Source organism: Zalophus californianus, chromosome 11 (genome assembly GCF_009762305.2).
Source record: "Zalophus californianus isolate mZalCal1 chromosome 11, mZalCal1.pri.v2, whole genome shotgun sequence".
NCBI classification, from domain to species: Eukaryota; Metazoa; Chordata; class Mammalia; order Carnivora; family Otariidae; genus Zalophus; species Zalophus californianus.
The window spans coordinates 38,716,002-38,773,958 of NC_045605.1; the positions used below are offsets into that span (position 1 = coordinate 38,716,002).

Here is a 57,957-nt window from a genome sequence, read left to right on the forward strand (position 1 = left end):
GTCTCTCTTGGTCCTCAGGCAACAGCTAGTACTTTCCCTCCATCCTGCCATCCAGCATCCAGCTGAATCAGGAATCGATACCAGTAAACTGGGTGTGAACGGAAGGAGACGGCTCATTATTGCCATTATTTACTTCTGAGTGTGTGCATTCTCACCGCTGCCCATTCTCTGTCTCTCCTCTTTCCTTCCCACTTCTTGGGAACTGGCTGTACAACCAGCTCATCTGCATTTGGCCCTAGAGGACCTGCGGACTCCGGGGAGGAGGGCGGAGGCAGCGGGCGGGAGCAGCACGGCGGCGGTGACAGCGCACAGCCGGGCCGAGCCGCGCCGCTGGAAGCCCATGCCCGGCCCGAGCCGCCGGGGGTTGCTCATGAGGCCGCTGCCGAGCGGGAGTAGGAAGAACCGCGGCATATCCCTGGGGTTGCTCGCCCTCTGCCTGGCTGCCGCGCGGTGTCTGCAAAGTAAGCGCCGGGCGGCGCGGGGCGGCGGGGAGGCTCGGGGCGCAGTGGGGGCCGGCGGGGCTGCGCGGGGGGCGGCGGAGCTCGGGAAGGGGGTGGCGGCGGGGAGGCTCGGGGCGCAGTGGGGGACGGTGGGGCGGCGCGGGGGGCGGCGGGGAGGCTCGGGGCGCAGCGGGGGACTGCGTGTCGACCCTGGGGGCGGCAGCGGAGCTCGGGCAAGGGGTGGCGGCGGGGAGGCTCGGGGCACAGCGGGGGCCGGCGGGGCTGCGTGGGGGGCGGCGGAGCTCGGGCGTGGGGTGGCTGCCGGGAGACTCTGGGCGCAGTGGGGGCCGGCGGGGCGGCGCCGGGGGGCGGCGGAGCTCGGGCGGGGAGTGGCGGCGGGGAGGCTCTGGGGCTCAGCGGGGGCCGGCGGGGCGGCGCGGGGGGCGGCGGAGCTGGGGGGGCGGCAGGGGACCACGGGGCTGCGCGGGCTCAGCGGGGGGCGGTGACGGGGCGGTGCGGAGCGGTGGGCGGGTCCTGGGTGTCGCGGCCGCCCAGGCCACAGACCCTAGCCCACCTTGGGGGATTAGGGGCGGCCCGGCTGGCAGGGGGCGCGCTGCTTCCCGCCGGGGCTGGGCGCGTCCTCTAGGGCGCCGACCGCGGCCGGAGGTACCCGGCCCAAGTGGAGGCTTTCCCGGCCCGGCACCCTGGGCCACTTCGGGGTGACCGCCCCGGCCCCGCGCGGCCGGGCGTTATCAGAGCCGGAAGCCGACGCGGAGATAATTGGCTGCCGGCCCGGTGGCCGCCTCCTCTACAATATTTTCTATTTCTTTTCCTGGAATAACCACACTTGCACCTGAGGTGTCCCCGACCCCAAGGGCACGCGGGCCCCGTCCCCTACGGTGGGGACCCCTCGCCTTCTCTCGGGCTTCCCTAGTCCCCACGACATTCTGTAGGCCTATCCCTTCACGCAGGCGAACCCGCAGCCGACTCTCTTGAAGAAAAGGGGTTCTGGGGCTTTGGGTTGGGTGTGGGGGCTGGAGGTGGTCCTCACCACTGTGCACCGGAGTGGCGGGCGTTGGGTGGGTCGGCCCCAGAACCTCCCGAGTTTGATGAGTCTTCATGTAACGCACAGCGGCACAAGCTCCCGCCGACACAAACCACAGATTGTGATACGGTTTTACTTTCTCATCTAATCGTTAACATTATTGTCATTCGCATGTTACAGATTAGTCGACTGAGATTTTGAGTAACCAGTGCAGGGCCATTGGAGGTGGGAGGACCTATATAGTAAGAGCCAGAACTTATTAAGCACGTGTGCATTCACCATCCCTCGGACTTTACAAGACTTCTATGAATCCACAAGGCAACCCTCTAAGTGCTACTCTATCCCTGTTTCACAAGTGAGGAACCTGAGGCATATGGAGGTTGTTGCTTGCACAAAGTCACCCGCTAGTCCGTGGTGGTCCCAGGGCCCAAACCCAGGCGATCTAGCACTGGACCCTTCCACCGCTCTGCCCAGAGCCCAGCTTGGGAGACTGCAGATGTCAAACCCTGAAGGACTACTATAGGGCATGTGCTTCTCGCTGCCTGCCGAGCAAGAAATAACCGGTTGTTAGTCCTTCAGGTAGGTGGGTGTGTTTGGCGTGGCAGTGATCTTTTCAATTGTTTTTCAACCCTCCAATCCGCTTCCAACCACCATTCTTACACAACATCTGTACAGATGCTCGCGACACTCAGGGGCCAGCCATTTGCCACACTCTCGCTCATGACACCCTCTACCTGTAGGAAGCAGGCCACAGTGGGGAAACCTAGTTCACAGTCATGCCCCCAGGCGGGCAAACGAGTTGGGGCTTGCAGTGGTGACTGGGAGAGGCAGGAGGTGCTAACGTTCTGGGAACCCCAACTGCAGAACTGGCCCTACTGAGTCATTCATGACCCAGTTCCCAGGAGAACAGGGGAACAGAGAGCGGGCTGGCGGGCTGAGTCTGGGTCAGGGGAGGGATGATAGGCCAGGAGCGACCCTAGCTAGAATGGAGCCGTGGGTTCTGGGCTCAGCTGGGGTTGGGACAGGTGGGGAGGGGAGGGCGAGTCAGGGTAGGAGGAATCTCACTGCATGCCATATGCTGTACTTGGTATTCAGAAACCTACTGTTTACACCATTTTCTTTTCTTTTTTTTAAAGATTTTTTTAATTTATTCATGAGAGACAGAGAGAAAGAGAGAGAGAAGCAGAGGGAGAAGCAGTCTCCCAAGGAGCAGGGAGCCTGATGCGGGACTCGATCCCAGGACCCTGGATCAGGACCTGAGCCGAAGGCTGAGCCACCCAGGCGCCCTACACCATTTTCTTTTCAGCTCCATCCACATTGAGAAGCAGAGATCTTGTTCATTCCTCTTGACTGCTGTACCTACATCATCATATGAAAGTTCTGGTTTGTACTTAACCAGCCCTGTCCCGAAGGACATTTACACTTTCAGTGTTTAGCCCCCACACAGGTGAGAGCAGCCCCCTACTGCAGGATAACAAGTATAGTGCTAGGGATCGGCGCATCATCTGGATGACACGGAAGGCTGGGCCACCTCCAGGCTGACAGGTAGCCCCAGGACACACACTTCCTTTCCACAGGGATAGTGCTAAAAAAAAATGCTTGGAAGATTAAATGAAGCGATTGAGGGAGGGGTAAGGACTTTCAAACAGAAAGTCATCCAGATTTCTTCATTTCTGATCTCCAAGGGAGATCTGATATAGTCCGTGCTGTCTGGAAGAGGGCTGCAGTCAGGAGACCCTCCTTTCTCCATTATCACCAGGACCTGAGGACACCTATATATTTCATTCCCTGTAAGACTTTTTCCTTTAACATTTATTTATCTACATATAATTGGCATCCAATGTTATAGTACCTTAAGGTGTACAACCATATTGATCTGATAATTCTATATATTACTCAGTGCTCATCACGGTAAGGGTAGTCATCCTCTGTCACCAACAACGTTATTAAAAAATTATTAACTGGGGGGCGCCTGGGTAGCTCCATCAGTTAAGTGTCCAACTCTTGATTTCCACTCAGGTCATGATCTCAGGGTCATGAGATTGAGCCCTGTGTGAGGCTCCATGCTCAGTGAGTCTGCTTGAGATTCTCTCCCTCTTCCTCTGCCCCTCCCCACTCCCCATCCCCCCCCCCTGCTCACACACGTGCTCTAAATAAAATACGTAGATAAATAAATAAAATCTTTAAAAAAATAAAAAACGTCTGACTGTATTTCCTATGCTGTACTTTTCATCTCCATGATGTATTTATTTTATAACTGAAACTTTGTACCTCTGCATTCTGTTTACCCATCCTCCCAACCCACCTCCCCTCTGGCAACCACCAGTTCTCTGTATGTGAGGGTCTGTTTGTGTTTGTTTGTTCATTTGTTTTGTTTTTTAGATTCCACATTTAAGTGAAATAATAACGGTATTTGTGTTATCCATGTCTGACTTATTTCACTTAGCATAATTCCCTCTAGGTCCATCCATGTTGTCAGAAATGGCACGATCTCATTCTTTTTTATGGCTGAGTAATATTCCATTGTGTGTGTGTGTGTGTGTGTGTGTGTGTGTGTGTGTGTGTGGTCTCCTTTATCCATTTTTCAGTCAATGGTTACTTGGGTAGCCTCCGTATCTTTGCTGTTGTAAATAATGCTGCAATAAACATAGGGGTACATATATCTTTTCAAATTAGTGTCTTTGTTTTCTTTGGGTATCCAGCAGTGGAATTACTGGATTACATGGTATTTCTATTTTTAATTTTTTAAGGACCCTCCATACTGTTTTCCACTGTGGCTGTACCAATTTACATTCCCACCAACAGTGTCTGAGCTTCCCTCTTCTCCATATTCTCACCAACACTTGTTATTTTTTGTCTTTCTGATACTAGTTATTCTGACCTGTGCAAATGATAGCTCATTGTGGTTTTGATTTGCATTTCTCTAATGATTAGTGATGTTGAGCATCTTTTCACGTGTCTGTTGGCCATCTGTATGTCTTCTTTGGAAAAATGGCTATTCAGGTCTTCTGCCCATTTTAAATCAGGTTGTTTGGTGTTTTGTGTGTTTGTTTGTTTTTTGGTGTTGAATTATATAAGTTCTTTATATATTTGGATATTAACCCCTTATCGGATATATCATTTGCAATATCTTCAATAGGTTGCCTTTTTGTTTTGATGGTTTCCTTTGACGTGCAAAAGCTTTTATTTTTGTGTAGTCCTGATTCTTTATTTTTGCTTTTGTTTCTCTTGTCTGGGACGACATATCTAGAAAAATGTTGCTAAGGCTAATGTCAAAAAGAGATTAGTGCCTCTTTTCTTTTAAGATTTTATTTATTCATTTGTCAGAGAGAGAGAGAGAGAGAGAGCACAAGCAGGGGGAGTGGCAGGCAGAGGGAGACGCAAGGATCCTGACATGGGACTTGATCCCAGGACTCTGGGATCATGACCTGAGCCGAAGGCAGAACGCTTAACCAACTGAGCCACCCAGGTGCCCCCTGCCTCTGTTTTCTTTAGTTTTATGGTTTCAGTTTTCACAGTTAGGTCTTTAATCCATTTCAGTTAATTTCTGTGTACGATGTAAGCAGGTGGTCCCAGTTTTATTCTTTTGCATGTAGCTGTCCAGTTTTCCCAACACCATTTATTGAAGAGACTGTCTTTTTTTCCCATTGTATATTCTTGCCTCATTTGTTGTAAGTTAATTGACCATATAATCATAGGTTTATTTCTGGTCTTTGTATTCTGTTCTATTGATCTCTGTGTGTTTCTGGGCTAGTACCATACTCTTTTGATTATTATTGTTTTGTACTATATCTTGAAATCTGGGATTTTGATACCTTCGGCTTTGTTCTTCTTTCTCGAGATTGAGTGGCTATTTGGGACCTTTGTGGTTCCATACAAATTTTAGGATTAATTGTTCTAAATCTGTGAAAAATGCTATTGGCATTTGTTTTAAAAGCTTTTATTTATTTATTTGACAGAGAGAGACACAGGGAGAGAGGGAACACAAGCAGGGGGAGTGGGAGAGGGAGAAGCAGGCTTCCCGCCGAGGAGGGAGCCCAATGTGGGACTCGATCCCAGGACCCTGGGATCATGACCTGAACCGAAGGCAGATGGTTGACGATTGAGCCACCCAGGCGCCCCTATTGGCATTTTGATAGGGATTGCACTGAATCTGTAGATTGCTTTGGATAATATGGACATTTTAATGCTATTAATTCTTCCAATCTATGGTATATCTTTCCATTTGTTTGTGTTGTCCTCAATTTCTATCATCAATGTTCTCTCATCAGTATAGTTTTCAGAGTATAGGTCTTTCATCACCTTTGTTAAGTTTATTCATAGGTATTTTATTCTTATTGGTGCTACTATAAATGGAATTGTTTTCATAATTTCTCTTTCTGCTACTTCATTATTAGTGTATAAAGAAATGCAACAGATTTTTGTATGTTAATTTCATATTCTGCAACTTTACTGAATTCATTTATCAGTTCAAATAGTTTTTTGGTGGAGTCTTTAGGATTTTCTATATATAGCATCATGTCATCTGCAAAGAGGGACCATTTTACTTCTTCCTTACCAGTATGGATCCTTATTTTTGTTTTTATTTATTTATTTATTTTAAGATTTTATTTATTTGAGAGAGAGCTAAAGTGAGAGAGATCACAAAGGGAGAGAGAAGCAGACTCACAGTTGAGCACAGAGCCCGGGTGCGGGGCTCTATCCCAGGGTCCTGAGATCATGACCCGAGCTGAAGGCAGTCGCTTAACCGACTGAGCCACCCAGGTGCCCCTTTTAATTCTTTGTTTTGTCTGCGTACCCAAGCTAGAACATCCAGTACTGTGTTGAATCAGAGTGGTGAGAGTGGACATCCTTGGCTTGTTCCTGATCTTAGAGGAAACACTCAGGTTTTCACCATTGAGTACGATGTAAACTGTGGGTTTTATGTATGGCCTTTATTATGTTCAGGTATATTCCCTCTAACCCTGCTTTGTTAAGGTTTTCATCATGAACGGATGTTGTACTTTGTCTAATGCTTTTTCTGCATCTATTGAGATAATTATATAGTTTTTATCCATCGTCTTGTTAATGTGATGTATCACCTTGAATGATTTGCAGATATTGAACCACCCTTGCATACTTGGATTAATCCCACTTGATTGTGGTGAATGACTTTTTTGTTGTATAGTTGAATTCTGTTTGCTAATATTTTGTTGAGGATTTTTGCATCTATGTTCATCAGAGATTCTGGCCTGTAGTTTTCTTTTTTCTCTTTCTTTCTTCCTTTTTTTTTTGGTAGTGTCTTTGTCTGGTTTTGGTATCAGGGTAATGCTGGCCTCATAGAGTGGATTTAGAAGTTTTCCTTCCTCTTTATTTTTGGAATAGTTTGAGAAGAATAGGTATTAAATCTTCTTTAAATGTGTTGTAGAATTCACCTGTGAAGCCATCTGGTCCTGAAATTTTCTTTGTTGGGAGTTTTTTTTCCCCCTAGGCTAAAGTTTTATTTCAAAACATTCTGCAGTAAGAACAAACATCCCTCCCCCCTGCAGCACATTACTTAAACAAACAAACGAACAAACCCACACTGTTTTCCCTACCCAGAGAAGTGAATAAGAAGATCATCACAATGTTGACATGTCCTTTAGCATAATCACAAGTCAGAGGCTACTTGATATTCTTTGATTAGCTGGAGTAAGTTTTCCACTTTCATTTTTGTGTCTCCCTTTTTCTTTACTTCCTTTTAAGGGAGGGTGGTGGCTGCGGGGATGAAACCCTCAAATCTCAAAAGAGTACCGAGTTGTAGAGTTCACTATCTTCTAATACCATTTCCACCGAAGGGGTTATGAATCATCATGTTGGGATTTTTTTGATTACTGATTCAATTTTATTACTAGTAATTGGTCAGCTCAGATTTTCTATTTCTTCCTGATTCAGTTGTGGAAGCATGTATGTTCCTAGGAATCTATTCATTCTAGGTTGTACAGTTTGTTAGCATATACGTTTTCATCATACTCTGTTATAATCTTGTGTATTTCTGTTGTGTTGGTTGTTATTCTCTTCCTTCATTTCTGATTGGATTAATAGAGTCCTATCTCTTTTTTTCTTGATGAGTCTGGCTGAAGGTTGATCAGTTTTCTCTTTTCAAAGAACCAGCTCTTGGTTTCGTTCATGGTTTTTTCTACTGTTTTTTCAGTCTCCTTCATTTGTTTCTGCTGTAATCTTTATGATTTTCCTTCTTTCCACTGGCTTTGGGCTTTGTTCTTCTTAACTCCTTGATGTGTATGGTTAGATTTTTTATTTGAGATTTTTCTTGTTTCTTGAGGTAGACCTGTTGCCATAAACTTCCCTCTTGGAACTACTTTGCCCTGTCCCAAAGATTTTGGACTGGTGTATTTTCATTTTCATTTGTTTCCGTGGATTTTTTATTTCCTCTTTGATTTCTTTATTTAGTTGGTTAGTGGCATGGTGTTTAACCTCCAGGCATTTGTGTTTTTTCCATTGTTTTTCTTGTAATTGATTCCTAGTTTCATATGATTGTGGCGGAAAAGATGCTTGATATAATTTCAGTCTTCTTAAATTTATTAAGACTTGTTTTGTGACCTACCATGTGATCTATCCTGGAGGATGTTCCATGTGCACTTGAAAGAATATACAGTCTGTTGGTTTTGGATGGAATGTTCTGTACATATTTGTTAGTCTATCTGGTCTAATGTGTTGTTCAAAGCCACTATTTCCTTGTTGATTTTCTGTCTGGTTCATCTACCCATTGATGTATGTGGTGTGTTAAAGTCCCCTACTATTACTGTATTATGTTAATTTCTTCTTTTATGTCTCTTAATAGTTGCTTTATGTATTTAGGAACACTTTGTTCAGTGCATAGATATTTACAGTTGTTATAGCCTCTTGTTGGATTGATATCTTTATCATTATGTTGTAGCCTTTTATCTCTTGCTGTAGTCTTCATTTTAAAGCCTATTAATGTCTGATAGGAGTATTGCTACCCTGGTTTTTTTTTCCCCCTCCCATTTGCATGTTTTGGTTTTTTTTAGAAAGAAAGTGTGAGCCAGTGGTGGGGGGGTGGTGCAGGCAGAGAGAGAGGGAAGGAGAGAATCCTAGGCAGGCTCCACGCTCAGCACAGTGCCCAGTGTTGTGGGGCTGATCTCAAGATCCTGAGACCATGACCCGAGCCAAAATCAAGAGTCAGACCCTCAGCTGAGGCCACTCAGGTGCCCCCGCAGGGTATGTGTTTATCCAGCTCTTCACTTCAGTCTGTACGTGTCTTTAGGTCTGAAATGAGTCTCATGTAAGCAGCATGAATGGGTCTTTTTTTTTTTTTTAATCCATTCAGCCACCCTATGTCCTTTGATTGGAGCACTTCGTTCATTTACATTTAAAGTAATTATTGACAGGTGTGTACTTACACCATTTTGTTAATTGTTTTCTGGTTGTTTTGTAGTTCTTCTCTGTTTCTTCTCTTGCTTTCTTCCCTTGTGGTTTGATAGTTTTCTTTAGTGTTATGCTTGGATTCCTTTCTCTGTGTTTTGTGTTTTTTAGGTTGTTGTGTTTTTTTTTTAAGATTTTATTTATTTATTTGACAGAGAGAGACAGCGAGAGAGGGAGCACAAGCAGGGGGAGTGGGAGAAGGAGAAGCAGGCTTCCCGCGGAGCAGGGAGCCTGATGCGGGGGCTCAGTCCCAGGACCCTGACATCATGACCTGAGCCGAAGGCAGACGCTTAACGACTGAGACACCCAGGTGCCCCCATTATAGGTTTTTGACTCGTGGTTATCGTTGGGTTCATATATAACATCTTATGTGTAAAGAAGTGTATATTAAGTTGACAGTTGCTTAAGTTTGAGCACATTCTAAAAGCACTAAATTTTATTCCCCCCTCCACATTTTATATATATTGTCATATTTTACATATTCTTATTTTGCATATCCCTTAACTAATTTTTGTAGATATAATTGATTTTACTACTTTTATGTGACTTTGTAACTATTAATCTACTACTATTCTATATGTTTGCTTTTATTCATGAAATTTTTTACTTTTCATAATTTTTTTACTTCTAGTGATGGCCTTTTCTTTCCACTCAAAGAATTCCCTTTAACATTTCTTGTAAGGCTGGTTTAGTGGCGATGAACTCCTTTAACTTTTGTTTGTGTGGGAAACTCTCTCCTTCTATTCTGAATGATTACCTTGCCAGGTAGGGTATTTTGGGTTGTAGGTTTTTGCCTTTTAACACTTTGAATATATCATGCCACTCTCTCTGGCCTGCAGAATTTCTGCTGAGTAATCAGCTGGTAGCTGTATGGAGTCACCCTTGTTTGTAACTATTTTTTTTTTCTTGCTGCTTTTAAAATTAAAAGTTCAATTCTTTATCATTTTATTTTAAGATTTTACTTATTTATTTCAGAAAGAGGCGGGGAGGGGCAGAAGGAGAGGGAGAAGAAGAGGGAAAGAATCCCAAGCAGACTCCACAGAGTGCAGAGCCCTACACGGGGCTTGATCCCACAACCCCGAGACCATGATCCAAGCCGAAACCAAGAATTGGACACTCAACTGACTGAGCCATCCGGGCGCCCCTACTTTTTGTCATTTTAATTATTATATGTCTTAGTGTGAACTGCCTGGGCTTAATCTTGTTAGGGGCTGTCTTTGCTTCCTGGATCAGGACGTCTGTTTCCTTCCCCAGATTAGCTGTTATTTCTTCAAATAAGTCTTCTACCCCCTTCTCTCTCTTCTCCTTCTGGGATCCCTATAATGCAAATGTTATTACACTTGATGATTTCAGAGTTTCCTTAACCTATTCTCATTTTTTACTATTTTTTACCTTTTTGCTGTTCAGCTTGGTTGTTTTTCATTCCCTGTCTGCTGTAGGACTTTCTTATTTTTTTTAAAGATTTTATTTATTTATTTCACAGAGAGAGAGAGAGACAGCTAGAGAGGGAACACAAGCAGGGGGAGCAGCAGGCAGAGGGAGAAGCAGGCTCCCCGCTGAGCAGGGAGCCTGATGTGGGGCTCGATCCCAGAACCCTGGGATCATGACCTGAGCCGAAGGTAGACGCTTAACCGACTGAGCCACCCAGGTGTCCCTGCTGTAGGACTTTTTAAAAATGTATTTTACGTTGTCTAAAGTCAGGATGCTTTAATATCTAATCAATAGCTTTGCTATAATCTCTGTTGGCCTGGACCGAAGTTGAGCCCTTCCTGAGAGGATGTGTGTTGCTTCTGTCAGTCACTGGGAGGCAGCTTATCTGGGGAGTAAGAAAGACTTCATGGAGGAGGTGAGGCTGAGTCTTGAAATATGAGAAAGTGTATACAAAAGGGCAAGATGGAGAAGAGAATTCTAAGTAAACAGCAGGCACTCAAAATATAGGCGCACTATTCCTTTTGGGGCCTGGCAGGATCTGGACATGCTAAGAAACAGAAGAGGAATCTTCTTAGCAAGCATCTACCAGGATCTTGGCAGAAACCCCACTCCCAGACCCTGCTGACACTGTACCTCCCTGGTCCATTGCGTTCAGGACCCTGGCCTGCCTGCACCTGTTTTCCCTGGAAAATGGGCTTGGGGTAGGAATGTATTTACTTATCCAGAAGAAATGAGAGTAGGAGAGAGGCTAGACTGGCAAGTTCAGAGTTGGAAAATGGTTTTCTCCTGTAACGGCTTTGCTGGGCTGGGGAAGCAACAGTCAGGCCTGGGGCCAAAGGGGAAATGACACACTGGACCGTAAAGGGAGCACAGAATGTTCCTCCCTCACGTGTGGGGCAGAAAGCACATTGGCCTTTCCCCGTGCTTAGGTGCACCCGGGGGAGCTCAGGCCTGTGCCATGCTGACCCCACAGGCACCTGGCAGCTCTGAGACTTCCCTGGAAATCCTCAGCTGGCAAAAGAGGAAGAGCCTGGATGACAGATCCCAGTGCTGGCTGTAAACCCTGTACAAAGACAAGTCACCTACCTCCTCCGAGCACACAGGGCAAGGAGGGTGGGCTGGTTCGGTGGTTCTCAGCCAAGGCTGCACGTTAGACCTACGGATGCTCACACCCTACTTTAGAGAGTTAAGTGGGTGTCTCCAAGGGCAGGACCCAGTACTGCTTTGTTTTGATTTTAAGTTCCGTGGTTGATTCTAATGTGTGGCCAGGCAGTGCTCCTGGACTAGGCCATTTCTAGGTCCCTTCCATAGTCTTGTCCTAGGGAAACAGCTTGTCAGGAAGTGTGCATGTTTCTCATACCTTCTGTTCTCAGAACACCCACCATTGTGTAGCTGAGTGTCACTTACGTCTTTTTTTCTTTTAAGACTTATTTATTTACTTTTTAGAGAGAGAGAGAGCATGAGCAGGAAGGGGAAAGGGAGAAGGAGGGAGAATCTCAAGCAGACTCTGCACTGAGCGTGGAGCCTGATACGGGGCTCCATCTCATGACCCTGAGATCATGACCTAAGCCGAAACCAAGAGTCAGACACTTAACTGAGTGTGAAACCCAGGCGCCCCTCACTTATGTCTTTTTTTTTTTAAAGATTTTATTTGTTTATTTGACAGAGAGAGAGAGATAGCGAGAGCAGGAACACAAGCAGGGGGAGTGGGAGAGGGAGAAGCAGGCTTCCCGCCGAGCAGGGAGCCCAATGTGGGACTTGATCCCAGGACCCTGGGATCATGACCTGAGCCGAAGGCAGACGCTTAACGACTGAGCCACCCAGGCGCCCCTCACTTATGTCTTATTTATGGTTTTATCCTGACAAACCAATAGATGCTTTCCCACCAGGCTTAGGGCAGGAGACAAGGCTGCTTTGCTTGGGAATTGGTTTTGCCCAATAAATATTTCCTGAGTACCTACTGTGTGAGAGGCCCTGTGCCAGGAGCTAAGGATACTCAACAATAGGGGATGGCATGGCCCAGGGGGAAGTCAGATCCCAACCTGATGATTTGATGTTAGCTGCCCTGGGAGCACAGAGAAAGGGATTTACTTCACTTGGTTGGAGTTGGGAAGAGCCTTCTCGAACAGCAGGCCTGGAAGGCTACGTAGGAGGTAGCCAGGTGCACAAGGAGGGAGAAAGTTCTGAGTAACAGGAAATCACAGACAGAGCATTGCAATCTTTCCTTCCTTTGCTCCAGTAGCAGGGGGCCTGCTCTTTAGTTAAACCGGCTCTTCCAACACTTGCCAATTTCTTCCTATTTCATCTTACACGTTCTATAGCAGGTAAAGGAATAGAGCTTGGGAAGACTTTGGATCTTAGGTGGAGGGTGCTGGAATAGTTCCTCGGATAGACCCTGACACTAATACCAGAGACTCAGGAGGGAGATGTGGGTCCTTTGGCAGCAAGCAGTGACTAGGGCACCTCCCATGAGGCTCCCCTGTTGATTTGCCCTTCTCCACGAGGGTAATATCCCTGCCCCAGTCTCACCAGGGGAATGGATTACATTCCTTTTGTATGTACTTTGAGATGGGATTTCAGGGGTTCTTGAACCAGAGCTTATTCCTCTCTGTCAAGGAGACTGTCGATTCAGTTTGATAGCCCCAGCCTGAATGAGCATCCATCCATCATATCACACACTGCTGGGTGCTGGCGAGCGCTTGCCTGCTCCTTCCAGCAGGGAGATGGGCTGTCACTCCTCTAACGTGAACGCAAGGCAGGCTGGAGACTGTGCCCCCGGAGCCTGGTGGGGGGCGGGCCCTGGCAGAGGAGGCGCCCTGAGTGAGCACACACCTGGGAAAGGTGGGGGGTCTCCCCTGGGAAAGAGGAACAAAAGGCCCAGAGTGGTCCACAGTCTGGTGAACTGGAATTGGGTGGGGAAGAGTCTTGAGCGATGGGGATGGAAGAGAGAGTTGAGAGCAGATCATTGAGGTCTTTCCAAACCAGGGGAGACACAGCCAGGTGTGTGGTCTGGAAAGATCACTTATAATAGCCTCCAGCCGACTGAAGAGGAGAAAAACCAGTCTCTCCTGAGTTTTTATAATTGTTAATAACAGTTAAAAGACAGCAATGTGTGTGGCTGTGTATTGAGCCTGCGCTTTGTGCCAGGTACTGCAATAGCTGCTTTCCATTCACTGGCACACAATCCTGCAAGTAGGTGCAATTAGCCCCCATTTTACAGGTAACAAAACTGAGGTTCAGGGAGGTTGAGGAACTTGCCTAGAGATATTCATTCCATTAGGTGCTTCTGGAAAGCCCACAGGGCCAGGCACTGCCCTGGGCCCTAGGGATTCAACAGCGAACAAGACAGATCCCCCCTGGGTTCAGAGCTGACAGCTGATCTAGGAGGATGAGCCATCAATCAAGAGGAATTACAACGGACTGGGATAAGTGTGTTGCTAGGAACATGTTGCTATGGTAACACAGGGCTGGGAACCTAACCTGCTGTTGAGAGATTAGGGAAGGCTTCCTGGAAGAAGTGATGTTTAAACTAAAATCTGCAGGAGGAAGAGGAATTGGCCCTTTTGTCTCTCTGAAGGAGCAGCTTCGTACCCTAACCGCACTACCCTGTCATGAGTCTGCCTGAATCCTGTGATTGCTCTACACCCGTCTGCCAAGGGCCTTCAGGCATCCTATAAACTCCCAAAGAAGAATGTTGCGCCTCGTTTCTTCCTTAGTCCTCTTGTTACCTGCAGAGGTACCTGAGAACTCCACTTTCCAGTTCCCCAGGCTGGGCACTGGCCCAGGCCCGACCATCAGTCCTGCAGAAACCCAGCAGTGCCCCACTCCCAGGCTGTGCAGGACCAGCCAGCCGCCTCCACTGTGCCTCGCTTCCTTGGCATCTGAGTAGAAATGCAGCCCATGGCCATTCAGAAGAGTTCAGCTTTCCAGCAAGGGCGGCTCTTGCTTATGGTAGGAAGATTCCAGAAGGAATTCCACAAGGAGGAATTTCAGGTTATCCAGTCTCTGCACACTTCCACAAGGAAATCACAGATTTACAAATGCCCATTCCAGTCTATACCTGCTATGTGATTTGGACTGGAAGGACCAGGCTCCTCCACCAACATGTCAGCTCCCAGTCTCAAATATACTGCTTCAATCCCCGGTCCGACTCCAGCTTCTGCTTACACACCCCTGGGGATGGGGAGCTCACTACCTCCGTGAGCAGCTCAGTGGATCTTCAAAGAATTTTTATTAATTTTAGCTGATATTTCTTGAGCGATCACCAAGTGTTAGAAACTGTGCTAAGCTCCCTACATGTATGGTCTCACTGAAACCTCATTCTGCTGCAGGAGGTGAGCACAGCACTATTACAGTATATTTATTTCATAAGTACGGTAACTGAAGGTGACAGAAACTAAGGAATTTAACTCCCAGATCACACGACTGTTACTGGCAGATCGAAATTTTGACTCCAGAGTCCATGAATGCATCCATTATACCAACACAGCCTCAATTCTGTTTACCAGAACCTGCCACTGATCGTCATTCCATGGCCAGGTGGTCCACATCTTCCCTTCTCCAGGATGAGAATTTCGGCAGCTGAGGTGGGTCCCCTGCGTGGTGTAAGTGGTGTTAGTGGTGTTGGAGGAGAGGAGGGGCTGGCCTCCAGGGATGCTGGGAGCATCCTCAGTGCCCCCTGTGCCCCAAGGGCTTGCAGAACTGGAACTGCCAAAGTTCTAACCGTGTGGCCCTGGGACCAGCAGCAGCGTTACCTAGAAACGTGTCAGAAATGCCAACTCTGAGGCCTCACCCTGAACCTACTGAAGTAGAAATGGGAGGGGGCCCAGCCACTTCATTTCAAGGAGCTCTCCAGTGACTCTAACGCAGCCCCATGTTGAGAATGACCGCATTATATGCTGGACGAGGTGGAGGGCAGTGGAATTCCTCCCCAACCCCAAAGCACCGCTAGAAATGAGAAAGTTTGAGGGATGCCAGAAAAATTCTTTTCCCCCTAATAGCGCATTGACAGGGCTATCACAGGTGCCTCAAACACTCCTCTCTCACCTGGCAGCCCTTCATTGCTTTGGCTTTAGGCTTTGTTAAGTGCCCCCTTTGAAGGGCCACGAGCTTCAGCTGCTGACCCCTTCGTGTGATTCACTCAGTAGTTACCAATCTTGGCTGCACACTGGGGACTTAAAAATCACAGAGGTCTTGAACCCTCCTCCCTCTGCCCCTACTGCCCCCCAAAGATTCTGAATTCATTAGTCTGGGGTAGGATTTTTTTTAAGATTTTCTTTACTTATTTGAGAGAGAGCAAGAGAGAGGGAGAGAGAACGCACAAGCCGGGGGAGCGGCAGGCAGAGGGAGAGGGAGAAGCCGGCTCCCCACTGAGCAGGGAGCCCCACTCTGAAGACCCTGAGATCGTGACTGGACCTGAAGGCAGATGCTTAACTGACTGAGCCACCCAGGAGGCCCCTGGGTTAGGAGGTTTAAAAGCTTCCCCAGATGATCTAATGTTCAAACAAGGATGTCAGGATTCAATTAGGAGTCTCAGCTATGGTGGGAATGGGTAGATGAGCTCAAGTGACCCACCTTGGTCCAGTCCACTGTGGCCGGGGAGACTGAAAGGCCCTCTGGGGTCGGGGTGGGGGGAGGGCTCTGAGAAAGATTGCCTGCAGTGCCTCAAGCACCAAATTAACAATGGCCTTGCACACAGAGCAAGTGACCCGAACTGGTGCTCTGTAAATGTTAGTCCCTTTGCTCTCCTGCCTAAGTGCTCAGAATGAAAGAGACTGGATTGAATTCTCATGGCCTGGAATCCCAGCTTTGTCTGGGTGAGAAATCAGGCAAGGGAGCTCCTCCTATGACCTTTGGAATTGTTCCTGGCTGTCAAATTCTCACACCCACATGGTAGTGTGAGAACACAGCAAGGTGCTAGGAGGGTGGTACGCCCAGAAAGAGCATGGAGGCTCCACACCCAGTCCCATATACCTGCCTATGCATCTCTTCCATGTCACTCACTGTTCCTGAGTTGTGTCCTTTATATATTCTTTAAAAGATTTTTATTTCAGATTTCAAATTGGATCATTGACAGCTGAATGGTAATGGTCTCTAATTACAAATGAGGAAATGGCAGGTCAGAGAGGTAAAGAGCGGTGCAGAGTGGCCCAGCCGGGGTGTGGTGCTGTCCACACAGCACCGGGGTCTCTTGGTTACACAGAGCGTACCCTGGCCCGCACCCTGCCACCCTCAGCTCCAGCGGCCAGGTGTGCCTCCCGGCATCTGAGAAAAAGGCAGAGCTACCCTCTTAGAAAGCCTGTGGAGCTTCCATCCTGTGGTCCGAGAAGGAGCAGGAGGGACACCAGGATACCTGGTGAGTGTGACGGCCCAGAAGGCGCAAGTGTGTTTCAAGTAGGAGGGGTGGGGCGCAGTGTCCAGGTGGAGGCGTTCATTAGCTGAGAATGAAGAGGAATTTGGAGGTCTAAAGAGACTGGAGGGACCTGGTCAGAGTAATCGTGGAAAAGGGAGTATAATTTACATGAAAAAAACCATCGAGAGACTGGCAGTACGGAGGGCCCTCTTGAATGTGATGTTCATGAATGTAGGCGGGAAGCCCTGTGCTTTGTTGTGGGAGTGTCTGCTGTGGGATGGTCTCCCTCGGTGTTGACTGCTCAGGTTTGAGCAGAGAGGAAGTGGAGCGTTGTTGACCCAGGTCTGGGCAGATATGATGAAAACGCAGAGGCCAATGGAGTTTAAAGAACTGGCAAGAGTGCTTGGACCATGGACGGGCCATGGAAGCTGGCCTGGCTGGGGAGGGTGAGGATTGTGGATGGGGAGAAGTGGCGGGAGTCGGAGGGGGAGGACTGACGAGGCCGGTGGGAGCAGTTGAACGGTAAACAGGAATGAGAGAAGGCTGTGCTCCGAGAGGCTGCTTCACTGGAAGCTGAGGGAGAATGTTCTGGTAGGCAAGGGTGCTGGATGGGTTGTCCAGGGGGGTCCTGGAAGTACTTCCAAAGATGCCATAGCCCCCAGTAGAGTTGCTAACATGTTTGAAGAATGAAGAAGAAAGACTGGGGTGGGGGGGCCCCTGGGTGGCTCAGTCTGTTAAGTGGCTACCTTTGGGGCTCAGGTCACCACCTCAGGGTCCTGGGATTCAGCCCCACATCAGTCGGCAGGGAGTGTGCTTCTCCCGCGTCCTCTCCCTTTGTGATCTCTCACTCTCTCTCAAATAAAATCTTAAAAAATGACATGTGGCTAGCAGCTCCGGATCTGGCAAGCCCAGGTAAGGGGGACTGTTTGTTGCTTCTAGTAACATGGGTCTTAAAGTCTCTACCAGCGCTGAGCCTTGTGCTATTTTGGGAAACATAAAAGAGGTGTAAATCTCCACCTCTATGCTCAGCGTTTTATTTTATCAGAGGCAGCTGTGGGGACACTGAAAGCGCCTTGGGTTCCAGAGTGAGCTCTGATTTTCTACTTGGCGAGATCTTGGCCTCTGTGTTATGCCTCCGGGCCTCCATGCCCTCATTCCAAAGTAATGATCAAATAAGCAAGTGAGGCAAAAACATAGTTCTTTAACTCGAGCCTCCTGCCGGCCTCCCAGGTGGGGACAGTGCCTGTGAAGCGCTTTAACTGTGCACACGTGAATTACAATTTCAAATGCAAAAAACCTGCGGCTCAGACCCAATCTTGGCATGCATTTTATTTATTTTTAGGATCACGCTATATTTTATTTTTTAGGTAATTCACAAACTTGCTAAAATAGTCCCAACTTTTCAGAAGGGTATAAGGTGAAATGTAAGACTTTCTTCCACCCAGACACCCACTCTTTCCCCAAAGATCACCACAGCCCTGGTCTTTAGAGAATTGTCCAGGAGATTTTCTGTGCATATACGGATGAGCCAGTGTGTGTGTACGTACATATCATTACTTAAATGGAAGTATTCTCTATGTACTGTTCTGCCTTGTGCTTTTTCATGATTTTTGACATAACAATATCAGTGCATATAGATGTATCACATTTTTTAAATGGCTCTGTAGTATTAGAATGTGAACATTCATATTTGGTCTCCTCTGCCTGGTTCCTGAAGCAAAGCCCCTAAAATCCTAGTAATTTCCTGGGTGATAGGAGTGATGGGGGCCTCTCCTGTTATAATATTTGGTCTTACTCCCTGGTTCCTGATACAAAAACTTCCTAAGACCCTTGGAATCTCCAGAGTGCGAAATCTTTCTGTTTGCCAACGAGGTGACTCTTGAAGAGGAACGCTGGTTGGCAGAGGAACTAACTGTGTGATTAGAGGGTTAACTGTCAGCCTTAACCTCCCTCCCCACCCTCAGCCTCTGGGGATAGGAGAGAGGCTCAGATTGAGTCAGTCACCAATGGCCAATGATGTCATCAGTTCTTCCCAAGTCAGGGAACTTCCCCCCAAACCTGAACTGAGGAAGTTTGGAGAGCTTCTGGATTGGTGAACACAGCAAGGTGCTAGGAGGGTGGTACGCCCCGAAAGAGCGTGAAGGCTCCACACCCAGTCCCATATACCTGCCTATGCATCTCTTCCATGTCACTGTCCCTGAGTTGTGTCCTTTATATATTCTTTAAAAGATTTTTATTTCAGAGAGAGGGAACACGTGCATACATGCACGTACTCAAGTATGGGGGGGTGGGGCAGAGGAGAAGCAGGGAGCCCAATGTGGAACTCGGATCCCAGGACCCCAGGATCATGACCTGAGCCCAAGGCAGACGCTTAACCGACTAAGCCACCCAGGCGCCCCAGTTGTGTCCTTTATAGTAAACAGATAATAGTGAGTAAAGTGCTTCTTAAATTCTGAACCTGAGGAGGGGGTGGTGGAAACCTCGGATTTATAGCCAGTTGGTCAGAGTACGGGGGGTGTGGACTTGTGGTCGGTGTCTGGAGCAGGGCTGTCTTGTAAGACTGACCCTTAACCTGTGGCGTGGGCACTAACTCCAGGTAGCTGGTGTCAGAAATGTCATGAGTAGCGTAAGGGCCCGTTTTCCTTTACTGGTCCCTTACCAGTGAGCACATAGGATGTCTCCCGTCTTTTGCTGCTACAGTCACCCAAACTGCGTCAGTGACAAAACCTACCTCTATGTGCCCTTTATCACTTGTAGGATCAGTTCATAAAAGTGGAGTTTCTAGATCGAGGGTTGGGCTAATAATTTTTATAGATTTTACCGTATTGCCCTCCAAGAAGATTACACCCATTTACAATCCCCACAGTAATGTTTGAGTGTGACTTCTGCATACCTCTGACAACATAACGTTATCAAAATTCTTCATCTTTCCCAGCTGATAGCGGCCCGGTCATTCAACTTTCCCAGCCTGGGTTTTGCTGGGCAGTGGTAATTGCCTAGGACAGCTAGTACCGCACGGGTGGTTGCCGACAGCAATGGTGGCTAGCGCTATTTTGCAGGAATAAATATATCTATTTTCTGGTTGGGGTACAACGACAGGAAGCTGATGAAGGGGAGCAGTCTGCGAGCCTCGCCTAAACCCGCCTCTGTCCATGTTGTTTGGGTTTGGCTGACATCTGGGACTCCCCAAGGCCATTATCCAGCAGGATCACCAGGGAGCTCCATAGGGGACGAGCTGAGCTTTGGTCTCTGAGTAATCAGGCACTGAGAGAGGGAATTACTACCTGACTTAACAGGAGGATAGATAGCCTGTAAACTGTGTACGGAGGTCGGTCTTCAACACTGTCCATGGCGTCTAAACCCCAAAGCCCCGATGTTTGGAGTTGGCTCCGAGGGCCTCCTACATGGAACTCTGTTTCCAAAATTCCAGGCTTGCTCATTTCAAGAGTGACAGAAGTTAGCGACGTGGATGTTTCAGTTGTAGCTTGAAGCTGCTGTTTCTCCTCTGAGCTTTTTGACCCTAAACAGATCTGGGGCTGGATAGGGGGTCTCACCAGCACCTCCGTCAGTTCCACAACAGATTCCCCTGTCCCTGATCTCTCCAAAGGGGCAGCGGTTGGACAGGCAGAGCACGCATGTCTTTATTTGTTGGTTGGTACCAGGATATTGTGCGTGCCCACAAAGTGCCAGGCACTGTGCTGGGCTCTGGGGCTTCTGAGCTGGATGACGGCAAACAGTTCCAGGGCAGACCTACCAAGCACACGTGTCCTTCCTGCTGCTCCCACCACCACCCCAGTGCAGGGCCTCAGGCTGCCCCCCACTGTTTGGACTCCAGACGTGGGTTCTCCAGAAGGTTCATAGGACTGGCTCAGGTGGTGGGCTCCGGGCCTTGCAAGTGATGTGTGTAAAGGATAAATCTGCTGCCAGATGGCCCTTCCAGAAGCCCAGTTCAGATCCTGCTGAGCCTCTATTTGAATACCAGCCCTGGGTCCGCCCTGCCTGAGGGCTAACTCCCACACACAGTCTCCAGCTTGTCACAGATCCCTCAGGCTATTACCTGTGCTTCTTACTCAGCAGGTTGGGGAGCTGAGGATCCTGAGTCCTGTCGCCCTGGGTGGGCTTACGGTTCTCCCAGCCCAGCTTGCACTTTCTCTCTTTCCCATGCTTTAATAAAATTGTATTCTGCAAGCTTCCGTTTCAACGCATGTCTTCTCCCTTCCCCAGCTCCTGCAAGCTTCCTGGCTCATTACCCGGACAGTGAAGAGTACACAGGATTTCATTCTTGGCTCATCCACTTACTGTGACGTGGCGCACATTCCCTAACCTCAGTGAACTTGCATTTGCTCCTCTGTAAAATGGGGATAATAATAATGATACTGTTCCCCAAGCCAGCACCCCAAGCCAGTGCCCTGGGGTGGAGCAAGCGATGGTGGGTGGGGGCAGCATTCAGTGACTGGGGGAGCGGGTGCGGTGGGATTGCTGACTGTGGAGATGAGCTAGGAAGCCAGAGGGGTCAGGGAAGGGTAGGTTTGGCCCTCCCCCAGCTCTGCCCCTGCGCTCCACCCCTGGGGGCCTCAGAAATCTGCTCTTGTATCCCTTGGAGTTTTCTCTTTCCTCTTTGACATTTCTAAGTCTCAGGGTGACCAGCTGTCCTGGTTTGCTTTTAGCCCTGAAACTCCCCAATCCTGGGAAAAGTCTCAGAGCTTGGCACACCGGGAGGGTTGGTCACCCTCGAGGCCAGTGGCACAGACCTGAGCTGAGGAAGGCAAGCATGGGGGCCTACATGCTGTGCCCTGCTGGGCCTCACACATGTCCTGTCCCGTGGGCCTCGCAGCCTTCCTCCGGAGGCCTTCCCACTCTCTGTTCTGGAAGGTGAGGGTATTTCTCCACGCCTCACAGCGAGGAGGCGCTGGGGTTGAACCACATGGATCCTGCTCACGCCAGTTGTCCTAATTAAGGCGTCCCCTCCATGACCCCTGAAACCCAGAGGCTGCGTCAGCCACCTGTCTCACCATTACTTGATACCCTTGTTCATCGAAATTGTGCTCTGAATAGTATGGACCTTTCTTGCGATTTCAGAAATCTATCCATCTTAAATCATCAATTTTTTGAAGCCGCCAAATACAACCTTGGTAATTTATGTGTCAGAAAAGGCATAAGGAACCATTCGTTCTCAGTATTCTGTTCCAGCCCATTGCTCTGTAGCTGACTTCACCTGCTGGTACTTTCCCTCCAATTAGTTCTAAGTGGGTCTCCCCAGGGCCAGGTAAGTCAGGCTTTCAGGAAGCCCCTGGGTTCGTGTTCCAGTGACTTCCCCGCTAAAATCTTTAGTTCTGTGACTCCTTCCTTAAAGGAGGCATCTGCATCAATTTGGGAAATGGGTAGAATTTAGTACTTCTCTGTTTTTCACGTAGAATGCAAGTGAAGATGTAAAGCAAGGTCAACTTTGAAACTTTTTTTAAACTTTGCCCACCAGCTTGCTTGGTCTGATCAGGAGAACTTTTTTTTTTTTTTAAAGATTTTATTTATTTATTCGACAAAGAGACACAGCAAGAGAGGGAACACAAGCAGGGGGAGTGAGGGCCCTCTCCCACTCCCCCTGCTTGTGTTCCCTCTCTTGCTGTGTCTCTCTCTGTCGAATAAAATCTTAAAAAAAAATACATTTTATTTTTTATTTCAATAACTGAAATTCAAAATTATATAAATGTATAATTTAGAAAAAATTCCATTGCCATCCAGTCTCTAAGGGGCAATCCCTTAGATTTTTCTGTTGTTCATATGTACATATTTATACAAATATAAATGTATGCTGCTTTAGAAATTTATTTTTTAACTTAGCATGTTGTAGGTATTCTTCCTTGTCTGTACAAAACTCATGCTGCTTAACGGCTGCCTGGCCTCCATTTTACAAGTAAAATCTCATTTATTGAACCAACCTCCTTGAATAGAACATTTGAGCCAGGTCTGAGTATTGGTGTAGGTACTAGCTTTCTCTAACTTGTTCTGAATGATTTTAGCATGAGGCGCAGAGGTGGTTACTCATTAATTCAACTTCTTAAGCAGGTGACAAGTAGTTTGCCTTTGAGTTCTTGGAACTATTAATTTTCCATCTTTGCTATAGACAATTTATTACTAATTATATGTGGTAGATACATAGAAGGAACTCTTTGCTCCAGAAACCTAGTTAAATGCCTGGTTAGTAGGAGGGTTTTGTTTTGTTTTTGTTTTTGTTTTTTTTGAGATTGATTTATTTATTTGAGAGAGCAGGGGAGGGGGGCAGAAAGGGAGGGAGACAAGCAGACTCCCCGCTGAGCAGGATACCCGCTGTAGGGCTCAATCCCAGAACTCTGAGATCATGACCTGAGCTGAAACCTAGAGTCTGATGCTTAACTGACTGAGCCACCCAGGCGCCCCTGATTAGGAGGAGGTTTTTAGGGTCAAGAGAAAATAAAGAAACCAACAGTCTAGTTGGCCAGTTTCCAGGTATATCAGCACCTCAGAAACTTGGGGATGTTATTTTTGTTTATTTGCTTTTCAGTTGTGTTTGTTGGTCCAGAGTACTTAAAAGGCTTAAAATGAAGGTCCCTAAGGGTATTGAAAGTGCTGATAGTATCCTAGGAAACTAGTCTACCAGTACCGTTGACCAACATGTTTAACACAGTGTATGTGAAATACACATATGTTGTGATACAGATTTGTCATGAGCTCTAAATGTGGTTCTCTGAATCTTACCATAATCACTATTCCAACTGCTCCTATTTGGGGTCAGAGAAATCCGAAAACATAAATAGATGGATGCCACAAAGTGAAGTGGAAAAAAGTTTTTTGTATGTTTGTTTGTTTTATGGGAGTATAACTGACATACAATGTTACATTAGTTTCAGGTATACAATGTAGTGATTTGACAGGTCTTTGTTATGCTGTGCTCATCACAAGTGTAGCTCCCATCTGTCACCATACAACACTACTGCAGTATCATTGACTGTATTCCCTGTGCCTTCCCTTTCGTCCCATGACTTCTTCCATAACTACAAGCTTGTACCTCCCACTCCCCTTCACCCATTTGGCCCATCTCCCTACTCCTACCCCTCTGGCAGCCATCAGTTTCTTCTCTGTATTTATGGGTTTGTTTCTGCTTTTTGTTTGTTCATTTGTTTTGTTTTTCAAATTTGACATATAGGTGAAATCATATGGTATTTGAATATCTCTGACTTATTTCACTTCACATCATACTCTCCAGATCCATCCATATTGTTGCAAATGGCAAGATGTCATTCTTTTTTATGACTAATATATTCCAGTGTGTGTGTACACTCTGCCACTCCTTTTTCCATTCATTTATTGAAGAACACGGTTGCTTCCATATCTTGGCTGTTGTAAAAACTGCTGCAATAAACATAGAAGTGAAACTATCTTTTCAAGTTAGTGTTTTTGTTTTCTTTACGTAACTACTCGGCAATGGAATTACTGGAACATATGGTATTTCTATTTTCACGTTTTTTTGTTTTGTTTTGTTTTGAGCACCTCCATACTGTTTTCCACAGTGGTAACACCCATTTACATTCCCACCAACAGTGCATGAGGGTTCCTTTTTCACCACATCCTCACCAGCACTTGTTATTTCTTATCTTTTTTATTTTAACCACTCTGACAGGTATGAGGTGATCCCTCATTATGGTTTTGATATGCATTTCCCTGATGATTAGTGATGTTGAGCATCTTCTCATGTGTCTATTGGCCATCTATATGTCTTCTTTGGAAAAATGGTGATTCAGATATCTGCTATCCATTTTTTTTAATGGTTTTGGTAGTGAGTTCTGTAAGTTCCTTATATATTTTGGATATTAACGTCTTATTGGATATGTCATTTAAAAATATTTTCAACAGGTTGCCTTTTTCTCTTGTTAATGGTTTCCTTTGTATTTTGGTGTAATCCCTATTCTTTATTTCTGCTTTTGTTTCCCTTGCCTGAGGAGACGTATCTAGAAAAATGTTGCTAAGGCTAATGTCAAAGAGATTACTGCCTGTTTTCTTTTAGGAGTATTATGGTTTCAGGTCTCACAGGTTTTTAATCCATTTCAGCTAAATTTTGTGTATGGTGTAAGAAAGTGGTCCAGTTTCATTCTTTTGCATGAGGCTGTCCAGTTTTCCCAACACCATTTATTGAAGAGACTGTCTTTTCCCCAGTGTATAATGTTACCTCCTTTGTCATAGGTTAATTGACCATATAACCGTGGGTTTATTTCTGGTCTTTATATTCTGTTCCATTGATCTGTGTTTGTTTTTGTGTCCATGTCATACTGTGGTTTTTTTTGTTTGTTTTTTTAAGATTTATTTATTTGTCAGAGAGCGAGCAAGATCACACACAAGCAGAGGGAGAAGCAGGCTCCCCACTGAGCAAAGAGCCTGTCAGGGGACTCGATCTCAGGATCCTGGGAACATGACCCGAACTGAATGCAGTTGCTTAGCCAACTGAACCACCCAGGTGCCCCGATATCATACTGTTCTAATTACTGTAGTTTTGTAGTATATCTTGAAATCTGGGGTTGTGATACCTTCCACTTTGTTCTTCTTTCTAGAGTGCTTTGGCTATTCAGGGTCTTTTGTAGTTCCATATAATCTTAGGATTATTTATGTTCTAGTTCTATGAAAAATGCTGTTGGCATTTTGATAGGGATTGCATTGAATCTGTAGGTTGCTTGGGTAATATGAACATTTTAATGCTATTAAGTCTTCCCATCCATGGTATATCTTTCCATTTGTTTGTCATCCTCGGTTTCTTTCATCAATGTCTGATAGTTTTCACAATATAGCCCTTTCACCTCCTTGGTTAAATTTATTCGTAGGTATTTTATTTTTGTTGGTGCTGCTGTAAATGGAATTGTTTTCATAATTTCTCTTTCTGCTACTTTGTTATTAGTGTATAGAAATGCAACAGATTTTTGTATATTAATTTCATATTCTGCAAATTTACTGAATTCATTTGTTAGTTCAAATAGTTTTTTGGTGGAGTCTTTAGGATTTTCTATATATAGTATCATGTCATCTGCAAAGAGTGACCATTTTACTTCTTCCTTACCACTATGGATCCTTTTAATTTTGTCTTGTGTGCTTGCTGTAACTAGGATTTCTAGTACTGTGTTGAATCAGAGTGGTGAGAGTGGACATCCTTGGCTTATTCCTGATCTTAGAGGAAACACTTTCGGTTTTTCACCATTATGATATAGGCTGTGGATTTTATGTGTGGCCTTTATTATGTTGAGATATGTTCCCTCTAGCCCCACTTTGTTGAGGTTTTCATCATGAACAGATGTTGTACTTTGTCTAATGCTTTTCCTGCATCTATTGAGATAATCATGTGGTTTTTATCCTTCCTCTTGTTAATGTGATGTATCACCTTGAATGATTTGCAGATATTAAACCAGGCTTGCATCCTTGGATTAATCCAATTTGATTGTGGTGAATGACTTTTTTGCTGTATAGTTGAATTCTGTTTGCTAATATTTTGTTGAGGATTTTTACATCTATGTTCATCAGAGATACTGGCCTGTAGTTCTCCCTCTCTCTCTCTCTTATTTCTTTTTTGTAGTGTCTTTGGTTTTGGTATCAGGGTAATACCGGCCTCATAGAATGAATTTAGAAGTTTTCCTTCCTCTTTTATTTTTGGAATAGTTTGAGAAGAATAGGTATTAAATCTTCTTTAAATGTGTTGGAGAATTCACCTGTGAAGCCATCTGGTTCTGGACTTTTTGTTTGTTGGGAGTTTTTTGATCGCCAACTCAATTTTATTACTAGTAATTGGTCAGTTCAGATTTTCCATTTCTTCTTGATTTATTTGTGGAAGAGTACAGGTTCCCAGGAATTTATCCATTTCTTCTAGGTTGTCCAATTGGTTGGCATGTAAATTTTCATAATCTCTTATAATTCTTTGTATTTCTGTGGTGTTGGTTGTTATTGCTACTTCATTTCTGATTTGATAGGGTCCTCTCTTTTTTTCTTTTTTTTTTTTGTTTTTGGTTTTGGTTTTTTGTTTTGCTTTTTTTTCCTTAAGGAGTCTGGCTAAAGGTTTATTAATTTGGTTTATTGTTTCAAAGTATCAGCTCTTGGTTTCATTTATATTTTCTACTGTTTTTTTCAGTCTCTATTTCTGCTCTAGTCCTTATTTTTTTTCCTTCTACTAGCTTTGGGCCTTGTTCTTTTTCTAATTCCTTTTATATATATGGTTAGATTGTTTATTTGAGATTTTTCTTGTTTCTTTGAGGTGGGCCTATATTGCTATAAACTTCCCACTTAGAACTGCTTTGGCTGTGTCCCAAATTTTGGATTGTTGTGTTTTCATTTTTATTGGTCTCTTTTTTTTATTTCCTCTTTGATTTCTTCACTGGGGTCTTTCATCTCCCTGATTAAATTTATTCCTAGGTATTCTTTTTAGTGCAATTGTAAATGAAATGTGTTCTTGATTTCTGTTTGTGCTGCTTCATTATAGTACATAGAAATACAACCGATTTCTATATATTATGTATTCTGAAACTTTACTGAATTCATTTATTATTCCTAATATTTTGGTGGTGTCTTTAGGGAAAAACACGGCTTTGAATCAGAACTGCACTCAAGTCCCATCTTTTCCATTTCCTAGTTACATGGGCATGTTGCTGACTTATGTAAAACATTAGGGAATGATTGGTAAGTACAATAAGTATATATTTTAATAACTGGCACATAAAGTCTTGACTAAATTATAGTTCTTTCTTATATGTGTGTTACCTTTTAGATGTGCTAATTTTTCAGACCACTTCAGCAGCAACCTTTCTATCAGGAAATCTCACCCTTCTTGTTATAAATATTTTGTCATTCAGTTATTCATTCACTCAACAAACACCTATTGACCAATCACTATGTGTCAGGGATTGTGTTAGGGGACACGGAGATGAAGAAAATACATAACTCCTGCCTCGAAGGGCTGACCTGGAATTTGACCTCTGTTTTCTTCCTGAGAAAAAGAGTAAATGTGGCAAAATGTTCATAACTAGTAAATTAAGGAGAGGGTACATATTAATTGTACTTGCCTTTCAAAACTTTTCTCTGAATTTAACATGTTTCAAAATAGAGTTGGGAGAAAATGTATTTCTGTTACTTGGCAATTGTAACTCTTGAAAACCATTACCACATTCCAATTTTTCAGCATGAGGTTTATCAGATGATTTCTAGTCACCTAGCCAAGAGCCTTGGGAGAGGAACACTAATGGAACGTGCTGGGGATGAGAGAGGACGGTGAGAAATGCCTGGAAAAGTAGCAGGTGTGGTTACCTGGAGCCACACGGCAGGGGCTTGGGGCAACTGGGCCCTCAAAGATTGAGGGGGACCAAACAGGAAGTGGAGGTGGAAACCAAGGGCTGGGCTCCAAGCTTCAGTCCTGCCCTGTTCATTATCCAGTCTCCAGCCAAGTCTGACCAGTCCTCTCAGGGTGTGGGGGCATTTGTTACATTCTGTGCTCTCCACCGGGAACCATTGACTATTGATTCAAGCTTAGAGCTTGAATATGTGAGCTGTGGAGCCGGCAGCCCTGTGTGACTCTCTGCCTTGCAGAATGAACTTTGACAAGCTAGTCAGTCCTGTCGACAATGAGGCTTGCTCTGTGCTTGATAGAATTGCAGGAGGTTGTGTGTGAGACCTTCCTTAATGAGACGATGTGTGTAAAGTGGTTGGCGCGGGGCCTGGGCGTGGTACCTACGTAATACCTGTACGAGGGCATATACACATAACCTCAGTCAACGGTGCTGCTACACATCTGCACATGTGCAGAAACCTCTGCTCCGTGCCTCTGCCTCACCCACACCCGCATCTAGTCCTTCAGCGCGTTTTGTCCTCCCTGCTGCCGAAGACATAGCCTAAATCAGACCACCATTCACGCTCTGCAAGGCGTCCATCTCTTATCTGTGCCCTGTAGCAGCCACCTGACTGCTCGTCCTGCTTCGGCTCTTGTCCCCTCACCCCCAGAATGTTCTCCACAGCACACGTTCTCAAGCTTAACGGAGAATGTCACCTCCTGCCTAAGCCCTCCAATGGCTCCCATCAGCCTCGAGTGAAACCGCATCCCTAACCCTCACGGCCCGCCTCCTGCCAGCTCTGCGGTCTCACCCCCGCCCCCCATTGCTCACTGCACTCTAGCATGCTGGCCTTCTTTCTGTCCCCCAGACACACCCGCACTTGCCCTCACCTCAGTCTTTGTGCTGCTCCCTCTGCCCGAGATGCTCCTCCTGCGAGTCTCCACATGCTGCCTGCCTGTCCTTCAGGTCTCCATTCAAATGTCATTTCCTCCATGGAGTCTTCCCTGACCATTCTCTCTAATGCCACGTGCCATCTCCGCCCCCACCGCTCACTAGTGCCCTGTTGTATTGTCTTTAAAGCACTCGTCGTTGTCTAAATTGATCTCCTTTATTTCACCATGGTATGTCTCCCTTATAGAATGGAGCCTCCAGGGAGGTGCACTGTTCATCCAGGATACAAGAACCTTGTGTCTTATTCACGGTCTTAGACCATAACAAAATACCACACACCAAGGGGCTTAAGCACCAGAAATTTATTTTCTCGAGTTCCAGAGGCTGGAAAGTCCTATATCAAAGTCCTAGCACAGTTCAGTTTCTGGTGAGTGCTTTCTTCCTGGCTTGTAGACAGCCACCTTCTCTCTGCAACCTCTGAGTATTTTCTCTCATTTCCCCCTTGCATCCCTGTGGAGAGATGAGAGAGAGAGTGAGAGCTCTCTGGTGTCTCTTCTTATAAAGACAGTAATCCTTTTGGATCAGGGCCCCATCCTTATGACTTCATTTAACCTCCATTACCTCCTTGGAGGCTGCATCTTCAAATATAGTGATGCTGGAGGTTGGGCCTTCAACATAGGAATTTCAGGGTTGGGGGGGGGCACAAATATTCAGTCTATAACCTTCACCACTGTGGTGCCAGTACCAGAATCTGGAAGACAGCCTGGCATGTAACAGGCCCTCAGTAAGTATCTGCTAAATAAATTAACGAATCATGGCAGCTCACTGGCCTGTAAGTTCATATGTAAGTTGCCCCCCATCTGGCACTCCGTCCTGCAGGTCAGGGCGTGTCACTGTACATCCCCCAGCCCACCATCAATGCCACGGTGGAAGAAGACATCCTGCTCTCGGTTGAGTACTCCTGCCACGGCATCCCCACCATCGAGTGGAAGTATACGTCCAACTGGGGAGCGCAGAAGATCGTGGAGTGGCAGCCAGGGACCCAGGCCAACATCTCCCAAAGCCACAAGGACAGACTCTGCACCTTCGACAATGGCTCCATCCAGCTCTTCAGTGTGAGCGTGAGGGATTCTGGCTACTATGTCATCACAGTGACGGAGCGCCTGGGGAGAAGCCAGTTTGGCACCATCGTGCTGCATGTGTCAGGTAAGATGGGGGCCCGGGCACCCCGCTGAACTGCCAGCATGTGCGGGCGTGTCTTCATGGTACTAAAAGAGACCTTGTCTTCCCCTTCCCCTACCTGCCCCGTAGAGATCCTCTATGAAGACCTCCACTTTGTTGCTGTCTTCCTTGCTTTTCTCGCTGCGGTGGCCGCACTGTTAATCAGCCTCATGTGGGTGTGTAATAAGTGTGCATATAAATTCCAGAGGAGGAGACACAAACTCAAAGGTAATTCTCTGGGCCCTGTGATCATCCATCACGCTTTCATGGCTGGAGGTGGTGCCTGTTAGCCTGGTATCCCCAAGAAACCACCCGTGGCTGATCAGCACCTGACGGGCTTGTCTTTTGCTTTGCAGAGAGCACCACTGAGGAGATGGAACTGCAAGGTGTTGAGTGTTAGCCAAGGCTGCACCCAGTTACATTCCTACCTCAAGAGGAAAATGTTATTTTTCCAACAAAAGGAGCAAACCTGGCCGATCCACCCTCACAGCCTCCTGTTGCCCGGCCTTGGCCAGCCATTCCTGAAGGCACTGTGGATGTGAACAAAATCGACTGGAGCTGAGGACTCTTGCTCCCTACGCTCTGGGGCGGCTGCTAGAGGAGTCCCTGGGGCCGAGGCCAGAGCATGTCCGGACTGAGCGTGCAGCCAGCACTGGACAGGCTCTCCGTGTTCTTTCCCTCTGCTGTGGGAGCTGCTGTGAGACATTCGATGGGCCGCCTGCCGAGCAGAGGAGGAGGCTGTGAGCCTGCTGCGGGGCCCTAGTGAGGTGCTTGGAGCAGGCCCAGGCCCTGGGCCGGAAGCTTTAGGGAGGGGAGCTTCACTCGTGCCTGTGGGACCAGCACTGGAAACAGGAATAGGCAGAAGATTACCTTTCTCCTCCTCTCTTATTCCAACATTAACCGGATTTTCCCTCCATGGCCCCAACTTAGGCCAGTGTGAGGAACCCACATGTTCATCGCCACTGGGGGCAGCAGCTGGTGTCCAGATGGCTCCCGGACAGGCTGGGTAACGGTACCTGTGTGAAAGTGAGCCTGCATGGGGGGTGGTATGACCAGGACGTTAGCTGGGGCTTCGGATCTCTGCACTCCCTCCCCCCGTCACCAAGGCTTTGTCTCAAGTCAGGCCCTCGTGCTCTCTCACGTGGGCTTAGGAACGCTTGGCCCTCACCTACCTCACAGTCAGGGTATCACGTGAAGCCCACGAATGCATAGAGCTCCCCAAGCGTGAGGATTCTTCAAGGATCTGGAAAGCAATAAGCCCTCTACAGAGCGCTACCAAGTGAGAAAACGCTCTGGGGTCTTGGGGCTTCAGGCAAAATGAGGGACTGACTGGATCACAGCTGGCCTCGGCTCTCATTCTCTCGGCTTGTGAGTCACCATTTTTACCTGAAAGTGTCTCCATCCCACCTTCCGTTTGGTAAGCTCTAAAGTAGGCATGAATTTATTTTCCATTCTCCTTTCTCTCTCCAGCATTCTTATCTACAGACCAAAGGCACCACCCCAGTTACGGTGGAGGCCGAGGTCAGGAGCTAAGTCCCCAGCCTCCACCTGCAAAGTCACCCCTGCAGACATGAAGGAGAGCTAGAACATTCCCTCTTAAGTCCTCAATGTCTGCATCTGTTCTACTTGCCATGTGGCAAACGAGAAGTTGCCTGGAGAAGTTGGTAAGAGGCATTTCTCTAAATAATCCAAGGTTACAAGAAGAGATCTGGAGCAGTCAGACAGGAGCTCTGTGACCTTCCAGAAGGACTCTAAAGGCACTGCTTGATTCAAAAGGCAAGAGAGCAGTTGGTCCACACAACTGATTTGTAGCTGGAGCGCCTGCCACAGAGAAGATCCTCAGCCTCGGGCCATTTCCTGTACACACACGGGTCCTTTCCGCAGGCAGCAGTCCGAGGAGCCAGGCCCCAGGGCCATGAGGAAGCGGGGTGGCAGTACCAGAACAAGCAGAGGGTCGAGGGCCATCTGATCAGTTCTTTCTTTCACACAGAAGGCCCATTGGCAGGAAACCGATTGGATCTGGATGGCTGCTGGAGTCTGTGTGTCTTCCTTTATACTCCCTACTTTGCAGAACTGAACTTCTCAGCTTGTCAGAGGTCAGGGGTGGTCATCTTCAGAACTAAAGGTGAAATGGAGGGGCGCCTGGCTGGTTCAGGAGGTAGAGCACGTGACTCTTGATCTCGCGGTTGTAAGTTCGAGTAGAGATTACTTAAAAATAAAATCTTGAAAAGGGAATGGCAAAGCATACCCAGGGAGAGACCTACATGGACAAACCCAAATGTAAAATAAACTGCCCCCCAAAAACTCATGAAAAGTTAGCCCCTCTGGCTTTCCATTTTTTTATTTTGCACTTTTAAAGCTCCCTCCATCCTGAACATTCTTGTTCAAGTGTTCATTCCAGAGCCTGAAGTTGTTTTTTTTTTTTTGTCTGTTTTCCAAAAAAGAAAATATTACGTTCTAGAGGGTAGCCACTGGAAATGTTAAGCTATATGTTATGTTTTAAGCTGTGGAAAAATATTATTTTAAAGAATGAAATAAAGCCTGGAAATAAAGGCCGGGTCCTTTGTGTGTGAGCCCACTCCTGCCGAGCACTCAGAGGCCCTGGGGGATGTGGGCATAAGCAAACCCCTCGGCCTTGGCCACGGGGCTGGCACATTTTTTAAATGTTCAGGGAATAATGACATTGATTCTAACTGTAAACATTCTTTAGCAGTCCTGAAAAACAACCCCTAATCAGCCCATTGTTCAGCCCTGCATCTTCCCAGAAGACTAATTTGAAGTTTCATACTTCCAGAATATTAATTGTAATTCAATAGAGTCCTTTCTGCTTCTGGAAAGGGCTGAAATAAAGATGTGGCCCGTGTTACCATCTCGTTCAACAGCAGGTAAGATGCAGGACAGAACGTTCATGCTCTGTCAACAGAACATCCTGTCAGATTGCGATCTAAGAAATTAAAAAGGTATATACTGTACTTTCTCGTTTCCTGGTGTCTTGGGCATGGAAGGAGGGTGGAAGGCCCTGGGGAGGGTGGCCCTCACAGCTCGCTGGGCTCACTCGGGAGCGAGGCAGCGTGGGAGAACCAGGCGATCGGGTGTGTGGCTAGGGCGGGAGGCTGCTGTGAAACCCCAGGGCCTGGGGGCAGGGGAACCTCCTCTCTCTCATCGGTTTCCTATCCCAGCCCAGGTGGCCACTGGTCAGAAAGCAGAAGACACCTCTGGTTTAGGGAGCGGAGCCAGCCCTGTGGCTACTGTCGATGCATCTGTCCACGAACACAACTTCCCTTGGCCCTGGTGCCTTTCCAGACCCTGCGACATGCTGTTCCATGCTCGACTTCCATGGCCCTTTAAAAATTGGGTGGGCGTTTTAGCTTGGTTTAATTGCAAAGGTGAGAAATCCTCCTTTATTATTTTTTAAAGATTTTATTTGAGAAAGCATGCATGTGTGAGCACAAAGGGGTGTGGGGGTACAGACTCCCCACTGAGCAGGGAGCCCCATGTGGGACTCAATCCCAGGACCCTGAGATCATGACCTGAGCCAAAGTCAGACACTTAACTGCCAGAACCACCCAGCGCCCCCTAGAAATCCTTCTTTAAAATTAAAATGATACTGGGACGCCTGGGTGGCCCGGTCGGTTAAGCATCACTCTTGATTTTGGCTCAGGTCATGATCTCAGGGTTGTGTGATGGAGCCCCACCGCGGGCTCTGTGCTCAGTGCAGTCTGCTTGTCCCTCTTTGTCCCCCTGCTTGCTCTTTCTCTATCTCAAATGAATAATTCATTTTAAAAAACATTAAAATCAAAATGACACTGGAGTCTGTATATAAAGTCAAAAGTAAAGTTCTTCCTCCCTTCAATAGTATCCTTCTAGACCTAGGCATATATGAATCTGTCCTTCTCGGTCTCTGCATACACAATAGTCACACATCACAATGGTCCATCCATTTTCCTTTTAGGCAAATGGGATGCTGTTATACATGTCCTACAATTTGCTTGTTTTCACTTCATGTTTCTTGGGCATTATTTCATGTCTCTACCTATTCCTAAACTCCATTCTTCTTGCCTGCACAGTGTGATCCCTAGCATGGATACGTTTTGGTTGTTCACTGAAAACTTCTCTTCTAAATGATATCTACAAAAATACATCTTTCTTTTACAGCGATCTTTTAGGGCAGACTTTTTCCTTCCTCTTAACTAATGCATTCAGCTCTATTCCTAGGAATCCTCCCGTCTTTCAGGACTTCAGAGTCAATGTTTTATCTTATTGGTGGGGTTTATGGTAAAGCTTATCAGAGACTGTCTGGGGGAGGGAGAAAGAGCATTGTTCATGTAAAATAAAGCTAAAATTTTTGCTGTAGATTTGACCTTATAACATGGGCACATGGGTGGATAGAATTCCTTGGATTCAACAGACCAGTGATTGTGCAGGTGGCTCCGGCCCTAAAAATGCTAAAAGTCTTTTTCCTTCAGGTCTCTTGGTTTGCAAGAATTTTTTACTAACCAAAATGAATGTATTAAATAATAACTTAATTTCCTGTTTTTATTAATCAACAGTACAAAAGTGCCAATTAGAATTCCTGGTCAGGGGTGCCTGGCTGGCTCAGTCGGAGGAGCATTCAACTCTTGATCTCGGGGTTGTGAGTTCGAGCCTCATGCTGGGTGTAGAGGTTACTAAGAAAAGTAATTTAATCCTTTTTAAAAATTTTTAAAAATTACAATTCCTGGTCAAAATTAAGTAATCAGGCGTATCACTTTAATTTGATGGTGTTCTGGCAAAGCAATCTGATAGCAAAGTTTTGTTGGCTAAGTGTAGGATTTCCTTTAGGCTTTTTCAAATAGCAAACACAGATCATAGTTCTCTTTTTTGCAGGGTCCAAGGGACTCGGATTGGGAGTACTTGTAAAGCGAGTCAAAAGAAAAGCCGTGAATAGATTTAGGCGAAAGAGATTATGCCACTGGCCTCAGCAACTTGGTATACTCACTAAATTATCAGGAAGCTTTTCAGATTGTATGTTATTCTTTTTTTTTTTTAAGGATTAATTTTTTTTTAATCATAGATAAATAGAGCCAAGACTAAGAGAAGTGTACACTTTTAATCTCAGAAAGCATTGGTTTCTGTTTTAATTGAAGTAATCAACATGCAATGTTATAGGAGTTTCAGGTGTACAATACTGATTCAACAGTTCTATACGTTACTCAGTGCTCACCCCGATAAGTGCAGTCACCATCTGTCACCATATAATGTTATTACGGTATTGACTGTATTCCCTGTGTATACTTTTAATCTGTGACTTATTTTATAACTTGAAGTTTGTACCTCTTAATCCCCTTTATCTATGTCGCCCATCCCCCATCCACCTCCCCTCTGGGAACTACTAGTTCTCTGTATTTAAGAGTTTGTTTGTTCCTTTGTGTTTAGATTCCACATCAGTGAAATCCTATGGTATTTCTCTTTCTCTGACTTATTTCACTTAGCATTATACCTTCTGGGTCCATCTATGTTGTCCCAAATGCCAAGATCTCATTCTTTTTTATGGCTGAATAATATTCCACTGTGTGTGTGTGTGTGTGTGTGTGTGTGTGTGTGTGTGTGCGTGTGCGTATACCACATCTTCATTATCCATTCATCTATTGGTGGACACTTGGGTTGCTTCCATGCCTTGGCTATTGTAAATAGTGCTGCAATAAACACAGGGTGCATATCTTTTCACTTTCTTTGGGTAAATATCCAGCAGTGGAATTACTGGATCACATGGTATTTCTATTTTTAGTTTTTTGAGGAACCTCCATACTGTTTTCCAGAGTGGCTGCACCAGTTTGCATTCCCACCGACAGTGTACGAAGGCTCCCTTTCCTCCACAACCTCACCAACACTTGTTGTTGGTGAGGTTGTCTTTTTGATTTTAGCCATTCTGACAGGTGTGAGGTGATATCTCACTGTGGTTTTGATTTGCATTTCCCTGATGATCAGTGATGTTGAGCATCTTTTCATGTGTCTATTGTCCATGTTTTGCTTGTGTGGAAAAATGGCTATTTAGATCCTCTGCCCATTTTTCAGGTTTTTTCTTTGTTTTGTTTTTTATTTTAGATATTAACCCCTTATTGGCTCTATCATTTGTAAATATCTTCAGTAGGCTGCCTTTTTGTTTTGTTGATGGTTTCCTTTGCTGTACAGCTTTTTATTTTGATGAAGCCCCAATAGTTTATTTTTGCTTTTGTTTCCATTGCCTGAGGAGACGTACCCATAAATATGTTGCTAAGGCTGACATCCCAAGAGATTATGGCCTATGTTTTCTTTCAGGAGTTTTATGGTTTCATGTCTCACATTTACATCTTTGATCCATTTGAGTTAATTTTGCATATCCTGTGAGAAAGTGGTCCAGTTTTCCCAACACCATTTATTGAAGAGACTTTTTCCTGTAAGTTCTTGTTGCCTTTGTCATAGATTAATTGACCATATAAGTAAGGGCTTATTTCTGGGCTCTCTACCCTCTTCCATGTCTGCTACTTTTCTATCTCAAACATCTCCTTCATCCATCATTTTAAGCCAAATATAGTCTGTTCTACAACAAATGTTTTACAATCAGTAAATAGGCAAACAAATACAGAATAATATGGAAGTTTTCCTGGTTCCCAATCAAGGAGAGCCAGAATATTGGGAGCAGAAAAACTCCTTGGCCATTTGAGCTCAACTTTTAGAGAAGTAAAAATGAGTGCCGGTATTTGGGGCTCCTTTACCAAAATATAGTCCTTCTCATTTGGACGTTTAGATTGGTCTCAATTTTTCACTTTTGCAGACCTCCTCTAATCCTTATACAGTAATCTTTGTGAATCTGTGCTTTGTGAAGTATGCCTACAGGATGAATTTCTAGAAGTGGCCTGGTAGATAGGAAACAGCAAACTTTAGAACAAAGACCAAGGTCTGGTCACTGACGAGGCTGAGTCCCAGTGCTTGCTATTTCAGACACAGGGTTTCTTAGGGATGAATGGTCTATTATGTCAGTTCCCATCCTAAAGGGAGATTCAAAGAGCCTTTGGCCCCAAGTACGTATGGCCTCGAAGAACTGGAGTAGGAAGTGAAGAACAAAGGTATGGAAAGAGACTGACCCGAGCATGGCTTTAAAAATGAGCTGGAGAAAACAACAATCTTCATGGCCACAGATGCACTCACTGTCTTTACCATCTGTGAATCTGAACGATGCAAGACATTCCAAAATGCTTTCTCCTTTATTAAGTAAAAATAAAGCTGGCCTCTTAACTGCTTACCAAATTCCAAAACGCTTGACTTTCGGAAAACAGGCATTTAATGTTTTATAGCCACACAGCACTTCAGAATTTCACGCCCATTACCAACCATACTGAGGTGAGCAGGGCCATCCATGTCCTTGTTGTACACCTAAGGGAACAGGCTCCCAGGGGGCAGCCTTGCCAAACGTAAACAGCTAAGCAGAGGTAGAACCAACGTCTGAGCACAGCTCCTGTCAGCCTGTGAACACAGGGGGAGGGACTAACTGGTTTTCTCTAACCGGTCTCCGAAGTTTCGCAGCGCCTCCTTCCGGCGCCAGGTCCTTCAGGTTGCCACATTAAGCTGGAAAATATAAATCAACGCAAGGCCGAAGAGCTGCCATTTCCCATCCCTCCCCCGCCTTTACCTCAGTTTCCATAGTGGGTGATGGCTATTCCCTACCCGGTGATTTAAAATGGGATAGGAAGGCATATGAAGATGGTGTCAGTCTTCAACTGTTCCACTCTCCTCCAATGAAGTTTAAGAGAATAGGTGGTCCTATCTGTGCGTGCGCTCTCCGCTCCAGTGTGGTCCTGTTGTACTGGCTCATGACGAGGGACAACAAAGCATTCAGAAATGTTTGATAGCCATCTTATGTCTATTATAATAAAAGGAGAGGGCTTTTATTTGGTATCTCTTTAAAATTTAATTTTTCTAATTCATTTTTATTATATTTACTATAGTATCTACCTACAGTGGGTGGAAATTAAAAAAACCAGTCCTCTGGCAAAAGTCCTTTGAGATTTGCTGTATTAGCGTGTGAGCCTTCAAAATCACACAAGGCTCCTCGTGGGAGCAGAACTGTACAGAAGAGCTTAGGATAAGTAGCTAAGGCAACTTTTCTGGGCCACCATGAAAAGATTGATACAGATTTATAACTTAGATTCAGACCATTTTTTAAAAATTTCCATGGAAAGGAAGATGCAGTATCTTGATCAAGAGGGCAAAACAAACACAAAGATGTTATGGTATTTGAGGGCTTACAAGCTCCATTTTTCTTAGAAAAAGGGAGAAATACAGAAACCTTTTGAAGTTACTTCACAGTCATCTTATGAATGCTTAAAAGGGTCTCTTTTAAAAAATTGAAAGCCTTTCTCCTCAGGAAAACACTACTTAGGTATTACTTATGGTGGTTCCAAAAGACCCATATCAACTTAAGTCTCTTATGAAGGGAAGCTCCTTGGGCACATTTTAGGATTGGGGATTAGTTCCAGGAAGTTCAAACATGTTATTTGTAAAACGTAATCGATTCACTGATCCATCAGTTTTTCCCCTCAGGAAAGAACGCTGATGGAGTAAGGACAAGACTTTCACTGGGAGTGGAGTCCAGAGCTCCTGGGGGGAGGCAGGGGCAGGTGGGGCGAGGTGTAAACACATCTGGTCCGAATGGACAGAGGTCATTCACGGGGAGGAAGAGACCAAAAGGGGGCCCGAGGAAGCCCTAGAGATACATTCTGCTCTCAGGCCTTCAGCTGGTACCTTCTAGGAAGCTCTCAAACTGCTCTGACCTGTTTTGGTCAGACCCGGGCATACATGACAGTGAGATACTTGATTTGCTGAGACAAGCGCCCACGTTGGCAGCTCTAGGAGGAGGGGCTCCCCCTGCAGGCCCGTCCTCTGTTCCACTTGCTTACGGGGTGAGTGCGCTCCTGTAGGAATGCTGACTCACGAGTGTTCAAATATTCTTACGCAATCTTTTTAACAAATAGTGGAATGAGACACGTTGATTAAAGGTTATTAAGAGTTCAGAGAATATCTGGAATTTTTAACCATATGCTTTATTTGCTGTCAACATCAAAGGAATATTTAAAAAAGTTGAATTCAAACCCATAAATTAGTAACATTTCAACTGCATAAAAAAAGTTGTTTTACATCTCCCCATACTATATACCCTGTAACTGTACATAAGCGTCTGCATTTCAAAGCACTTGGCACTTATAAAGTGAAAGGTTTCAAAATGCTAGGTAAACATTTGCCTTTTTTTTTTTTTTTTTTTAAACAATACTCCTTTGGAAAATTTCTCTTCCTTGTGCTTATAGTTCTTCTCAAGTCAGTTTCTGGAAACTTCTCTGGAAAAAAATAATCTAGAAACCGTTCTGGAAACAACTCATAGTAGGCAAGGGCTAAGTGCAGACATAAGCAGCTCCATTTTATAAACAAAGTTTCGACCTTCCATTTTATTCCACTGAACTTCTTTGAATGGTCCACGAAGATGATTCCATTTGCTATCTTGTAAAACATCACTTTTTGGAAGATCTTTACACTGGTTACGGGGAAACTGAACCATGATCTTGCTGCCACTCTCAGGGCCATTACGAACTGTGGAGCAAAACCAAAATATCAATAGTCAATTTCCAAACTAGAAAACAAGGGTCCCACAACTTTCATTCTACCATGAATACAAAAACCTTGTCTACCAACTTGAAATCTCTTGTTTAAAAGTGCTTGTCACTTTTAATATGCTAACCGCCCTCCCCCCAAAACCCAAAAAGCTTGCTTATTTACATGGTATAAATATTCATGAATTATTTGTACCATAAAAATGCAGCAAGATGAATTCTGGCTTAGGAAAGTCAAATGTCCTATCTATTTTCAGAAAACCAATTTATTTTTTTCTAGAACATCTGATACACACCTAATATATAATGAAACTCAAACATTTGGCATCAGGACCAGGAGAGATGAAGACAAGATTATTCTGAATTAAGAACTTCAGGTTTTAATGAGGCTTCATCACTCAGCAAAGAAGAAATGGGTTTCGAAACTCTTATCAGTAAAGACCTAGCAATGACCAAGCCTGCAGATTCACAAGCTATGATTCTGTGGGAAAAATTTTCTAATTACTCTTTCAAATATTTAGAGCAGGTATTAGAAAAGACCACACTAAAGCCATAAGTTTTCATTTTCAACTAGGTATCATCTTCAACTAGATAATACGTGTGTTTATTAAAGTGCCCGAGTCAGAATGAGTGTTTAAAAATCACCTCTCCTCTCTGTTCCATCCCTTTACATCTTTGGGATCAGATGTGACTCTGGCCTGTTTGAGCAGTACATTTTCCAAAAGCATTTATCCATCAAAGGTTCTGAACTGCAGGGTAACAATGATGAAAGAAGTTTTCAGAGCTCTTAGGAAAATGTGTCACCAAACAAAACATTTTTTATGATCACTAGAAAGAATTAATAATCTGTTGCTCTGAATAAGAGCCGTGATCAGATAAATGTTCAGCGTTAACTCCTATATGAACTCGCTGCAGAGAGAAATTACTCTGAAGTACATCTGACTAGTACAGGTGAACATTAAGGCCAAACTCCCAAAGATCTCTTCCCATTCAGGGCAGTGGCCAGTACCTGAAATAGCATAGTCACCGCTCGGGGAGGCCACGGTGATGGCGGACGCGTTGCCAATGCTCTCTATGGGCCCAAGTCCCACATGATTACTGAAGCTGAGCACCTGCCAGCCCATGACCTTGGCGAGCTGCTGAACTGCATGCACCTGATGCTGTGACATCTGTAAATGAAAAAGGCAACTTTACGCATAATCACCATGGAGATTTACTTTGCAGATTTACTTTGCAGACATCATGATTGTAAACTTTCCTTGGGGTGCTCACTGCCTCACACGGGAATCCTCCTCTGTGACTACTGGGGGGAGGATCCCACCTTCCACTGCAGAGGCTAAAATAGCCTGAGACTCAGCTTCCATGCCCACTGGCAGCTGAAGCACGGGAACAGGACCTAAACTTGGCCAAGTGGAGACTCCCACCTGGATCACCAAATGTGGAGCAACATGCAAAGCAGCAGGGGGTGGATATCTTCCAAATCCACTCGCCATCCTACTCGGCCCAGGGAGGATCACCCATATGGTTCCATCATCTGGCTTCAGGTGGGGTTCAGATAACGGGAGCCACCCGGGTAATGGGGAGCCAGAAGGATGACGAGGAAGAGAGTAAGATCGGGGCATTTATTCGCCCAGTACCCTCCCCTGTGAGGTTGTATCCTTTGACAGAAGGCAACTGGTTTTCTCCAAGTGGCCTGTTCCACAGGACTCTCTCCTTCAGGGTACCCATAAGCCCTCCCCTTATCTCTCTGGCCTAGGACTGGTGACCACTAAGCCCCCCAGGCCTGGTTACCTGGTTATTACTAGCACTAGGTTACCACGCTCTCCCTGGTGTTCTCCAACACCCACACTTTTGTAAATCCTTAGTAAAATGACTGAGCGTGCCACGTACTTCCTGTTAAGATCCGGATCGATATACTGGGGCCCTCTGGAGTGCATTCTGCCACTAGTGAGGAAGGCAGGAGTGTCAGGGTCTGCAAGCCTTCCCATCGATTCCCACCAGCCTTCCAATATATTTCTATGTATGTATGCTTATGGTGACCAAAGTCATTTTAGATGTAACCAACCAAGAGCTGCCATACCTCACAAAACGCATTTTATTTACTTGGCACCAAAGAAGCAAGTCAGTATAAAAGATTATTGCTTCTAGGATGGAAAGCATCCGTATTTTTTTTTTAATTTTATGTGAAAGATAAATGTATTTTGTGAAAGGCATATTAGCATTTCTAAACCTATTCTTTCTCCCACAACTCCGTTTTTCATTGGATCATAACTCCCTGAAGAACACAGGAAAAATACTGTTCTTAATTTTATAGAACAGGAAAGAGAGGTCCAGAAATTTGTCCAGTGTCACAAAGCAAATGTGTGGTAGAACTGGAACTAGAACCCAGCACTTTCCATGCTGTCCCTTAATATTGAAGAACTCTTTCTTAGGGCTTAAGTAGAATATTCCACTATTACGGTTTTCTATCGGTTCCCCCTTCCCTGGTTTTCTGGGGTTAATATTTCTTTACTTTTATGTGGTCCCAAAGGGGTTGTAAACCTTGGCAAACATGAGAAATAAGAAGTTTGTAATCCCAGAGCTGGTCCTTCATCTTTTTTTTTTTAAGATTTTATTTGAGAGAGAGAAAAGACAGAGAGAGCATGAGGGGGGGAGGGTCAGGGGGAGAAGCAGACTCCCTGCTGAGCAAGGACCCCGATGTGGGACTCGATCCCAGGACTCCAGGATCATGACCTGAGCCGAAGACAGTCACTTGACCAACTGAGCCACCCAGGTGCCCCTGGTCCTTCATCTTAAACTAACTGGAAATAAACCTAGGCCAGTTCATCAACATTTTCAGTTAACCCATAAGTTGTAGAATGTGCACTAGAAATTAAATAAGTGGCAGAAAAAACTGGCTTTCTTTTTATAACAATATACTGGAACTACTTCTTACTCACTTTGTTCTTTAAGCTGTTACTAGAGGAAGAGGCTCAGGATTTGACGTCTGCAACCCTTACCTGGGACAGAAGGAAATCCTGGAGCTCCTGCTCCTGATGAGACAGTGTAATCACTCTTCCATCCCTGTGTACAACTCGGATCTGCTCAACTCCGATATTCAACTGCAGCTGGATGGACCTTTATAGACACACATACTAAAAGTCAGAAATGTTCAAAATTACCTTATACAGTGCCCCAAACATTAAACCTTAACATCAAAGAAACAAAATACCAATTTGGATAACCTGCCCTAACACCCACAGGGAAGAGGGGTTTTCTTGGGTTCAACCTAACCATCAGACTCCTACCCGACTCTCCCAGGCCACACTGAGTACCAGTCTGCTCAGAAGGCTGCACGCGAGGAAGCACAGCTTTCCAGCCAACCACCATCCACTGCTCCTCTTCTCGGGCAGTCCTTCTGCAGGGAGTCTGCTTCTCCCTCTGCCTCTGCTCCCCCCTCCCCCGGCTCATGCTTCTCTCGGTCTCGCTCTCAAGGAAAGGGAAAGGAAAGGAAATGCTTGCTCCTGGGAAGTTCTAAGAGAATTACTTTCAACTTTAAGTAGCATAAGTTGACCCCAGCTATAAAGGATGAGGAAAGGGGGGGTATTCTACCACTTCCTTTCCCTCCTGCTGCTATCAAGGCTACATTTATCACTAACTCTTCTTCACCGAAGTTTACAACCCCTGGGTCCTGTAACCATAACCTCACATTTGTTTGGTCTTAGTTCTAAATGTAAATAGCTTAACGCTGATATTTTTTTCTTTTCCACTCCTTTGTGTTCACTCTTTCTCTTAACATCTTATTATGGACATTTTTAAACACAAACACAAGTATATAGTACTATAGATTCTATATATATATATAGTTATATAAAAATATTATCATGAAAGTCAGTGACACCATCACCCAGCCCTAACAGTTAAAATACGTGCCAAACTTGTTTTATCTTACTCAGCAGCTACTCTCTGACCACACACCAAGTCACCCCAATTATTTTCTTGTTTCTTTAGGTATAGGGGCAGAAAACCATGATCCACCTTCACCTCACTATCTTTCCCTGGAAACAAGACTGATTTCCATTGTATATTCTTTTATCTTCTATATTCAATCTTTTAAATCATGCTCATTGACTATTTTTTGTTTTTAAAAAAGTGAACTAAAGCCTTGATATTAAAAAAGAGCAATTTAAGGATATTATACTCCCCTACACCTGAAGGTGGTGATTTTGCTCCCAGTGTGTTTTGCTCACTGGAGAGACCACTGTGGCTAGTTAGGTCTGCCTGAAATAAGCAACTAAAGTTTGAAAAATAACAGGCACTCGTGGACCTTGATAAATGTTTGCTAGGGGCTCACTCACACTGACCTGGGGAAGGGCACTCAACTGTATCCTGCCAGTTGTCAAATTTCAACAAGGCTCAAATGGAGGCCAAAAATGCCTTTCATGGCTACTTGCTAATTTTATTAACTTCGTTTATTCCCTCCAGTTTTTTTTCCCCTCCAATTTTATTGAGATATAACTGACATATATCATCGATTAGTTTAAGGTATACAGCATAATGATTTGGTAAGTGCATATATTGTGAAATGATCATCACAGTATGTTCAGTTAATACCCACCACCTCACATGCTACCCATTTTTCTTCCTGTGATAAGAACTTTTAAGATCTACTCTCTTAGCTACTTTCAAATATACAACCCAGTATTATTAACTGTAGTCACCGTGCTGTACCTCGCACCCCAGAACCGTATGTTATAACTGGAAGTCTGTACCTTTTGAACACCTTTACCCATTTGGCCTCCTACCTATCCCCCTCCCCCACTACCGCTGGCAACCACCAGTTTGTTCTCTGTACATTAGCTTGTGATTTGTGGATGTAAATCAGGAAGAATGCTTCTCTGTGAACAGTGGGGTCAAAAGTCATTTCACCCCCTTGATGGACACAGCTCCCAGCCCCATTTTAAGGGCATAATCACGAACTGGATTCGACTAAGTTTAGGCCCACGCCATGAGAGAGCTACAAAACTTAGGCTGTTTCAGGCACAATATGGAGAGTATAGGCTCTAATATAAATGTCCCCGCTCACTTCAAATACCCCAGACTCACCTCCACAGCCTCCAGGCAGCAGCTGAAGCAGATCAGTCTGAGGTGTGGTAGCCTCTCCCTCAATGAGGAGGTTCATTTTTTTTTTTTGTAACCACAACTCAAACCCGTCACATTTACCTAACGGAGACTATTTCAGAGCTTCTTACCTCTCATCCTTACACTCTACAGTTGATGTCATTTATCAGAATGTTATGCCACTGTAGCAAATAAAATCCAAAAATCTCTATGTAATCACTCAACAAACATCAATACATAAAAAGCAACTTTAACATTTTAAATGAATAACTTATTTTTGATACTTACTTGCATATCTGTTCATAACCTTGTGATGTGATTAAAACCTTCACACTGGATTCATAAACATCATTAATATTTGACCAGTGAGCCTGTATCTGAGGGTCCTCGATGCGACTTGCTAAGCTGTCAATGGTTGCAGCAGTTCTTTTAAAGAAAAGAAGTCGACATTTTCAAAAAGTCATCATATAAAAGAGTAAGATTATATATCACTTATCAACATTATGGCTATGTGAAAAGAGAGGACTACTTTTCAGAAGGACCACATCTGAAAAGCCAAGACTTTTTTTGAAAAGGGTCAGATGAGGTGACAAGAGCCTCCTCAGGCCGACGGCGTGCGGGTGCCCGGCGCCACACTACGACACACGCTCACTCACAGGCTTACTGCCTCTGAACTCCCATTTGTTTTCCCAGGAAAGCTTGTCAAAACACAAGGAAGAAGGGTACTTTTTCGGGTACAAACCTCAGCTCTGAAAAGAGTATAAATCACTCACAAATGGCAGTCCTTGGTCCCCAGTAACACGGGACACGCCCACAGCTGAGGCCCATTACTGTCACGGAATAACAACCATTTTCTTGAGAAGCCAGAGAGACTCTGCACAACGAAAACTTTACACTCCAAGAAAGATAAATATGATATATACACATGAGAGATAGGATTCAAGTCCTCATTATGCACCAAAGACTGGAATAAGTGCTTTCATGAGTGCTATCATTTCATCTCATTAACAACCCTGTCAAATACATACCATTATTACCCCTATTTTTCAGTCTAGCAATGCTCAGTAATTTGCCTAAGGTTACCCACCCGTGAGCTGGGGCACAAAACCGGTAGCCTACCAGAGCCAAAAACCCGGGAGTGTAACCCTAGAGCCAGTAATCCTTCCTTTTTATATACACTAATCAACAGCCACTGCCCAGAAAAAGCATAAATCATGAAAGTTAACCAAACTATTGGAGGTCCTCGGTTTCCAGTTCTCTGATTCTAGCACCTGATTGGGAAAAGAAGGAAAAGGCCAGAAGAAATGCAAACAGCCATTGAGGACAAGGGGCATTTACATAAATAGGCTTGGGATTTGCGCTTTTACTGCGTCTGCTCTGGTATTGGTTTCTTTCAACCTCTTAACTTTTCCTTTTCCATGACTTGTTTCCTCGAAAGTGCTTCAGAAATTCCTACAGCAGACAGATATGTAGAGGAGAGCGTTCATCTTAGTATTAGGTTTCAACAAACTGGAAATAAAAACTATCTGGCAATTGAGAATTGATGAAAGAAATAAGGGAATATTCACATAATGGGATATTCCATAGCTATTAAAATATCTCTGAAAAACATCTAATGAAAAATGAAAAAACTTACAATATTAAGTGAAGGCAGGGTGGATTAGAGTTTTTTTTTTTTTTTTAAAGATACACACACCCTGGTGCACATACATCAAAACAGACGAGCATGTTAATAGTTGGTCTTGCTATGTATGCTATTTATACAGATGAGGCTGATACACTGGAACATTATTTTTATAACTGGGGAAAACAGGAACATTTTACAAGCTTTGCTGCTTCCAAGACTGTAACTAATACTCTGAAATGTATAATGGTTCTAAAAATAGCGACTTCCATGCCCCTGACTTTTGGTTAAAGGTTTCTATAATTGAAATGCACAAGTGAAGGTAACAACAGTAACCTACCATATTTGATTGTTTATAAGGAACTTCTGCATACATTATTTAATTTGATCCTAAGACCAGACTCCTGTATCCCTAACTGACAGAGAAATAGGTGGAGGGCCAAAGACATGGAAACCGAAGTTAGTTAGCAGGTGACTGAGCCCTGGCTTAGACACATTTTTTACCCCAAACGCATCATGCTGTCTTCACTAACATGTCTTCCTAATTCATTTTACTAAAAGCTGCAGACATAAGTTTCCACTCAAAGACTACAAACTAATGTGCCATTAAGACCATGACTTGTGTTAGCAGGAAAAAATGAAAATCAAAAATAAACTATCACCCAGAGCAGAGTGAGCCCACTCTCGAAAATTCTGAAAGTACGAACAGCCCTCTTCACCAAGGACCAAAAATAAAATACAAGAGCACCTCCAGCACTTGAAAAAGATACACTGAGGTCCAATCATGCTAAGTTCTTTCGTAAATAATATGTACAGAAGCGAGACGAGCATGAGCTTGGGAGCTACACAGACCTGGGCGTATGGCCTGATTTTGCTACTCTTCAGCTGTCTAACTTTGAGCGAGCTACACAACTTCTCTAGGCTTCAACCTTCCCATCAGTGAAAATGGGTTCACACCACCTACGCCAGAGAAGAAGAGCTAGAAAAGTCAACATATGGGAAAGTGCCTTCTAAAGTCTTAAAAAGTGGATCAGCCAAAAAATAGCGGAAAGCTTCAAGAAAAGATTAAAACCAGTTAAGGAACAAGTTTCTGGTGGATGGGTCACTGAAGAAGGTGAGGAGTTCTAGGGCACATTCCTAGTGAGGTGTCTTTCAAAACTGTAGCCAGTGTTAGAAACCATCTGGAAGGTGACATGGGCCCTGGAGCTAAGTCTTCCCCAAACCTGACAGGACCATCCCCAGCTGTAAACGCTCGCCCTGCAGCCATCCTCCTCTCCCTGGGAAAGGTGAGCACACGCCAAAACTAACGTGTACAATGTCACTAATAAAGGGTTTTCTTTTCCAAGAAAACCAGTTACTTTGTTCATCCTTACCTGCTCCTCAGGAAAATATGCTTTGCTTGTTTAATTATTTTTTCCAGAAGCCCTTCACTGGATTGTAGTGAACTGATTTCATTCTTATCGAAAGCTTGAGGGCCTGAAAGTCTCATTCTCTTGTGACCAAAAGGTGCACTTGCTGGATGAGGCATCATGATGGAACTCAAGGTCTGTTTATGAAACTGTAACAAGAATAGCCATTTTTTAATTAATTTTTTATTGAAGTATAATTGACTTATATTAGTTTAAGGCACACAACATCATGATTTGATGTTTGTATATACGGTAAAATGATTCCTCCCAAGTCTAACTAACATCTGTCACCATAAAGTCACAAATTTAAAAAAAATTATTTTAAAAAACAACTAATACTTACATATTAAAAACAGGGGAGGCTGGAATACATACTTCTATTAAGTTTCTCAGGGGATTCTTTTGAAATTAGCCTAAACTGTGAACCTGCACTCTGGAAACACAGTTCTAGACAACCTGTAAGCAGAATATGTCCTGAAATAACTTGATTATCCTGTTTACAGGCTCTGGCAAGACATCTTCCCCTCCCCATCACACTATCAGAATCACTCTTCCGTCTGCACCCTGCATGCTTTTCTTACGCACCTGTATATAACTTGTGGTATATTTCTACCACTATAAGCTATGCTTGGGACAGAGACTGATAATCCTGATTATCTGTGTATTCCCCCAGCATAGAGCAAAGATCTTTCACACCACAGACAATGAATGTCACAGAGAGGAGCTTGTGCACATTCACTGCACTGGACATGCTTACTACAATGGAAGAAGAAACATTTTACTCCTTACCTCTCTAATTAGTAGATGCAAATTATGCTCTAAGACATAAAGATGGTCCTCCGGACTTTGCTTCTCAGTAGCAGATTTTTGGGATTTCTTATCATTTGAGGAATGGCATAAAGAAATCAATAACTGCAAGCCTATTTATAAAAAAAAGAAGTAGAACAGATGCAAATCACCTAAGACATGGACAAGCACAATTGTCTTCCTAAAGTATAATCAGAGCCCATTCTCAAAAGATCCATTCTAAACCTGAAGGTCAGGCTTCGTGATTAACATTTTCAGACCAAAATGACTATTCATGAGTATGACAAACTATCACTTATTTTAACCATTCAAATTCTATTGACCTACAATGTGGCTGTTGACCTTAAGGTGGGGTTAAAGACAGGTGAACAGAAGCTGTATGTTAACTAATTAGTTTCTTCTTGCCTTTTAATTAAAGAAAGCAAAACAAAACACAACACCATTTTTGAGAAAAACAAAAAAACAGAGCTGGTATCTGGTCTTACTGATGAGAAGACAGATACTCTTCCTTGCTGCCATGAAAACCAGGATGGAATTTTTCACTTCTAAAAACCCATTCCTTTGATAAGACCCCAGAAGATACATCTCAGAATTTATATAAAAAACAAGAGCACAGCTAATTACAGACTGAGTTCCAAGGCAGGTCTGACTGCTCTAGAGTAATATAATTAAAATCCCAATTTCCACAAATTTAGGAGTATTATGGGTATTCAATAACCACTAACATCTCATTTAGACAGTAAGATAGGGTCCCTGAAAAATCTTCCACAAATGGTGTTAGCACAGACACCTCAAAGCTTCTGCTGCTAAATAACAGCACTGCTGGTACAAATGTTTAATATATACTGTTTAAAATCCAGCAGTTACACTACTTAGGACACAGGACGGAATCAGCAATGTGGTTTGCCCTACATGCTTTATGAGCTACCATTATGGATAGCAGGCCACCTCTTTGCTCTTACTGTTCCAACACAGCCAAATATGTAGTTAACCCCTCTGTTCTGTTCCCCAGACCACAAAGTCCTGTTTATAAACTCGAGGGGGTTGGCTGCTCTTACTTGGAAAGGGCTGAGAGATAATCTGGTTTTTCACCACAATGTGAGGGATCTGTGACTTAATTTGAACAGCTTCCCGAGAGAGCTGTGCAAAAATTTCTTTACACAAGAGAACGTTTTGTGCTGCTTCTAATTTCGTCTGCCAATGTGGGGAACCTGAAAGACAGGGGACATAAGTATATATCAATTATCTGACTGTATTATGTATGAATTAGCTTAAATGGTGATCTGGATACATATAACGAAAGTTCAGAAAACATTATAATTAGAGCATATCCTTTCCAAAATATAAAAATTTTCCTGCCTTTTACACAGAGAAAACTGGTGAAGAAGTTCAGTCTTAAAAAAGACTGCACAGCTATTCACTAATGGTTAATGAACAAATTATAAATAATAAATTTCCAATTGTTCTTAGTCCAAAGTACCTATTTTCCTCTCTACATTTATCATCAGTTTATTTGGGAATGTAAGCTTAGACAGAACCACAAGTTAGAGGGCAGAACATAACTACACCTGGTTTGGATTTGGGCAAAGGTCGTTTGAAGAGGTTGACTGTGCCCAGATCACCTATGTCTGGAGCCTGTTTCTGAATTGAAACCTATAGGACAATAAAAACATGAAAAGGTGTTAGCAAATTAACTTCTGGGCTAAGTAATAAGAAATTACTTAAAGTACTTGACAAATACCTTGATATAGGCAGACCCCTCTAAATCGCTAGGAATTTGAACATCAAGGGGACAGTAATCTTCAGGTATCTTCTTATCCAGATCAATATCTGTATTCTTTATTACTTCAAATGTACCATGATGGGGAAAGAGAGATCCTAATGGGGTATTAAAAATAGGAAAATAAGAACAGTTAACACATTAATTTAACATACATTAAGTATATAATATTTCACTATTACATCACTGAATCATAAATTAAACTCCCATCCAAAATGTGCTTTGGGGGGAATGGGGTAAGGGTAGTAAGCAAAGGGAATAAAGGAAGCAGGAAAAAAAGTTATTTACCTTAAAAAAAAAAAGACTTCTTGGTCTAATGGTATCATTATACTATGAACTCCATGGGCCATCAAACTGTTTTGTTCCAATGATATTTGGCTGATAAAATTGATGAAATGGATGTACTTCTAGAAAGTACTTCCTCAGATTTAAGCCTGAGAGTTTAAACACTTCTGGAGATAAGTTTCTGTAATAAGGCTGCATTTGAAGTACTCTGAATCCAGCCAGAAGAACAAAAGGATGCCACCTTTTTTTCAACCAGTTCCTAGATTTTTATGTGATAACCTTTTGTGTAATTCAGACCTCTGAGTAAGTTGTTCTGGGCTGCTGAATTATGTGAGGAGTAGGTGGTTATATGTACCTGCTGTTTTGTAACACAGGAAGATGTTCAAGATCTTGCAGTTAAAAACAGAACGTAGGGGCACCTGGGTGGCTCAGTTGATTAAGCGTCTGCCTTCAGCTCAGGTCATGATCTCAGGGTCCTGGAATCAAGCCCCGCATCAAGCTCCCTGCTCAGCGGGAAGCCTGCTTCTCCCTCTTCCCCCCATCTCTGCTCATGCTGTCTCTCTCTCTCAAATAAATAAATAAAATCTTTTTTTTAAAAAAAAGTTAAAAATAAAACTACCCTAAGATCCAGCAATTGCACTACTAGGTATTTACCCAAAGGATACAAAAATACGGATCTGAAGGGGTGCATGCCCCCTGATGTTTATGGCAGCATTATGAACAACAGCTGAACTATGGAAAGAGCCCAAATGTCCATCAACTGACGAATGAATAAAGAAGGTGTGTGTGTGTGTGTGTGTGTGTGTAACAATATTATTCAGCTATCAAAAAGAATGAAATCTTGCCATTTGTAATGAAGTGGATGGAACTAGAGTGCATTATGCTAAGCCAAATAAGCTGGTCAGAGAAAGACAAATACCACAGGATTTCACTCATGTGAAATTTAAGAAACAAAACAGATGAACATATAGGACAGGGGGAAAAAAGAGAGGGAACTAAACCGTAAGAGACTCTTAATGATAGAGGGCTGATGAAGGAGGTGGGTGAGGGATGGGCTAGGTAGGTGATGGGTATTGAGGGCACTTGTTTTTTTGTTTGTTTTAAAAAGCATCTTTAAAAAGCATGAGGTATAACTGTTGTACCAAAAGCCATGCATATTTAACATGTGCAATTTGATGAGTTTGGAAATATGCAAACATTCATATTACCACCAGCACAATCAAGGTAACAGACATATCCAACACCTCCAAAGTTTCCTTGTGTCCTTTTGTGAGTTAATTTTTGTTTTTGTTTTGTGGTAAGAACATTTAACCTAAGATCTACCCTCTTAACAAATTTTGAAGTGCATCATGCTATACTGTTAACTATAAGCACTGTGCTGTATAGCAGATCTCTAGAACTTGTTCATCTTGCTTAACTGAAACTCTACAGCCACTGAACATCTCCCCATTTCCCCTAGTCCACAGTTGAGGGCACTTGTTATGATGAGCGAGCACTGGGTATTATATGTAAGTGATGAATCACTGAATCCTACTCCTGAAACCAATATTGCACTGTATGTTAACTAACTAGAATTAAATAAAAATTTAGAAAAAAAAATCAGTATAAAAATAAATATGTAAATACAGGGTGCCTAGGTGGCTCAGTCAGTTAAGTGTCTGCCTTCAGCTCACATCATGATCTCAGGGACCGGGGATCGAGTACTATGCTGGGCTCCCTGCTCAGTGGGGAGTCTGCTTCTCCCTCTCTCTCTCTGACCCTCTTCCCTGCTCGTGCTCTCTCTCGCCCTCTATCTCAAATAAATAAAATTAAAAGTAAATAAATAAACTTTCTGCTAAAAGTACCTATGTAAATAATTTAGATTCAATTATGTAAATATATTTATATAAGGCAATGTTAAAAGTAATTTTAGCTTATCAGGTTTATGGGTACAGAAATTAAAGCTTCAAAATGTAACATATAACTGAGAAGCAATATATTACAGACTATGTAACATTACAGTCAATCCTGTATTGTTTTTTGACAAACGATAGTCTAAAAGCATAGTTTTTAACGGTGATCTATACCTGCACTTCTGTAGCTCAGATCTCCAAGAATCTTATCCCCAACTTTTCTGAGTTTCCAGTGTTGCCGTAATCTCAAAAGCTCAGAGTTGAAGTCTCTTTGCAGCTTATTTTCTTGGTTTTCAGTAACTGATTTGGTCAGTCTTTCTGCCCCTTTCAACAGGATCTGTGCTGCTCCAGCGAGCGACTTCTTTTTCGATATCAACTGCAGTGTCTGTGGATTCTATCAAAAACAGTAGTGTAGTTCTGTATTTTTAAATGATTTCAACATTCTCTTAATAATAAAATACCTACTCAAAAGAAAATTAAGAAATTAAAGAAAAGCAGGTAACACTGTTTTTTGAAAAATAACCTTAACCTACTTCTCTGGTCAACTCCAATAAACTTACGTTAAACCACAAACACCACACTGGACTACAAATCAGAACCTACCCCAACTCTGCCCAGCTTAGATGAGGTTCCCCTCTCACACTGTGCGCATGCCCACCCCCACCCATGTGTATACCCTTTGTGGCGCTCATTATACTTCTGACGAAAGTCTGTAATCCCTGCTTGAAGGTCATCCACATGATGGTTAAACCTACTATGTCCACAGACCCTAGAACAATGCCCACACATAATACTTGATTTCTGGGATAAATAAATGACCCCAATGAGTCCAGCTATAAAATTATCTTATATCATGGCAAGCTACTAATGTGCCTTTGGAAAAAAGACTGAAGCACACAGCATTAAAATTAATGCACTTCACCACAGGCTGATTTTTGGAAAACTGATGAGAAATCATAATCTATACATTATATAAACATAAATATCCATAATCCCCAACAATCTGTGTACTCTAGTCACCAGATACACTTCTAAAAAGACAAATTTAATACGAGAAAGTCTTCTGACTGCATGAGTCAAAATCACAAAGTCTCATAAAATGTCACAATAATCTTCTGACCATATCAGGGGACCTAATTCTAAGTTTTTGGCGAGCTCAGGAAATTCCTGGAGACCCGTGGGTGGGCAGAGCACACGAAGGTGGCAAGGGCTGTGGGCTAGGAATAAGGTGACGAGAGTTCTTGTCTTGGCTCTCTAACTACTGGCTTTACTGCCTCTGGACACATCACACAACTCTTTGGGCCTCAGTTTTCTCTCCATAAAACGAAGGAACCAGACTGAATGGTCTCTAAGAAGTCTTCCAGCACAGTGTTTCTAGATTCTGAAACTATTACCACATGAGTAATTATATTCAATTCACTTCACTTACAAAAGGGTAAAAACAACCATTACTTCCTCTCCTTGCCACTAACTTGGTCATGGACCTGATGCTCGTTTTCCTCAAGAACCTCCTAAGTGAAATCCCTGGTCTCAGGCTTTTCATTCACCAATTCCTCCTTCTGTTGTCTCTCTTTCATCTTCTAATGTTCAAAAACTGAACATGCTCTTCATCAAACTTCAACAATTTTACCTAGCTTTCAGTAGCTTCCATAATTTGGCCTAATTTTTCTAACCAGGCCCTAAAAAGAGGTTGAAGGGAAAAACGGAGACTTCAAGAAAATCACTTGTTGAAGGACCCAGGGCTGGTGAGGGCAGAGGCAGGATTTGAACCCAGGTCGGTCTGACTCCAAAGCCATATTTACCATCACGTTTTTGTGTAACACACTACAGATCAATGATCCAGGCTGTAAGAATTTGTTAAGATCTCGGAAACTTTAGGGGCACCTGGGTGGCTCAGTCAGTTGAGCAGCTGACTCTTAGTTTTGCCTTACGTCGTGATCTCAGGGTAATGAGATCAAGCCCCACGACAGGCTCCATGCTCAGCATGGAGTCTGCTTGTCCCTCTCCCTCTGCTCCTCCCCGAGCTCCTGCTCTCAATCTCTCTAAAATAGATAAATAAATCTTAAAAAAAAAAAAAAGATCTGGGATACTTTAAAGTACTACATTACTAATGAAACTTAACTCTTCTGAGGGTCACAGGGCCATTAATAAAATAATAAATAAAGGAGATGCTGTTTTATGCCTTTGCTTTGAACCGGTTAGTCTTTAAATCTTTGTCTGGACTTAATTTTGCATGAAAGGAAAAGGAGACAGTAGGCACACAGCCTGAGAAGTGATCCTGGGACTTAATAAAATGGTACCATTATTCAACTGAAGCCCACACATACCTGTTTTGGAGGAAGTGCATCCTGAGAGACCGGATCAAGCGTCATAAATTTTTTATCCCTAACAATACTGAGGACATCATAGAGAACACACATCTCTGTCAGGGCACTTCTCAAATTGTTCCTCACTGAGTCCCAAGGCCAAAGGGAAGGTTGAAATTTTACCAACCCTAAAAAAAAAAAGAAAAAAAGAAATTCACAGGTATTAGCTACACTGGCTAGAAGACAAATCTCATTTAGATGTTGCAAGTACTAAAAGAAGAAACAATGACTTTCTATTTCAAATCATTTCCTGTTTTATCCCATTCTGTCCACCCTTTCTTGAATCTCTGTAAATATTTAAGTTAGCATTCCTACAATGGCAAAACAAATATGGTATCTAATTTCCACAGCTTAAATCTAACATTCCAACATTATAGGTAAGCATTTCAGTATTTTTTAAATTTATGCAAATAACATTTTTCTTCCAGCTTTTAAAACCTGAGTAATTGGAATTTCCAAAATACATTAAAGTACAAAAATAAAAATGACCTGTAACAGCAGCATTCAAATATTAAACAATGTTAACATGCCTTCCAACCTCTTAAATCATTTCGTTAATTTTCACCAATACATGTTCACTGTATAGAGTTCAAATAGAGTCACAGAGTAAAAAAGTAAAACTTTTCCTTTATTCCCCACCCCCAATTTTCTCCTCTTAATATATGTTTTTCAATACATTTACTTCTGTTCTTCTATTACTTGCTTTTTTCTCCAATTATTATATCCTAGAGATACTTCCATGCCAGCACATATAAATCTATTTCATTCTTTAACACTGTTTGACATTCTGGAGCATGTATGTACAATAAGTTTAACCATTCCTACTTAATGGACATTGGTTTCACTAACGCTAGTAGTGGTAAACACGTTGAACACACATCTGTGTACGTGTATAACTTTTTGTGTAGGTTAAATTCCTAGCTGTCATTTAGTGGGTCAAAGGAAATGCACATTTAATACTTTTGACACATATTGAACAGCTAAACTGTCTTCCAAAAAGGTTTTACCAATCCACATTCCCAACACGGATATTAAGTCTTTTAAGTTGCTGCCAATGTTATGCACGAGAATAGTGTTTTAATCTGCCTCTTCCTACTAGTAACATCTGAAGTCTTTTTCAGTGAGCTGTTTATACCTTCCGGCTATTTTTCCAGTGAGTCGTCTTTTTCCCCCCCAGTTTGCCGGGAATCTTTCAACATCAGGGATTGCAACCACTGTGTCCTATATGCTGCCAATACTTTTCCCAGTCTCTCATTATTTTCTTACTTTATTCGTGGCATCTTTTTCCATTATTATTTTAAAATTTTATGTAATTAATCTCTCTCTGGCTTTATAATTTCTATGTTTCCTCTCTTGCTTAAGGTCTCTTCTGCTCCCAGAGTTCTTTATTTATAATTTCCTTCCAATCTTTATTTTATTCTCTTCATTGGCATTTCAATCATTGCGGGAGTAATCCGAAGTGTGAAGTACGAGATAGTATTTATTTTTTATTTCCTAATGGACCCCAACTGTCCTAACACCACTGGCTCAAAAATCCATCTTTAAATTCCTATTTACACAGGGTCTGTCGCACATACCCAAATCAAGAATTGTATTTTTTATCCCTGACAATATTGAGAATCCAAAACCCACTCATACTTTTTCTACTATTCTTTCCTAACTAGTCTCCCTCCTTTCAGTTTTGCTTTCCCTGTAACCCACTTGCTACATAGGATCCTGAGTAATCTTTTTAACATACAATCACCTGTCTACTTAAAATCCTTCCAAAAGCTATCAGTTGTTCTTCTAATAAAACCCAAACGCTTATCTTGGCCTACTGGCTCGGCATGATTTGGCCCCCGCCCACCTCTTAGACCTTACCTCATAGTCCGGTCAATACAGACCTCCCTCTTTTCAGCAGGTGTTATTAGCATCATCCCCATTGCACAGGGAAGCAAAGTAACTCGGACAGTAAGTGGCACATCAGCGATATGAACCGCAGGCCTCTTAACCAAATGTGCCACATTACAGACTTCATCAGTGACAGTGTCTCAAATGCTCCAACTCAAGAAACCGTGCAGAAGGATAAGGAGTATTAAGAGGCAGGCAGCGCCCTAAATTGTCCAGTTGTGAAAAGACCCCAGTGAGCACGATCACTATGCCGCACGGGTGTTTTCAAAGTTCGCCCACGCACCGCATCTCGCCCAGCGCGGGAGAGCGGGAGTGGCAATACCTGGGTGGGTACCCGGGCCCTCAGACCAGCCGTCAGACTCGAGCTGCACACACGGGCCTTACCTTCCTCATCGTCCTGGTCCGCGCTGGACCCGGCGCCCGCCCAGTCCTGCGCGTCGCCCTCGGCCCCCGCCGCCTCCTCCTCCTCGGAGCCCGAACCCTGGCTGAAGTCGATCCGCTGGGCCAGGCGCGCCAGGTTCTGCGACATGGACAGCGGCTGCAGGTACGTCTCAGTGCCATCCAGGCCCACCTCCTGGACCTGCTTCTCGCAGGCCGACTCGATGCTGATCCGCACAGCGCGCACTCCAGACATGCTGGCGGCGTCGGGAGGATCCCCTGCGCAAGCCAAAACCCGAGGTGGGAAGCAGAGGCGCCTCCGAGGAGAGCCCGCAAAAGCCGGGAACCGCGGTGCCTCCGCTCACCTCGGAATACCAAACCCTGCGGCGGGGCTGGACACAAAGCCGAGGACCAAGCGACTTTCCCAGAATGCACTGCAGTTCCCTGCCCCGGCTCGGAGTCTCCCGGAAGCCAACTGGCAGGCGCCGGCGCTCAGGGCTTCCGGGGGAGCGCTTCCGGTTTTCCTAGCGCTGCGTCGGGAAAAACTTCCTGGTCCGTAGGAGGCGTGGCCAGCAGTGGGAGGGAGGAAGAGGGGGAGGGATCCCCGTGCAGAGGGCGTGGATTGGCTGGTCCGTGGGGTCCGTCTGCATTTTAAGGGATTAACTTGCTTGTAGTTG

General features: G+C 44.2%; 2 protein-coding genes across 5 annotated transcripts; one reads left to right on the forward strand and one right to left on the reverse strand.

The window, feature by feature from the left end:
• Nucleotides 1–271: 271 nt before the first annotated feature.
• On the forward strand, nucleotides 272–33,072 carry VSTM5 (V-set and transmembrane domain containing 5). Of its 3 annotated transcripts, XR_003517475.2 has the most exons (5): nucleotides 272–461; nucleotides 29,788–30,114; nucleotides 30,220–30,357; nucleotides 30,486–31,546; nucleotides 31,823–33,072. XR_003517475.2 is itself a non-coding variant. In XM_027579843.2 (4 exons), exons 1-4 carry the CDS (start codon nucleotides 341–343, stop codon nucleotides 30,527–30,529), a joined length of 630 nt encoding a protein of 209 aa, XP_027435644.2. In that variant the 5' UTR covers nucleotides 272–340; the 3' UTR covers nucleotides 30,530–33,072. The 3 variants fall into 3 exon arrangements, 2 of the variants coding, with proteins under 2 accessions (XP_027435644.2, XP_027435643.2); XM_027579843.2 differs by having other exon boundaries at nucleotides 30,486–33,072; XM_027579842.2 differs by lacking the exons at nucleotides 30,486–31,546; nucleotides 31,823–33,072 and having other exon boundaries at nucleotides 30,220–30,419.
• Nucleotides 33,073–39,167: 6,095 nt separating this feature from the next.
• On the reverse strand, nucleotides 39,168–57,739 carry MED17 (mediator complex subunit 17). 2 transcript variants are annotated; one of them, XR_003517578.1, is made up of 13 exons: nucleotides 57,287–57,739; nucleotides 54,974–55,140; nucleotides 52,821–53,040; nucleotides 50,431–50,567; nucleotides 50,258–50,342; nucleotides 49,748–49,900; nucleotides 48,672–48,802; nucleotides 47,847–48,031; nucleotides 45,138–45,275; nucleotides 42,749–42,866; nucleotides 40,759–40,918; nucleotides 40,395–40,498; nucleotides 39,596–39,729 (listed from the first exon to the last, which is right to left on the reverse strand). XR_003517578.1 is itself a non-coding variant. In XM_027580765.1 (12 exons), exons 1-12 carry the CDS (start codon nucleotides 57,534–57,536, stop codon nucleotides 39,518–39,520), a joined length of 1,956 nt encoding a protein of 651 aa, XP_027436566.1. In that variant the 5' UTR covers nucleotides 57,537–57,739; the 3' UTR covers nucleotides 39,168–39,517. The 2 variants fall into 2 exon arrangements, 1 of the variants encoding a protein (XP_027436566.1); XM_027580765.1 differs by lacking the exon at nucleotides 40,395–40,498 and having other exon boundaries at nucleotides 39,168–39,729.
• Nucleotides 57,740–57,957: the final 218 nt, after the last annotated feature.

Excerpts from the sequence above, each read along its gene's own strand:
- VSTM5 (XM_027579842.2), top strand. The coding sequence starts at position 341 with ATGCCCGGCCCGAGCCGCCGGGGGTTGCTCATGAGGCCGCTGCCGAGC. Across the intron at positions 462-29,787 it reads TGCCGCGCGGTGTCTGCAAA|GTCAGGGCGTGTCACTGTAC; the intron begins GTAAGCGCCGGG and ends TCCGTCCTGCAG. Across the intron at positions 30,115-30,219 it reads CATCGTGCTGCATGTGTCAG|AGATCCTCTATGAAGACCTC; the intron begins GTAAGATGGGGG and ends CCTGCCCCGTAG.
- MED17 (XM_027580765.1), bottom strand. The coding sequence starts at position 57,536 with ATGTCTGGAGTGCGCGCTGTGCGGATCAGCATCGAGTCGGCCTGCGAG. Across the intron at positions 49,901-50,257 it reads TTTGCCCAAATCCAAACCAG|GTTCCCCACATTGGCAGACG; the intron begins GTGTAGTTATGT and ends CCTGTCTTTCAG. Across the intron at positions 45,276-47,846 it reads CATATTTTCCTGAGGAGCAG|AACTGCTGCAACCATTGACA; the intron begins GTAAGGATGAAC and ends TTTCTTTAAAAG.